Below are 51564 nucleotides of genomic sequence, written 5' to 3' on the forward strand. Positions count from 1 at the left end.
TGCGAGCGCCTCTGGCAGTATCGGTAACGGCCGGGGCACGGCCGAACGGCCAGCCCACCTTCCGCACAAGGAGAACACCGTTCCCCTGGAACGCCACGCAGACCCAGGACGGGTACGGCGGAGGCCGAGCCCAGGCGCCCCCATTGCCAAGGACCACCTTGGCCTCGCAGCGTCTCACGCTGCGGGGTGTTTTGCAGGCCGTGGCTAAGCTCAGGCCCCCTGCTCGTGGCTGCCCCCGGTCCCCCGGCGCCGGTCGGGCCCCAGCCCCCAGCGCGGTGCGGCGCAGGGCAGCGGCCCAGCAGGGCGGCCCCACGGGCCCCAGCCCGCACCCCCCCCCCGTGCCTGCGGGCAGGGCCCCGCGGCCGCCGGCCCCTTCCTCCTCTGCTCGCTCCCGTCGCGGACGGCTCGGTACGTGTCACGAGCGGCAGCCCCGTTCAGCCGCTCCCGGAGGGCGCGCGGCTCTGCCCGGCCGTGACCGGGGCCCGCAGGGGTCTCTCGCTCGCCCGCTCGCCCCGAAAGGAGCCGGCCCCGAGCCGGCGCGTCCCGCCCCGCCCGGCCCTCGGCGCCCTCGCGAGCTGAGCGCGGCCCGGCCAGCAGGGGGCGCTGGCGCTCACCGGCTGGGCGCGGGGGCGGTCCGGCGCGGGGGCGGGGCCGGTGGGGGCCGGTCCTTCCGGCCGCCCTCTAAGGGCCGCCCCGCGGGGCCCGGGCTTCCGGTGGCGCGTGCGCGGCGGAGCGGAGGTGGGAGAGGTGCGTGGGGCGGCCGGGTCGCGAGGGGTCTCTTTGCGGTGCCGGGGCCCCTCTGCGGCCCGGCGTGGGAAGCCCGTGGCCGGCGGAGACTGCTCGGAGCTGGGCGGGGAGCGCCGCGGCAGTCCGGCCGCAGGCAGCCATCCCCTGCGGTGGCCGGCATCCCCTCGGGACTCCTGGAGGCCTGGCGGCTCCCGATCCTCGTCTGCGGCAGCCGCCTGAGAGAGCAGCGCGGCCGTAGCCGGGGGCCGGAGAGCGCTGGTGGGTGAGTTCGGGCAGCGGTGGGGGCTCCGTGTGGGCCGGGGGTGGGGGGGGCTCCGTGCGGGCCCGACCCTGGGCCGGGCGGGGGGGGCTCCGTCGCGCCGGGCCTGGGCCGGGCTCGGTGCCGGGCGGGAGGAGCTCCGTCGCGCCGGGCCCGGGGCCGGGCGGGTGAGGGGGGGGCTGGCTCCTCCGTGCCGGGCCCGGGGCCGGGCGGGTGAGGGGGGGGCTGGCTCCTCCGTGCCGGGCCCGGGGCCGGACGGGGGAGGCGGGGGCTGGCTCCTCCGTGCCGGGCCCGGGGCCGGGCGGGGGAGGGGGGGGCTGGCTCCTCCGTGCCGGGCCCGGGGCCGGGCGGGGGAGGGGGGGGCTGGCTCCTCCGTGCCGGCCCCGGGGCCGGGCGGGGGAGGGGGGGGCTGGCTCCTCCGTGCCGGGCCCGGGGCCGGGCGGGGGAGGGGGGGGCTGGCTCCTCCGTGCCGGCCCCGGGGCCGGGCGGGGGAGGGGGGGGCTGGCTCCTCCGTGCCGGGCCCGGGGCCGGGCGGGGGAGGGGGGGGCTGGCTCCTCCGTGCCGGGCCCGGGGCCGGGCGGGGGAGGGGGGGGCTGGCTCCTCCGTGCCGGGCCCGGGGCCGGGCGGGGGAGGGGGGGGCTGGCTCCTCCGTGCCGGGCCCGGGGCCGGGCGGGGGAGGGGGGGGCTGGCTCCTCCGTGCCGGCCCCGGGGCCGGGCGGGGGAGGGGGGGGCTGGCTCCTCCGTGCCGGGCCCGGGGCCGGGCGGGGGAGGGGGGGGCTGGCTCCTCCGTGCCGGGCCCGGGGCCGGGCGGGGGAGGGGGGGGCTGGCTCCTCCGTGCCGGCCCCGGGGCCGGGCGGGGGAGGGGGGGGCTGGCTCCTCCGTGCCGGGCCCGGGGCCGGGCGGGGGGGGGCTACGTGACCGGCCCGGGCCCGTGCTCGTGCCGGGGGGGGGCTCCGTGCCGAGCCCGGGCCCCGCAGAGAAGCCCTGGTCGGGCATCGTTCGCTTTTGCACAATGTAGGGCTTTCCCCGTTTATTTTCTGTGTACTGTGTTTTGGGCCACCTGAAACCCTTTGGCCGGGGAGGTTTGGTGCGGGGAGATGGCAGGTCTGGAGCCTGAAAGATCTCGGGTGGGGGGCGGGGGAGGTATTTTTGCCTTAAAACTCTGGGCCCACCTCGTGTGTCATGTCGTGAGTCTCGTGACTGTGGCAAATGGCTCAGTCGGGCGTTTTCTGAAAATGTATTCATCCCATGCAGATGTCATCGGGATACAGATCATCTGCATCTTCATGCTCTGACAAGACAAGATGCTGAGACAGGGATGAGCTCCAGAAGGACTGCTGAAAAGAAGAAAAAACCGCACTCCACAAAGTCATGGGGTTTATTTTTGCGTTTGGGGGGGCGGGGTGGCTTTAACAAAAGAGTGCAGTGTTGGCTGGCAGCAGCCTGCAGGGCATTTTTGCTGCCTGATCTCTCCTTTTCTTCTCTTCCACTCCTCTTTCAGGGCTGTAATTGTCATTTGGATAGTTTTAGAAGAGCAGTTAAGTTCCTCGCCTGTGTCAATGTGCTGATAATACCAGGAAGGTGAACGCTTGAACCGGTCGGGCGGGTGGGAATAACTTGGCTGCAGGTAGAACTTCTGAGGGAAGACCAGCAAAACCAGGAAGCAAATAGCAAGTTCCCCAAAAATGTGCGGGTGTCAAACACGTAAGCGTTTCATTGCCGAATGTTTTTGGGAATATGTTCCAAATGGCTATTTTTGGTAAACATAAATTTTCAGGAGATTCAGGGTTGTGTGTGGCAAAACATGTCCCTCTGTTTTTGTGTCCTGCCGCACAAACGGCGGGCGGCAGGGCTCTTGTTCCCCGCTCTCGATATTGCCCCAGCAGGGCTGCGATATTTAGACCTAAGTGGGGATGGGTTTAGGAGTGGAAGGAGAGAGAACGCCTGTGTTCTGTAAGGGCTGTGAATGCTGACCCTTTGTCTCCGTCTGCTGCTTTTCCTGTGCGGGTGATGAAGCTGTTTTACTTTTCTCTGTTGTTCCTGGTCTAAATAGCTGCAAGGCTGTCGCCGCTGTGGGTGTGCAATTTGTGTTGCTGTGTTTCTGTGGAGTCCTAGCCACGGCTCGCTTCTAGTGTGGCCAAGGGTCAAGGTAGGGCTTTCAGCTTAAAGCTTCAGAAGCGCTGCGCGCTGAGATGGGTGTAGGTGAAACTGCTGTTGCGCCTGCAGCTGTGCTCGCAGGGATGCTGGGCGGCTCCGCATCAAACCGGCGAGGTGCCCGTGGACCTCCGTCGGGCTGCGCCCTGGGTGCGCGAGCGTGCCGTGTGTTTGCTGTTCCGGCTTGTACGTGCGAGGGCTTAACGTTTGATTTAACGCATTTCCTTTAACGGCAGGCTGTAGTTGGGCTCTAGATGGTATTCCTACGGGGGCGCAAGAGCTGTGGAATGGTTAAGCTGTTGCTGTGCCTCCAGGTGACTTGTTCAGTAACACTGTTTTTCCAGGTGCAGATGGATGAGTCGTGCAGGGCAACGGAGGAGAGCCCAGGGGAGCGCTGTAAGAAGGTGAGTCTGTGTGTAGTACTGGAGGGAAGATGTGACTGATGGCTATAGGGCTCCATTATGGGTTTTACTCTTTTTTTTTTTTTTTTGTGATCTGAGGGCACTAAGTGATGAGCCGAGCGTGATCTGGGCCCTGGAGGTGAGTCAGGCAAGGTGACGGGTGCTTGGTGGGCTGGAGTAGGTGTTCTTTTTCAGGTTATTCAGGATTTTTTTTTCCCTTGTCTTCACTTTCCCATCCCAATTTGGGGCCGATTCCCTCAAACGGGGACTTCCCCCTGTGGGGCTGCTTATGCAGCCTGGGAGCTGCTGCCTGGGCACAAAAATACCTCAAACCCCCTGACTCTGGGTCTGCAATGGGGGGTGAAAATACAGGAAGAATTCTGGTGGAAAGAAAACAACTTGGGGCTTCTGGGAAAGCCAACTCAGCTGGATTTGTGCAGCTGGAAAGGAAAAAAAGGGTGGTGGTGGGGAAGGAACAACCACCTAAAAGCACCCACCAACCATTCTCATGCACAAAACCGAAAGTGAAAATGACCATTTTTTGTAGGGTAAAAGCACAAAAAGTCCCCACAGAACTCAGTAGTTTGGAAAAGCAACCCCAATTATTACATTATGTAAAGAAGGCAGGGGAAAAAAAAGAAAACCAAAACAAAACCCTATCACAACCCTGATGCCACATGCCTACAAGCAGTTCCTGGGGCTTATTCTGCGGGGGTGGGGGACCCAACCTTGTTCCCCAGGTTTGCTGTGCTGCTTCTCCTCCCTCGGGCATGGGGGGGGCGGGCAGTGGCATGGACAGTAGCAAGCACCAGATTTTTTTAAGCAGTCGAGAGGAAAGGACTGAAATGCTCGAGACGCTTTGCTGTTTGGTGCAGAGGCAATGAACGGTGCTGCCGGGGCTGCGAGGGGGAAAGGTGTAGAGGAATAGAAGCTCTGTGGATGCAGCCAAGTTACGGTTTCTGGATGGTATTAATCGAGAAGAGTAATTCAGATAATGCTGCTGCCCAGCGACCAGAGTTGGGTACTGAGCCCGGGAGCCGCGCACGCGCGGTGGCGTCCCTGTGATCCCCATTGCTCTCTCCGCAGGTGACAGCCCTGCGATGCTGCGGTGCCTGCGAGGTGATGCTGCCGTGCTCGTTGCTGCTTCCTGGTAAGGAAAGGCCTCCTCCGCTCCTGCTGCAGCGTGGTGGTGTGTCGGACACGATTCCCTGTGTCGGGTGAGGCCTAGGGCTGCCGGTGAGGTGAGCGAGCCCCTTTGGTGGGTGCAGGGGTGTCTCCTTGTGTGCCTGCACTACTGGGGCTGGTGGGATGGGAAGCTTCAAACGACCTGCCGAGGCAGGCTTCTGGTATGCTAAAGGCGAGCGGGTGAGGGCAGCCCCAGGAGTTACCCGGGAGCTGATAGAAGGGAAGAGGGAAAGGAGGAGGAGGATGATGACATTTTCCCCCTGCCCAGGGTGCAGAAGATAGCCGACTCCCCAGCTCACCAGAGCTCCCCCTCAGCCTCCCCTGGCCCCACTTGCCCCGTGCTCCTGCCCCCAGCTCCGGCACGAGCGAGCTAGGCTACGTGCCTAGGAAGCCTCATCTCGTAAGAGCTGTGAGACACCCTTGTATTCTCTTCAGGTGGAGGATGGCCTAGAGTCTGGAGCTGCAGAAGAGGCAGGGCGGAGAGGAGGGGAAAGAAGCATCTGAACGGCTAAATTGTGCCAGCAGCGCTGAGAGCGAGAGTCGCGGTGAGTCCTGGGCCACTGGGGCCCCGTTGCCTCTCTTGTGCATCCTGGGCCCTCCCTGTCTCTCCCCTGGCCCCCTCTCTTTCCTTACCTGCTGCAAAATTTTTTTTAGTTTTTTTTTTTTGCACCCCCCCCCCGCCCCTTCTTTCTCCATCTCGCTCTGAGTGGCTCCCTGCCTCCCCGTCTTTTCAGGCCTCCCTCTCTCTGTCCTGTAGCCTGTGGCTACTTGTTCTTTCTCCGCCTCTCTCTGCCTGGCTCTGGCTCCGTTTTTATTTTTTCATTCCTCCTGCTCTGTCCTGTAGCCTGTCGGTATTGTGTCTTTCTCTGGCTCTCTTGGTCTGACTCCCTGTGTTACCGAAAAACGCGGTAAAATCGGAAATATCTATTCAACACCAATCTAGTATTAAAGAGCAGGCGTTCTTTATTCACGGCGCCAGATGCACGGGGGATTGCTCCTCCTGGCGTGCGTACCTCACACACCTTTCCCGTAGAATTTGTAGATCAAAATTTTACATACTCATATATAGTCGTTATTGTCCTGTCTACTGATTGGTACAAACTTGCTCGTTCCGTATGTAAATCGCTGCGCAGGCTCGGTGGTGGTCCGTGAGTCGGTGGTCGCAATCTCCCCCTGCCAGAATTGCCTTTTACCTTCTTGGCTCTTAATCTTGGCAGTCTTGGCTAGTTTTCTCAGTCCGCTACACGAAACCGCGTTTTGTCATCCGTTTCTGACAGAAGCACGTTGTCTGTTGTTCTGCTGACATTAATGATCGCCTAGGGACTAAAATGCAGATCGACAGATGCGCTGATTCGTACGCTCCGTGTTCCCGTAATGGAACACCGTCTCTGGTTGGTTGATTTCATCGCTTTGGTTACATTTCCCCCCTTTGGAAGTTTTGAAATAATCATTTTCTCAATACTTCCATCTTAGATCAATAATATTCCACTATGTCAGTTCAGTGTTTGGTTCATCTTCTCAAAATTTTCACTTGATTGTGGTCTCTAGGGCATATGCAGGTTCCATTTTATACCCAAAATTTTATTAATTTGTTGAACTACCTCTGCAAAAAAATGTGGTCCTCTCTCAGAGGACATTCCTGTTGGCACTCTAAATCTTGGTATTATTTCTTTCAGCAACATCTTAACTACTACTCTAGCTTTGTTGGTGCAGCACGAGAAAGCTTCTGGCCAACTAGAAAACTTGTCCATCAGCACTAACAACTACTGCTATATCTATTTTGTCTGGGTAACTCAGAAAACTTAATTTGCTAATAATTTCCGGGAGAATTTTTTGTTTTGTTACTCCTAAAGGTGGTTTCCTTTGGTTCAGGGGATTATTTCTAGGACAGATTGGACACTTAGCTACCATGGGTTTAACTGTTCTTGTCATGCCTACACACGCTACAGATGCTTTTAAACTCAAAACCGTAGCATCTACACCCTAATGTGTTTGCTCATGCTTTTCTTTTGCAAGTTCTGTCATAACTTGTGGGGTTGTTATTATTATTACTTGTTTTTCTGGTGTTACCTACCATCTCTGTGTTTTGTGATGCTTCCAATTGTTCTGCTAATTGCTCATCCAATTTATTATAATAATCTCGGTTTCAACTTTGGAATTCCGATCTGTTTTACTGGTACTAGTGCAAGGATACCTTGCTCTGCAGTCCTCTTTGCAGCTTTATCTGTCAATCGTTTGCTTATGTTTACAGCCGTCTGGCCGAATCGATGAGCTTTGCAACGCTTTACCGCCACTTCTTTTGGTTTCTGCACGTCTTCCGGAAGTTGGAGAATGTCTTCTTTATGCTGTATCAATGATTCTTGGGCTGATGGCAGTCCTTTTTCCTTCCCAGTAGCTCCATGATCGTGGATCACACCAAATGCATGTTTGGAATCAGTCTAGATATTTATCCTTCGTCCTTCTGCCATTCGCAGAGCTCGCTTCAACGCTACCAATACTGCTTTCTGTGCTGAGGTGTTCGCAGGCAGCGCCCCTGACTCCATTCCCTCGGCGGTGATAACGACAGCATATCCGGCCATTCTCTTCTCGCCCAGAGCTGCTTCCATCTGTAAACAACTCCAGATCAGGATTTTCCCAGAGGTTTGTGTCTCAGGCCTGGTCTGCTGGAATAGACTTGTTCAATAGTTAGCAAGCGATCGTGTTCGAAATTGTCCGTAAGGTTTTCTGTTGTTAAAAACATAGCAGGATTCAGTATAGCAGTAGCCTTCGATTCCACATGGTCTTGTTCTAACAGAACAACTTGATATTTCAACATTCTGCTAAGGGATAGCCAACGACCCCCCTTTTGTTCTAAAACAGTCACCGCTATGTGCGGGACACATACTGTCATCTTTTGTCCCATTGTTAACTTTGGGGCTTCCTGGATCGGCAGCGCTGCTGTTGCCACTGCCCGTAAACATCCAGGCCATCTTTTACTCACGTGGTCGAGTTGTTTGGAGAAGTAGCCCACGGGTCTCTTCCAGGTTCCCAGTCGCTGTGTCAGCACTCCAAGGGCTAAATGTTGTCTTTCGTGGACAAACAGCTCAAAAGGTTTAGCGAAATCGGGTAGGCCTAATGCAGGGGCCATCACTGAGGCTCTTTTCAGTTCTTTGAATGCCGTTTGGCATCCGGGCGTCCAGGTTAAATATTTATCCTTTGATTCTTTCAGTGCCTCGTATAATGGTTTTACATACAGTCTGTAGTTCAGAATCCAGAGCTGACGCTATTTCACTATTTTCAGAAAAGCTCTCAGTTCCTTCGGGCCGCAAGGTTCGGGAATTTGACAAATAGTTTCTTTCTTTTCACTTTCTAATTGTCTTTGTCTTTGAGATATTTCGAATCCTAAATAAATGGCTGTTGCTTCTCCTATTTGGGTTTTGTTTCTGGAAACTCCGCATCTTCCTTGGCCCAGAAAATTTAAAAATTTCAAAACATTATTCTTTACTTTCTGCCACTATCAGAATGTCGTCTGCATTCTGTAACAGTATGCCTCTCCCTGGGTTCTGTTTTTTCTAGACATTTCTATATTTCTAATTTTTTTTCTTGCCAGCTGAGTCCCAAATATCGTAGGACTAATTTTAAATCCTTGTGGAAGTACGGTCCATGTTAGCTGTGTCTTTCATTCTGTGGTGGGGCTTTCCCATTCCAAAGCAAATAGGCTTTGACTTTTTATGCCTGGAGGTATGCAAAAGAAGGCATCCTTCAAATCTAGTACAGTAAACCATTTATGCTCCTCCTTTAAAAGAGGTCAGTAAAGTGTATGGATTAGCTACTACCGGATGTAGATCTTGGACCACCTGAGATATAGCCCTTAAATCGTGAACCAGCTAATACTCTTTGCCTCTAGATTTCTTTACTGGCGGCACAGGAGTACTATATTCTGATTCACATTCTATTAAGAGCTCATATTCTGAAAAAAATTTATAATTAACTTCTCTAATCCTTTTCGAGCCTCTCGCTTAATACGGTATTGTTTTTGCCTTACCGGCTTGGCTCCAGGCTTTAAGGTTACTTTTACCGGCTCTGCCCGCTTAGGTCGCTCCGGAGCTCCGCTCGCTCAAACCAAAGGAATTACTACGTTTTCCACTTCTTCGGGAACCTGTTCCTCCCTGGAGGAATCCTGTAACATAAACGCTCTCGCCTCTGTGGCTTTTGATTCTGTTCTGGTATTAGTAATTTAATCTCTCCATCTTTAAAAGTTACTTGAGCATCTAATTTACTTAATAGATCTCATCATAACAGAGGCAGTGGACATTCAGGCATATACAGAAACTGGTGAGTTGCCCATTGCTTCTCCAATTTAAACTTTAATGGCTCTAAGAAAGGCTAATTTTTCTTTGCCCTGTCGCACTAACAACACCTACTGGTTTATGATCAACTTTCTCTTTACGTGTATTCAATACCAAAGAAGTGGCTCCCGTATCTACCAAAAATTCTATTTCTTCATTCCCTAGCTTCAGTGTAACCAGGTGTTCAGCTAGGGTTGATTCCTCTGGTCTCCTTCATGCCAAGCTACTTCAAGCATTTTACCCAGATCTCTGGATTCAGGTTCTTCTAGTTTCTGAAGGTTTTTTTACTCCCCCCCCCCCACCCCCCCCAATCTGGGGCTGATTGTCTTATGAATATAGAGACCAACTGAATTGCTTTTTCTGTTTTTTTCTGGGTTCAAATGAGTATATTTTCTGGTGGTCACCTTCAGCCTTTCCATAAAGGCTGAAGGGGGGGACTCCTTTAATTCTTGTCTCACTTAATAAATGGGTCAAAATTTATGGCTTTTGGCATTGCATGTCTTACTCCAAATAAAATCTGTCTCTGACATCTAGTCAACATTCCCCTGGGTCCTGGCTGATTAGGGTCCCACTCGGGATTTGTAGATGGAAAATTCTTATTCGTTGTTCTCTGTAAATTCCTGTTAGCATGTGCTCCCTGCACCTGCCTTCTGGCTGTATTCAATACTATTTTCTTGTCAGTTCCATCAAGTGAAGTATCCAGTATCACAAGTAGAGCAACACTTCAAGTTCTCACCACATTTTCCTCTTTTCAGAAACATTGCCGTAGAATCCTGTGGACATATCTCACGCTGTTTCTGCCACTCTGGATGATTCCACAGTGTAAAGAACAAATCAACATATGCCACTTCTTCCCATTTGCCTTCCCTTTTTACAAAACAACATTAATTGCAAGATGGTATGATATTGCAATGTCTCCTGTTCTGGCCATTCGTGCCCACCTTCCAATTGATACGTTGGGCACCAATGATTGCAATATTCAATTAATGGTTTCCGAGTTAGTGGGTCATCACCCCCGATGTCTTTCCAGTGCTTCAAAGTACATCCCAAAGGTGTTCTCTGTGGGATAGGTTTCTTACTCAGAAATGCTCCCATCTCCCAGTCGACTAGCAGTTGTGATAGTGCACTATCACAAATAGTAGTCAGAGGGACTCCAACCCCCGTTAGAGGTCTCACTGGGATCTGTAGCCCCCTGCTAGATATCCCTGGAGACTTCAACCCCCTGTTGAAGACCCCCCTACCCTCGGGTCCCGCTCCACAGGCTTTCGCCTAGCAGAGACTTACCAACCGAGGTACCTCTTGGCCCCAACCCTGCGTGGCTTTCGCCGCGCCTTACGGGCAGGCCTGTGGGACTCAAACCCACTATCCTATCCTATGTGGGAAGCTAACGCCACATATTATTCTACCTAAGTTTCTTCTTAAACGAATGCCTTGTTTACTTCAGTCCAGGGGATCTTTCTCAGAATTCTCTGGCCTGGGGATCGGAAGCTCTCCCCAAGAATTCCTTGGGGCTGGCTGCAGGTCCCACGGTCCTGCGGATCCGTCGAGATTCAAAAGCAGGTTCCCATCTGGGGTGCCAAAACTGTTACCAAAAAACACGGTAAAATCGGAAATATCTATTCAACACCAATCTAGTATTAAAGAGCAGGCGTTCTTTATTCACGGCGCCAGATGCACGGGGGATCGCTCCTCCTGGCGTGCGTACCTCACACACCTTTCCCGTAGAATTTGTAGATCAAAATTTTACGTATTCATACATATTCATTATCGTCCTGTCTACTGATCGGTACAAACTTGCTCGTTCCGTATGTAAATCGCTGCGCAGGCTCGGTGGTGGTCCGTGAGTCGGTGGTCGCAATCTCCCCCTGCCAGAATTGCCTTTTACCTTCTTGGCTCTTAATCTTGGCAGTCTTGGCTAGTTTTCTCAGTCCGCTACACGAAACCGCGTTTTGTCATCCTTTTCTGACAGAAGCACGTTGTCTGTTGTTCTGCTGACATTAACGATCGCCTAGGGACTAAAATGCAGATCGACAGATGCGCTGATTCGTACGCTCCGTGTTCCCGTAATGGAACACCGTCTCTGGTTGGTTGATTTCATCGCTTTGGTTACACCTGTTCCTGTTGTTCAGTTTCTTCTTTTTTGGCTTTGTGTGATTCTCTCTGTGATTCTGTTTTTCTCTGCCTCGCTTTTCCCAGCTCCCCGTCCCTCACTTTGAATACCCGTTATCCTTCACCAGCTCACTCTCCCTTGGTTGCCATCCCCGTTTCTGAGTTCCTCCTGCTTTGCCACGTAGCCCGTGACTTTTTTCTTAATCTCTCTCTGTCTGCCTCAACGCTCCCGCCGCGCTTTTTAGTTCGTCTGCTCTGCTCTGTACCCTGCTACTGTTCTTGCCTTTCTGAGTTCTTCTCTGTCCAGCTCCCTTTTCCTATTCATGAATTCCTGTTCTTCCTGCACCCGCCGCTGTTCCCTGTGATCTCCGTCTCTCTCTGTCCAGCTCCCTGTCCCTAGGTTTTAATTCCTGCCTCTGCCCGCCGTAGCCCGTCTAGATTTTCTCTCGGCCCCTCTCTGTCCAGCTCCCCCTCTCTGTGTTCTAATTCCACGTTCTCTGTCACGTAGACCCGTGCTGTTTGTTTGTCCTCATCTCTCTCTGTCCAGCTCCTTGCTGCTATGTTTTATTTCTCCCCTTTAACGAGGGGCGACTGAATGTTGGGGTGGGGGCGGTTTTTTCCCACCAGTATTTTGAGGGAGCGCTCTTAAGTATTTTATTTCAGTCTCGCTTTCGATGCGCGTTTCCCTGGCAGTTCAGCAGCATCTCTTGGGCGGGGCAGCTGGGCGGACGTCCCTCCCGACTCCATAACACGCCAAAACCCCCCAGTCACGTTGCTGCTGTGTATTTTGGAGATAGATAATCTTATGGCGGGTGTGAACGGCTGTGTGAGTTAAATGAACGCAGAAGGAAAATGGAAAGCTTTCAGAGCCTAGACGCTCATATTGGATGTGCGTAAACACGCGCCCGCCTTCTCAGCACAAAGTGCATTACTGAGATTTATTCTTAATTTTTTACGTTACTCTTTCAAGTTTGACGCTTCGCTTCAGGCTTCATGGAGCCAGGCAGCAAGACGTGCGGCGGCAGGGCGAGGGCTGTAGCTGCTGCGGCGGATCTGTAAGCGGAGGTTCCGGTTCCGGTACAACTTTGCCCCGCAGCCTCACGGGGTTATCTCCCCGCAGCGGTGCCGTAAGGAAGGGATGAGACGTTTTCCAGCACCAGCCAGAGCGTTCAGTGTTACGCGAAGAATCTGTTCAAAATGGTATCGGTTAGTCTTAATACCGTTTTCAAGTGTTCCAGTCCCTCTAGCTTTTAAAGGAGGTGTTGTGTTTTGACGTGACCCGTTTGCCCAGAATCTTGCTGCGGCTCAATTTCCTTCCTATCCCTTGTGCTGACTGAGTTCCTCCATTTTCTTCTGTGCTATTTTATTCACGTGCTGAAATATAGTTTGGGATTTCTGTTTTTCAGATGTCTTCTCAGTGTCTCGTGATGCTCAAGAGATGCCCCCCGGCCCGGGTTTGCCTGCCGGTCGTTAAGCGTGGTGAAGGTAAGGGGCCGTCCCTCTGCCTGGGGGCTCCCGGCTCTGTCTCCAGCGGGTGCCCCGCAGGTGCGGCCGCGAGGGCTGCCTGGTGGGGAGAGTCGGGGCCCCCAGGGGCCGGGGCTGTTTGTCGCCCCGGGGAGCCCGTCCCAGCGCGGGAGCGTGGCCGAGCAGAGCCCGAGAGAGACGTGACACTGTCCTCTGGCACGCTCCCGCTCCGCCGTGGGGCGGCCGCTAGCCTGTGGACAGGGGCTGGGGGGGCTGCAGCTGTTTGGGGGGCTGCCCCACCTTTTAGATTTTAGCAGAGCTCCCCCTTTTCTGGGGGGTGTGGGGGTGTGTGTGTGTGTACCTTTGTAAATGGCACTATTAAAGTAATGAGCTGCAGGTTGGAGTAGATTCCCTTGTTTAGTGCCCTTCTTGGGGGTGAATAAAATTGGGGGGGGGGGGGGGGTGGTGGTGGTGTGATGATGTCATGCGGGGCGCCCCGGTGTCACTGGGGGAGCTGATAATGCGTCAGAGGAACAGGTGAGTGGGGGCGTCATGTAGGGGTTCCCCCCCAAAAAGGGGGGTTGCAGCCCCCAAATGCCTGAAAATTCAGGGGGGCTATTACAAAACCCTCTTATTTTAAAATCCCTTTATACATCTATCAATTAATATTACATGTCAATATATATAAAATAAGAACTTCTCTCTCCTATATTATATAACGTATTTCAGGATACAGAAATTCTACATCGAGATACAGGGTTTTAAAACACAAAAGTAACTCGACTGTCTAAATATCTAAATTAAACAATAAAGGAGTTTAAAATGAAGAAAAAGGACAGATGAAGGAATTCAAAGCAGAAGAAAGTCTGGCTAGAGCGAGCATCTACGCTTAGTGTGTGTTACATAGTCTAAGCAGATGTGTAATCTAAATAGAGGTTATATAGAGTGAAATAAGCCTAGGTATAACTGTAAGTAGATGTCTAAATAGAGAAGTCGAAAAAGATTGAAGTGTCAAAGGGTAAGTAAGCAGATAGCTAGCCTAAATAGGTGGTTTATATACGTGTTAATATGGAAGTCTGAACAGGTATGTGTAAATAGATATTCTGTGTAAGTGTAAATAGCCTAAGTAGGTGTAAGTGTAAATTTAATAGCTAAGTCTAAACAGGTGTTGTATGTAAATGTAAAATAGATAGTATATATAAACTATAGATGTACTCTGTAAGGATGTGTAAGCAGACACACAAGTGCAAATGTCTATGCTATATAAGGTTTTAAAATGCAAAGAAACCATGTTGATAGAGATGTTTATAGAGAGGATTTAAAAATTGGACACACACCCCACCCCCACCCCCCAATCAACTGAAGACACAAAAGCGCTTTCAAATGCTGCCCCTTTCCCGTTCTCCTTCTCCCATCCCGATTTGGGGCCGATTCCCCCAGATGGGGACTTCCCCCTCTGGGGCTGCGCAGGCCGCCTGGGAGCTGCTGCCAGGGCAGACAAACACCCCAAAGCCCTCGAGTCTGGGTCTGCAGTGGGGGGTGAAAAACCCCAAACAGGCAAAACACCCAAACAGGTTTGGGGGAAAGAAAACAATTGGGGGCTCCTGGGAAAGCCCACTCCTGCTGGGTTTGTGCAGCTGGAAAGGGGGGGGGGGGGGGGGGTGTGGAACCCCACTAACCATTCTCATGCACAAAACCAGGAGCAAAAATCACCGATTTCTTTGTTGTGGAAAGGGCCAAAGAGACCCAGAAGTGAACCGTTTGGAAAAGCAATCCCAACTTTGTTCCTTTGGCTTTTTTTGCTTTTCCATAAGGTAAAACCCCCAAAAACCCCAACAACAAAAAAAGCCAAGCCATCCAAACAGAAATCAGCACCACCAAACGACCGCCCCAAAAACCCCAAATTGGGGAAAATTTGGGGTGAAACAGCAGCAGTTTGAGGGGCATTGCTGGGGCTTATCCGGAATGGATTCTCCGGAGTGGGTCGGTTATCTGGAGCGGATCATCTGCTGCAGGTGAGCCCAGGTGAGTTGCCCGTTGTGGATTATCCTGGGGGGACCCCCCTGGTGTCAGTCATCCCCATGCATGTTCCCCATGGCGTGTCTGCCCAGACATGCCCCTGTCCGGCAGTGTCCGCCTCCTCCCCCGCCCTCCCTCTGCGTGTGTCTGTGACCTCCCAGACGCTGTCCCCTGAGATGGCCCCCCTGCATGACTTTTTTTCCCCGGTGACATTCCTCCCCCCCGCTTCCCCTGGCCTCCTGTTCTGTGCTCGCTGAAGCCTCGTGCTTACGCAGGATGAGCAGTGGCGAGGCGAGGCGCTGCCAAGCCAACGAAGCCCAAGGCTCAGCAGCGCACAACTCCTTTGCAGGGCAGCCGCTGGCATCTGGTCTGCCTGGCTGCCCTGTGCCCCGACGCACAGCTGCCCCCCTCACCCCGGGCAGCCTGCCTTCAGAGGGGCAGCTGTGTTCCCCTGATGGATTTTCTTCTTTAACCCTCCAGGACGTGTTGACTTGCTGCTCTCCCTGTCCCAGCCCTGATGCCGCAGGCCTACAGCAACTGATGGGGCTTACTCCGGGCGGGTGTGGGGGTGGGAAAGGGGACCTTTTTCCCCAGGTGGTTTGTGCTGCTTCTCCTCCCTCGGGCGTGGGGTGGGGGCGAGTGGGGCAGGCGGGAGGACAGTGCGCATGCGCAGTGGCGCCTTTGCTGCTCTCTGCCGCCACCGTGCGACCAAGGCGCGGTACTGCAGGCGGGCAGCCGCGCATGCGCACTGGCCACCTGTTTTCTGCTCGCTGCTTTCACCGAGCGACCGAGCCCCGGGACTGCAGGCGGGAGGTGCGCTACCCTGGTAGAGATTTCCACCCGCCCCTTATCCGTTCGCGGCAGTCACCGGTCGATCAAAACCGGGTACGGCAGACGGGAAGCCGCCCGTTCCCGAGGGTGAAGTTTTCCTCTGGCCGCTGCTGTTGCCGTGCAAGCAGATGCTGGTACTGCAGGCGGGCGGCCGCGCATGCGCAGTGGCGCCTTTTTCTGCTCTCTGCCGCCACCGTGCGGCCAAGCCGCGGTACTGCAGGCGGGCGGCCGCGCATGCGCAGTGGCGCCATTTTAGCTCTCTATCGCCACCGTGCGACCAAACCGCGGTACTGCAGGCGGGCAGCCGCGCATGCGCAGTGGCGCCATTTTAGCGCTCTGCCGCCACCGTGCGGCCAAACCTCGGTACTGCAGGCGGGCAGCCGCGCATGCGCAGTGGCGCCACTTTAGCTCTCTGCCGCCACCGTGCGGCCAAACCTCGGTACTGCAGGCGGGCAGCGGCGCATGCGCAGTGGCGCCCTTTCCTGCTCTCTGCCGCCACCGTGCGACCAAACCGCGGTACTGCAGGCGGGCAGCCGCGCATGCGCAGTGGCGCCCTTTCCTGCTCTCTGCCGCCACCGTGCGGCCAAACCGCGGTACTGCAGGCGGGCAGCCGCGCATGCGCAGTGGCGCCCTTTTCTGCTCTCTGCCGCCACCGTGCGACCAACCCGCGGTACTGCAGGCGGGCAGCCGCGCATGCGCAGTGGCGCCCTTTTCTGCTCTCTGCCGCCACCGTGCGACCAACCCGCGGTACTGCAGGCGGGCAGCCGCGCATGCGCAGTGACGCCCTTTTCTGCTCTCTACCGCCACCATGCGACCAAACAGCGGTACTGCAGGCGGGCAGCCGCGCATGCGCAGTGGCGCCCTTTTCTGCTCTCTGCCGCCACCGTGCGACCAGGGCGCGGTACTGCAGGCGGGCAGCCGCGCATGCGCAGTGGCGCCATTTTAGCTCTCTACCGCCACCGTGCGACCAAGGCGCGGTACTGCTGGCGGGGAGCCGCGCATGCGCAGTGGCGCCATTTTAGCTCTCTACCGCCACCGTGCGACCAAGGCACGGTACTGCAGGCGGGCAGCCGCGCATGCGCAGTGGCGCCCTTTTCTGCTCTCTGCCGCCACCGTGCGACCAAACCGCGGTACTGCAGCCAGCAGCCGTGCACGGGCTGTAGCGACACTTCGCCGCGCTCACTTCTCCACGCCACTTAGTGACACCCCCCCCCCCGCTACCTGGTGACGGCACCGTGGGGGCTGGAGCCGTGTACCACAGCCCTTAGCGACAGGTGTTGACCCCTTGCGATAGCCCGGTGAGGGTGGTGCTGATACTCCTCGCCACGCTCTTAGCAACGGGCCCCGCCCCCGGCGATGGGCGGGCAGGCGGTCTGATGGCTGACCCACCTGGCCCCACCCACCTTTGCGACAGGCCCCCTGGCAAGGGCCTGGTGGGGCGGGGCCGTGCTCCTGTGCTCCCCAGCACCCCCAGGTAGCAACAGGCCCCACCCCCTGGTGACAGCCTGGGGGTGTTGCTGGTGCTGCCTGGCCCCACCCTCCATAGCAAGAGGCCCTGCCCGTGGTGATGGTTCCAGGGGCATTGCCAGCGTCCCTTTGGACACACCCCCTTAGCGACAGGCCCAGCCCCCTGGCAACGGCCCGGGGGGCGGTGCCGGCTCTCTCCCCTTAGCGACAGGCCCAGCCCCATAGCAACGGCCCGAGGGGCGGTGCCGGCTCTCTCCCCTTAGCGACAGGCCCCGCCCCCTGGCAACGGCCCGGGGGGCGGTGCCGGCTCTCTCCCCTTAGCGACAGGCCCCGCCCCCTGGCAACGGCCCGGGGGGTGGTGCCGGCTCTCTCCCCTTAGCGACAGGCCCCGCCCCCTGGCAACGGCCCAGGGGGCGGTGCCGGCTCTCTCCCCTTAGCGACAGGCCCCGCCCCCTGGCAACGGCCCGGGGGGCGGTGCCGGCTCTCTCCCCTTAGCGACAGGCCCCACCCCCTGGCAACGGCCCGGGGGGCGGTGCCAGCTCTCTCCCTTAGCGACAGGCCCAGCCCCCTAGCAACGGCCCGGGGGGCGGTGCCGGCTCTCTCCCCTTAGCGACAGGCCCCACCCCCTGGCAACGGCCCGGGGGGCGGTGCCGGCTCTCTCCCCTTAGCGACAGGCCCAGCCCCCTAGCAACGGCCCGGGGGGCGGTGCCGGCTCTATCCCCTTAGCGACAGGCCCAGCCCCCTGGCAACGGCCTGGGGGGCGGTGCCGGCTCTCTCCCCTTAGCGACAGGCCCCACCCCCTGGCAACGGCCCGGGGGGCGGTGCCGGCTCTCTCCCCTTAGCGACAGGCCCCGCCCCCTGGCAACGGCCCGGGGGCGGTGCCGGCTCTCTCCCCTTAGCGACAGGCCCAGCCCCCTGGCAACGGCCCGGGGGGCGGTGCCGGCTCTCTCCCCTTAGCGACAGGCCCCACCCCCTGGCAACGGCCCGGGGGGCGGTGCCGGCTCTCTCCCCTTAGCGACAGGCCCCGCCCCCCGGCAACGGCCCGAGCCTGTGTTTGCTCCGCTCGGGGGGGGGCTCGGTTTGGGTGTTTTCTCTCCCCCCCCCCTCCCGCGCCGGGAGCTCCAGGCGGCTCCCGTACGGCTCCCGGGGCCTTCCCCCCTCGGGGGGCTCGGCCCGCCCCTTTCGCGGGGCGCTGTGGGAAGGGCGGGGGCGGGGCCCGGGGGTCGAAGAGCCCCAGCCGGGGCTCGGGCAGCTCTCGCTGCCCCCGGGCTCCTCTGGCGCCGGGGCTCCCGTGTTCCCTCGGGCGGTCGCAGCTCTGGGGCTGTCTCAGCCCCCCGGGCAGGCGTGCTCTGGCGTTTAGAGAAGCGGAGGCGTTGCCTGAGGTAAGGCTTCCAGAGCTTGGCGCTCTTTGGCAGCAGCTGTACTAGAAAGGTCCCTTGTGGCCTGCTTTGCTTTTTTTCTCCCGGGATGCTGTTTTGGGCGCTGAGGGGGCGGTGAGGCGGTTTAGTGGTATGGTGTTCTGTTTGGGGTTTGGTTTTTGCTTTGCTGGTTTTCTTCCCCCTTGTGAGATCATTTTATTCGTTTATCATTTCACATTATCATTTACCCCGCGCCGTTTCCGTCCCCTCTGGGCAGCAGCGGATCCGCCGCTCGAGGGCGAGGAGCTGGGCCGACAACGGGCCGCTGCAGACTCTGGTCAGGGTACGAGGCTGCTCCCTGGGGAGCCGGCGCAGGGGGCGCGGAGGTACGCGCGGGCACTTGTCGGTGCCCCTGACCGGTGAAGGGGAGGTTAAATTGTTAGAGTGCAAATAAACACATATTATTTAGGGAGGAGTCGTGACTCAATTTAATCGCAGCTATTACTGAACAAACCAGGCAGTCATTATTCCTAATCTGTAATTAAAAAAAATAAAGGCAGTCCTTTTTTATGCCATAAATAGAGTTGCGAGTCATTAATAGCTCAATCTAAATGCAGCCGTTATTAAATCAACTGCAGGCATTAATGACTCCTGATCAGAAACAAAATAAGGAAATTTTAGAATCTAGAATGAAAATCGACCCGGAAAGCTAAATTGGGAGCGGGTAGTACTGAAATTGTAACAGGGCTGTTAGAAAGTTCGGAGGCAGCGACAGCTCCTGCTTCCAGCCCAAGCAGTAAACGAAGCTTTGGGTTCTTAAATGAAGAGAAATAAAGGTGAGCTGTTAAACAGTGGCTGGGGTCAAGCGTAGCTATTAAGAAAATTTGCAGGTACGGGTGATTCCTGACCAGAACTAACAATTCCAGAAGATTTAGATTTAAAAATTACAAAGCTAATGGAGTGCCACAACCGCCCGGATGTAACCGCAGCCGCTTTGGGGGAATGCCCCAGCCCCCCCAGCCACCGCTATTAATTACTGCCAAGGAGAGCGAGAGTGAAAGTAGAAGCGGTGCATGTGAAACGCGAGCAGTACGCTTTTCCTAAGTCATCCCTTCGTGTCAGGAGAGGAAAGCAAATGGAAAGAAGATGTTTGCAGGGGGTCTGTGCTGGGTTACCTGCGCGTCTCTTCCGTGCATCCTTGAGGAGACATTTAGCTCCTGTTGGGCGCTCGCAGGTGGGGACAGGGCGAGCTGGAGGCAGGATCGGTGCCGGCACTGGTAAAGGGACGGGCGACGAGCTGAGAGAAGAGGGGGCAAGGGCTGAAAAAGGGTCTCCAGTTCTGCAGGGAAGGCAGCGGGATGTGACTCGGCAACCGCTCTGACGAGTGCAGGGTCATTCGCTGCGATGAAGTCGGGGTCTGTGGCTGGCCCGGAGAGGCAGCAGAAATCCCAAACTCTTTGCGGGGGTACCGGCCAGATTAGGGCAACACCTGAACAGTAAAACCATTTAGGGGAAGCAGAGCTGGGCTGCACCGCGTGGCCAACCTCCCTCTTCTCCGTGAGTCCCAAAGGGGCAGCTCCAAGAATGTGCTGAGAATTAATGTCTTGCGCTAAAAATGAGACGCAAGTAGCACCCACCCGTGAATTTTATTTTCTCTCTCGCTCTGCGGCTCCTGCCTGCTTGTCTCTCCTCAGTGTGCACCTGCACCTGTGCTCGGATGGGGCAGCTGAGGGAAGGTGCTGCCATCTCCCCAGCCCCGGCGGACCGCCCCTCAGCTGTGTCCTCTGTCAGGGAGCGTCGTCATCTCTCCTGCCCCCCAGAGCGGGTCCTGTAGTGGCAGACGCGCGGGCTTTTCCCTGCACGCGCATACGGGAAGGGAAGGGAAGGGAAGCACAGTGAGAGCTGGGCTTGTCAAAGCGTAATGGGGGTGGTGGGAAGCGTAGCTAGAACCGGAGAGCTACAGCGCAAAAGCGAAGCGGACGGGACACAAAAGTAAAATGGTGCACAGGAATGCTGAGGAGAGAACTCCCGCAGCACACAGGAAATCAGTGTCAGAATCTATTTTCTTCTGACTGCCAAATTAAAAATAATGGCACGCTTTGCAACGCCAAGCTCGCTCTAATCGTCTGAACTTTCTTTCCAACCCCCCACTGCCCCCAGCACACCGTTCAGCCTCCTCAGCCTGAAATGCCTTGTTTTTCTTCTTTTTTTTTTTTTTAATGACAGGGCAACTTCTGTTCCCGAGGTGGTGCCTACAGTACAGCTATCTCTTCGAAGGCAGTTTGGTTTAGGTCAGAGAATGTTTAGCCTGGACTGAATCAGCCTCTGTTTCTATTTCTGGAAATCGTCGGTCCTGTGCATCAAGCCCGGAAAAAAGGAAATATGAACCAAAGGACCTGGGGCCTGCAGGGCTAGGAAAATATTTGAGAAGAGGTTCAGCGGGGAAATGACTGTTTGTCTGTGGGGCGTCCAGGCAAGCAACCCAGCTGCTAGAAAGCGGCGCTGTCCCCAGGGTGGCCTCGGCGGTCCCGTCGGAGTCGGGGGAACAAGGACAAGGCAGGGGGAAGCATCTGGCCTGCCGTGTGGACCGTGACTGTACAAAGCACGTGTGATGCACTGCAAGTTTACCTGTTTAAACTGTGAGTTAAAGAAGGTGTGCAGTTGCTTTGTAAACAGCCGACGCTCTAAAGCTACACCCATCTAATTGCTAGCTGTATTAAATCTATCGTATTGCTGTTTCTGCATTAAAAAAGAAAAAACCAACACACCTATGTAAGCACGTCTAAGTACAATGGAAAACCACTGTTTAACGCGTGGCATGTGCGGGTGGTTTTTTTGGGGCGGGGGGGTGGGGTGTATGACAAAAACCTGCAAGAGACACACGCACACACGCACATGTCATGTTTAGCGCTCACCTAAACCCAAAAAAGAAAATCCACTATTTAGCAGCATTAGCATTAGCTTCCAGCGCACAGCCTGAGCGCGCACCTCTGCTCTCACCGTCTGCTCCCTCTTCAACCGTGCGTGGCTGTCATCAGCTTGCACAGGCTTTGCTCGTGCAAGTTTCCGCGACGGCTTACGAGAAGGCAGGCAAACAGACCCAGCAAGACGCGTAGTGCCTTCCTCTATGGGCTCCGTCCAGCCTTTGTTAAAATGAGCAGAAAAGACATCTGCTGCGGCCTTTGTCCTGACTGACTCTTACAGAGAGCATCTGACTTGACCCGCAGCAAAGCCATGCCCCAGGCAGCAGCACGTATTGGCGCGGACCGCGGTTTCACCCACCTGCTTTACTGCGCCGGTCCTTTCCCACGGCCGATGCCGCAGATGTGGCGCGGCCCACCCCCAGACCTCTTTACGAGGGTTCCCTGGGCTCTGCAAGTCGCCTGCTGGACGTGTTGCTGATTCAGGCACGGGCAAAGTCAGCTTCTTCGCTGGCCTCGGGCCAGGGCAGCCCCGTACCTGAGGGAAACTGAGAATATCTCCAGCGAGATCTCACCGGGAGGCTGGGACCTCGTCAGTAGGGGAGAAGGCCAAGCGACTGACACTGAAAGGGAGCTCTTTGCTAGGCTGTAGATCGTAAAGTTAAAAAAGAAAACAAACCTGCCTTTTTTAAAATGCCCCCCTTTGAGTCTGCCACGTTTGATACAGATTTTTTAAATTGCAGGGTCTATCTCCTACAGGCCTCATGCAAAGGGAAGCGAGTACCTCTGGCTCTCAGGACAAGGGGGTCCCTCAGGAGCCCAGGTGCTCACGCCAGCCGGCATCTGGCACAGCACAGGGCAGGAGCTTTGGCAGTAGTACGTGAGCTGAGAATGAGAGTCCGGCAGCGCCGCACGCTTCTCCTGTGAGCTGCCGAGGCTCGCGCGCTGTGCCTTCCGCAAATAAAAGGCCAGAAGAGTCAGCATTTCTGCTAGTTCCAGCCTCATCCGCACCCTCGTCGGTGTAGCTGTAAGCAAGCGTCCCGTAGCGACTGGGAGCGTGGCAGCTGGGCTTCCTGCGCTGCCTTAGGTTGTGCCCTTGGAGAGACCCTTCTCCGAGCCCCGTGAGCCCCGGGGTGGGTGGGCTGCGGTGCCGTTCAACGCTGAATAGGCAAGAAGGCCTGTAAACAAAATGTATTTATATCGCACCCGTACCCGGCAGCCAACCGCCGCTTTATTTACGTATTCTGCACCTCCTGCCGACGCTTTTAAACTTAGCCGATATTGCCGCAGTTTTCACTGACGGGGCAGGGGACTGCCACGCTGCAGGGGCAGTGTCTGGGTGTCTGCCACGGACACAGACGTCCTCAGCTGGGTAGGGACAGGGTGAGAGCTGGAACAACTCTGCTGACATGTACGGGCCGTCCCAGGGCAAGGCTCCTGGGTCTGGGGGCTGAAAGGCGAGCCGCGCTGGGTGGTTGGTGTGGGAGTTGTGGAGCAAGTAGGGGGGAAAAAAAGCAACAGGAAAAAAACATCCAAATGTTTCACAGCAGGTAGAAAGCTTGGCAGAAAGCAAACTGAATGCTGTAAAGACAAAAGCCGAAAGCCGGCTATGGACTGGACGAAAAGAGTCAGTGCCACGGAAGGAGGTTATTTCTTCCACTGACCGTAGGAGGCTTTTCTGTGAGAAAACACAACACCTCTTCTTTCGGCTACGGCGCGGTACCGCAGCAGTAACGGGCCAGAGCGTGCGAGCGCCTCTGGCAGTATCGGTAACGGCCGGGGCACGGCCGAACGGCCAGCCCACCTTCCGCACGAGGAGAACACCGTTCCCCTGGAACGCCACGCAGACCCAGGACGGGTACGGCGGAGGCCGAGCCCAGGCGCCCCCATTGCCAAGGACCACCTTGGCCTCGCAGCGTCTCACGCTGCGGGGTGTTTTGCAGGCCGTGGCTAAGCTCAGGCCCCCTGCTCGTGGCTGCCCCCGGTCCCCCGGCGCCGGTCGGGCCCCAGCCCCCAGCGCGGTGCGGCGCAGGGCAGCGGCCCAGCAGGGCGGCCCCACGGGCCCCAGCCCGCACCCCCCCCCCGTGCCTGCGGGCAGGGCCCCGCGGCCGCCGGCCCCTTCCTCCTCTGCTCGCTCCCGTCGCGGACGGCTCGGTACGTGTCACGAGCGGCAGCCCCGTTCAGCCGCTCCCGGAGGGCGCGCGGCTCTGCCCGGCCGTGACCGGGGCCCGCAGGGGTCTCTCGCTCGCCCGCTCGCCCCGAAAGGAGCCGGCCCCGAGCCGGCGCGTCCCGCCCCGCCCGGCCCTCGGCGCCCTCGCGAGCTGAGCGCGGCCCGGCCAGCAGGGGGCGCTGGCGCTCACCGGCTGGGCGCGGGGGCGGTCCGGCGCGGGGGCGGGGCCGGTGGGGGCCGGTCCTTCCGGCCGCCCTCTAAGGGCCGCCCCGCGGGGCCCGGGCTTCCGGTGGCGCGTGCGCGGCGGAGCGGAGGTGGGAGAGGTGCGTGGGGCGGCCGGGTCGCGAGGGGTCTCTTTGCGGTGCCGGGGCCCCTCTGCGGCCCGGCGTGGGAAGCCCGTGGCCGGCGGAGACTGCTCGGAGCTGGGCGGGGAGCGCCGCGGCAGTCCGGCCGCAGGCAGCCATCCCCTGCGGTGGCCGGCATCCCCTCGGGACTCCTGGAGGCCTGGCGGCTCCCGATCCTCGTCTGCGGCAGCCGCCTGAGAGAGCAGCGCGGCCGTAGCCGGGGGCCGGAGAGCGCTGGTGGGTGAGTTCGGGCAGCGGTGGGGGCTCCTTGTGGGCCGGGGGTGGGGGGGGCTCCGTGCGGGCCCGACCCTGGGCCGGGCGGGAGCAGCTCCGTCGCGCCGGGCCCGGGGCCGGGCGGGGCGGGGGACGCCTCCGTCGCGCCGGGCCCGGGGCCGGGCGGGTGAGGGGGGGGCTGGCTCCTCCGTGCCGGGCCCGGGGCCGGGCGGGTGAGGCGGGGGCTGGCTCCTCCGTGCCGGGCCCGGGGCCGGGCGGGGGAGGGGGGGGCTGGCTCCTCCGTGCCGGGCCCGGGGCCGGGCGGGGGAGGGGGGGGCTGGCTCCTCCGTGCCGGCCCCGGGGCCGGGCGGGTGAGGGGGGGGCTGGCACCTCCGTGCCGGGCCCGGGGCCGGGCGGGGGAGGGGGGGGCTGGCTCCTCCGTGCCGGGCCCGGGGCCGGGCGGGGGAGGGGGGGGCTGGCTCCTCCGTGCCGGGCCCGGGGCCGGGCGGGGGAGGGGGGGGCTGGCTCCTCCGTGCCGGGCCCGGGGCCGGGCGGGGGAGGGGGGGGCTGGCTCCTCCGTGCCGGGCCCGGGGCCGGGCGGGGGAGGGGGGGGCTGGCTCCTCCGTGCCGGGCCCGGGGCCGGGCGGGGGAGGGGGGGGCTGGCTCCTCCGTGCCGGGCCCGGGGCCGGGCGGGGGAGGGGGGGGCTGGCTCCTCCGTGCCGGGCCCGGGGCCGGGCGGGGGAGGGGGGGGCTGGCTCCTCCGTGCCGGGCCCGGGGCCGGGCGGGGGAGGGGGGGGCTGGCTCCTCCGTGCCGGGCCCGGGGCCGGGCGGGGGAGGGGGGGGCTGGCTCCTCCGTGCCGGGCCCGGGGCCGGGCGGGGGAGGGGGGGGCTGGCTCCTCCGTGCCGGGCCCGGGGCCGGGCGGGGGAGGGGGGGGCTGGCTCCTCCGTGCCGGGCCCGGGGCCGGGCGGGGGAGGGGGGGGCTGGCTCCTCCGTGCCGGGCCCGGGGCCGGGCGGGGGAGGGGGGGGCTGGCTCCTCCGTGCCGGGCCCGGGGCCGGGCGGGGGAGGGGGGGGCTGGCTCCTCCGTGCCGGGCCCGGGGCCGGGCGGGGGAGGGGGGGGCTGGCTCCTCCGTGCCGGGCCCGGGGCCGGGCGGGGGAGGGGGGGGCTGGCTCCTCCGTGCCGGGCCCGGGGCCGGGCGGGGGGGGGCTCCGTGACCGGCCCGGGCCCGTGCTCGTGCCGGGGGGGGGCTCCGTGCCGAGCCCGGGCCCCGCAGAGAAGCCCTGGTCGGGCATCGTTCGCTTTTGCACAATGTAGGGCTTTCCCCGTTTATTTTCTGTGTACTGTGTTTTGGGCCACCTGAAACCCTTTGGCCGGGGAGGTTTGGTGCGGGGAGATGGCAGGTCTGGAGCCTGAAAGATCTCGGGTGGGGGGCGGGGGAGGTATTTTTGCCTTAAAACTCTGGGCCCACCTCGTGTGTCATGTCGTGAGTCTCGTGACTGTGGCAAATGGCTCAGTCGGGCGTTTTCTGAAAATGTATTCATCCCATGCAGATGTCATCGGGATACAGATCATCTGCATCTTCATGCTCTGACAAGACAAGATGCTGAGACAGGGATGAGCTCCAGAAGGACTGCTGAAAAGAAGAAAAAACCGCACTCCACAAAGTCATGGGGTTTATTTTTGCGTTTGGGGGGGCGGGGTGGCTTTAACAAAAGAGTGCAGTGTTGGCTGGCAGCAGCCTGCAGGGCATTTTTGCTGCCTGATCTCTCCTTTTCTTCTCTTCCACTCCTCTTTCAGGGCTGTAATTGTCATTTGGATAGTTTTAGAAGAGCAGTTAAGTTCCTCGCCTGTGTCAATGTGCTGATAATACCAGGAAGGTGAACGCTTGAACCGGTCGGGCGGGTGGGAATAACTTGGCTGCAGGTAGAACTTCTGAGGGAAGACCAGCAAAACCAGGAAGCAAATAGCAAGTTCCCCAAAAATGTGCGGGTGTCAAACACGTAAGCGTTTCATTGCCGAATGTTTTTGGGAATATGTTCCAAATGGCTATTTTTGGTAAACATAAATTTTCAGGAGATTCAGGGTTGTGTGTGGCAAAACATGTCCCTCTGTTTTTGTGTCCTGCCGCACAAACGGCGGGCGGCAGGGCTCTTGTTCCCCGCTCTCGATATTGCCCCAGCAGGGCTGCGATATTTAGACCTAAGTGGGGATGGGTTTAGGAGTGGAAGGAGAGAGAACGCCTGTGTTCTGTAAGGGCTGTGAATGCTGACCCTTTGTCTCCGTCTGCCGCTTTTCCTGTGCGGGTGATGAAGCTGTTTTACTTTTCTCTGTTGTTCCTGGTCTAAATAGCTGCAAGGCTGTCGCCGCTGTGGGTGTGCAATTTGTGTTGCTGTGTTTCTGTGGAGTCCTAGCCACGGCTCGCTTCTAGTGTGGCCAAGGGTCAAGGTAGGGCTTTCAGCTTAAAGCTTCAGAAGCGCTGCGCGCTGAGATGGGTGTAGGTGAAACTGCTGTTGCGCCTGCAGCTGTGCTCTCAGGGATGCTGGGCGGCTCCGCATCAGACCGGCGAGGTGCGCGTGGACCTCCGTCGGGCTGCGCCCTGGGTGCGCGAGCGTGCCGTGGGTTTGCTGTTCCGGCTTGTACGTGCGAGGGCTTAACGTTTGATTTAACGCATTTCCTTTAACGGCAGGCTGTAGTTGGGCTCTAGATGGTATTCCTACGGGGGCGCAAGAGCTGTGGAATGGTTAAGCTGTTGCTGTGCCTCCAGGTGACTTGTTCAGTAACACTGTTTTTCCCGGTGCAGGTGGATGAGTCGTGCAGGGCAACGGAGGAGAGCCCAGGGGAGCGCTGGAAGAAGGTGAGTCTGTGTAGTACTGGAGGGAAGATGTGACTGGTGGCTATAGGGCTCCATTATGGGTTTTACTCTTTTTTTGTGTGTGATCTGAGGGTGCTAAGCGATGAGCCGAGCGTGATCTGGGCCCTGGAGGTGAGTCAGGCAAGGTGACCGGTGCTTGGTGGGCTGGAGTAGGTGTTCTTTTTCAGGTTATTCAGGTTTTTTTTTCCCTTGTCTTCACTTTCCCATCCCAATTTGGGGCCGATTCCCTCAAACGGGGACTTCCCCCTGTGGGGCTGCTTATGCAGCCTGGGAGCTGCTGCCTGGGCACAAAAATACCTCAAACCCCCTGACTCTGGGTCTGCAATGGGGGGTGAAAATACAGGAAGAATTCTGGTGGAAAGAAAACAACTTGGGGCTTCTGGGAAAGCCAACTCAGCTGGATTTGTGCAGCTGGAAAGGAAAAAAAGGGTGGTGGTGGGGAAGGAACAACCACCTAAAAGCACCCACCAACCATTCTCATGCACAAAACCGAAAGTGAAAATGACCATTTTTTGTAGGGTAAAAGCACAAAAAGTCCCCACAGAACTCAGTAGTTTGGAAAAGCAACCCCAATTATTACATTATGTAAAGAAGGCAGGGGAAAAAAAAGAAAACCAAAACAAAACCCTATCACAACCCTGATGCCACATGCCTACAAGCAGTTCCTGGGGCTTATTCTGCGGGGGTGGGGGACCCAACCTTGTTCCCCAGGTTTGCTGTGCTGCTTCTCCTCCCTCGGGCATGGGGGGGGCGGGCAGTGGCATGGACAGTAGCAAGCACCAGATTTTTTTAAGCAGTCGAGAGGAAAGGACTGAAATGCTCGAGACGCTTTGCTGTTTGGTGCAGAGGCAATGAACGGTGCTGCCGGGGCTGCGAGGGGGAAAGGTGTAGAGGAATAGAAGCTCTGTGGATGCAGCCAAGTTACGGTTTCTGGATGGTATTAATCGAGAAGAGTAATTCAGATAATGCTGCTGCCCAGCGACCAGAGTTGGGTACTGAGCCCGGGAGCCGCGCACGCGCGGTGGCGTCCCTGTGATCCCCATTGCTCTCTCCGCAGGTGACAGCCCTGCGATGCTGCGGTGCCTGCGAGGTGATGCTGCCGTGCTCGTTGCTGCTTCCTGGTAAGGAAAGGCCTCCTCCGCTCCTGCTGCAGCGTGGTGGTGTGTCGGACACGATTCCCTGTGTCGGGTGAGGCCTAGGGCTGCCGGTGAGGTGAGCGAGCCCCTTTGGTGGGTGCAGGGGTGTCTCCTTGTGTGCCTGCACTACTGGGGCTGGTGGGATGGGAAGCTTCAAACGACCTGCCGAGGCAGGCTTCTGGTATGCTAAAGGCGAGCGGGTGAGGGCAGCCCCAGGAGTTACCCGGGAGCTGATAGAAGGGAAGAGGGAAAGGAGGAGGAGGATGATGACATTTTCCCCCTGCCCAGGGTGCAGAAGATAGCCGACTCCCCAGCTCACCAGAGCTCCCCCTCAGCCTCCCCTGGCCCCACTTGCCCCGTGCTCCTGCCCCCAGCTCCGGCACGAGCGAGCTAGGCTACGTGCCTAGGAAGCCTCATCTCGTAAGAGCTGTGAGACACCCTTGTATTCTCTTCAGGTGGAGGATGGCCTAGAGTCTGGAGCTGCAGAAGAGGCAGGGCGGAGAGGAGGGGAAAGAAGCATCTGAACGGCTAAATTGTGCCAGCAGCGCTGAGAGCGAGAGTCGCGGTGAGTCCTGGGCCACTGGGGCCCCGTTGCCTCTCTTGTGCATCCTGGGCCCTCCCTGTCTCTCCCCTGGCCCCCTCTCTTTCCTTACCTGCTGCAAAATTTTTTTTAGTTTTTTTTTTTTGCACCCCCCCCCCGCCCCTTCTTTCTCCATCTCGCTCTGAGTGGCTCCCTGCCTCCCCGTCTTTTCAGGCCTCCCTCTCTCTGTCCTGTAGCCTGTGGCTACTTGTTCTTTCTCCGCCTCTCTCTGCCTGGCTCTGGCTCCGTTTTTATTTTTTCATTCCTCCTGCTCTGTCCTGTAGCCTGTCGGTATTGTGTCTTTCTCTGGCTCTCTTGGTCTGACTCCCTGTGTTACCGAAAAACGCGGTAAAATCGGAAATATCTATTCAACACCAATCTAGTATTAAAGAGCAGGCGTTCTTTATTCACGGCGCCAGATGCACGGGGGATTGCTCCTCCTGGCGTGCGTACCTCACACACCTTTCCCGTAGAATTTGTAGATCAAAATTTTACATACTCATATATAGTCGTTATTGTCCTGTCTACTGATTGGTACAAACTTGCTCGTTCCGTATGTAAATCGCTGCGCAGGCTCGGTGGTGGTCCGTGAGTCGGTGGTCGCAATCTCCCCCTGCCAGAATTGCCTTTTACCTTCTTGGCTCTTAATCTTGGCAGTCTTGGCTAGTTTTCTCAGTCCGCTACACGAAACCGCGTTTTGTCATCCGTTTCTGACAGAAGCACGTTGTCTGTTGTTCTGCTGACATTAATGATCGCCTAGGGACTAAAATGCAGATCGACAGATGCGCTGATTCGTACGCTCCGTGTTCCCGTAATGGAACACCGTCTCTGGTTGGTTGATTTCATCGCTTTGGTTACATTTCCCCCCTTTGGAAGTTTTGAAATAATCATTTTCTCAATACTTCCATCTTAGATCAATAATATTCCACTATGTCAGTTCAGTGTTTGGTTCATCTTCTCAAAATTTTCACTTGATTGTGGTCTCTAGGGCATATGCAGGTTCCATTTTATACCCAAAATTTTATTAATTTGTTGAACTACCTCTGCAAAAAAATGTGGTCCTCTCTCAGAGGACATTCCTGTTGGCACTCTAAATCTTGGTATTATTTCTTTCAGCAACATCTTAACTACTACTCTAGCTTTGTTGGTGCAGCACGAGAAAGCTTCTGGCCAACTAGAAAACTTGTCCATCAGCACTAACAAATACTGCTATATCTATTTTGTCTGGGTAACTCAGAAAACTTAATTTGCTAATAATTTCCGGGAGAATTTTTTGTTTTGTTACTCCTAAAGGTCGTTTCCTTTGGTTCAGGGGATTATTTCTAGGACAGATTGGACACTTAGCTACCATGGGTTTAACTGTTCTTGTCATGCCTACACACGCTACAGATGCTTTTAAACTCAAAACCGTAGCATCTACACCCTAATGTGTTTGCTCATGCTTTTCTTTTGCAAGTTCTGTCATAACTTGTGGGGTTGTTATTATTATTACTTGTTTTTCTGGTGTTACCTACCATCTCTGTGTTTTGTGATGCTTCCAATTGTTCTGCTAATTGCTCATCCAATTTATTATAATAATCTCGGTTTCAACTTTGGAATTCCGATCTGTTTTACTGGTACTAGTGCAAGGATACCTTGCTCTGCAGTCCTCTTTGCAGCTTTATCTGTCAATCGTTTGCTTATGTTTACAGCCGTCTGGCCGAATTGATGAGCTTTGCAACGCTTTACCGCCACTTCTTTTGGTTTCTGCACGTCTTCCGGAAGTTGGAGAATGTCTTCTTTATGCTGTATCAATGATTCTTGGGCTGATGGCAGTCCTTTTTCCTTCCCAGTAGCTCCATGATCGTGGATCACACCAAATGCATGTTTGGAATCAGTCTAGATATTTATCCTTCGTCCTTCTGCCATTCGCAGAGCTCGCTTCAACGCTACCAATACTGCTTTCTGTGCTGAGGTGTTCGCAGGCAGCGCCCCTGACTCCATTCCCTCGGCGGTGATAACGACAGCATATCCGGCCATTCTCTTCTCGCCCAGAGCTGCTTCCATCTGTAAACAACTCCAGATCAGGATTTTCCCAGAGGTTTGTGTCTCAGGCCTGGTCTGCTGGAATAGACTTGTTCAATAGTTAGCAAGCGATCGTGTTCGAAATTGTCCGTAAGGTTTTCTGTTGTTAAAAACATAGCAGGATTCAGTATAGCAGTAGTCTTCGATTCCACATGGTCTTGTTCTAACAGAACAACTTGATATTTCAACATTCTGCTAAGGGATAGCCAACGACCCCCCTTTTGTTCTAAAACAGTCACCGCTATGTGCGGGACACATACTGTCATCTTTTGTCCCATTGTTAACTTTGGGGCTTCCTGGATCGGCAGCGCTGCTGTTGCCACTGCCCGTAAACATCCAGGCCATCTTTTACTCACGTGGTCGAGTTGTTTGGAGAAGTAGCCCACGGGTCTCTTCCAGGTTCCCAGTCGCTGTGTCAGCACTCCAAGGGCTAAATGTTGTCTTTCGTGGACAAACAGCTCAAAAGGTTTAGCGAAATCGGGTAGGCCTAATGCAGGGGCCATCACTGAGGCTCTTTTCAGTTCTTTGAATGCCGTTTGGCATCCGGGCATCCAGGTTAAATATTTATCCTTTGATTCTTTCAGTGCCTCATATAATGGTTTTACATACAGTCTGTAGTTCAGAATCCAGAGCTGACGCTATTTCACTATTTTCAGAAAAGCTCTCAGTTCCTTCGGGCCGCAAGGTTCGGGAATTTGACAAATAGTTTCTTTCTTTTCACTTTCTAATTGTCTTTGTCTTTGAGATATTTCGAATCCTAAATAAATGGCTGTTGCTTCTCCTATTTGGGTTTTGTTTCTGGAAACTCCGCATCTTCCTTGGCCCAGAAAATTTAAAAATTTCAAAACATTATTCTTTACTTTCTGCCACTATCAGAATGTCGTCTGCATTCTGTAACAATATGCCTCTCCCTGGGTTCTGTTTTTTCTAGACATTTCTATATTTCTAATTTTTTTTCTTGCCAGCTGAGTCCCAAATATCGTAGGACTAATTTTAAATCCTTGTGGAAGTACGGTCCATGTTAGCTGTGTCTTTCATTCTGTGGTGGGGCTTTCCCATTCCAAAGCAAATAGGCTTTGACTTTTTATGCCTGGAGGTATGCAAAAGAAGGCATCCTTCAAATCTAGTACAGTAAACCATTTATGCTCCTCCTTTAAAAGAGGTCAGTAAAGTGTATGGATTAGCTACTACCGGATGTAGATCTTGGACCACCTGAGATATAGCCCTTAAATCGTGAACCAGCTAATACTCTTTGCCTCTAGATTTCTTTACTGGCGGCACAGGAGTACTATATTCTGATTCACATTCTACTAAGAGCTCATATTCTGAAAAAAATTTATAATTAACTTCTCTAATCCTTTTCGAGCCTCTCGCTTAATACGGTATTGTTTTTGCCTTACCGGCTTGGCTCCAGGCTTTAAGGTTACTTTTACCGGCTCTGCCCGCTTAGGTCGCTCCGGAGCTCCGCTCGCTCAAACCAAAGGAATTACTACGTTTTCCACTTCTTCGGGAACCTGTTCCTCCCTGGAGGAATCCTGTAACATAAACGCTCTCGCCTCTGTGGCTTTTGATTCTGTTCTGGTATTAGTAATTTAATCTCTCCATCTTTAAAAGTTACTTGAGCATCTAATTTACTTAATAGATCTCATCATAACAGAGGCAGTGGACATTCAGGCATATACAGAAACTGGTGAGTTGCCCATTGCTTCTCCAATTTAAACTTTAATGGCTCTAAGAAAGGCTAATTTTTCTTTGCCCTGTCGCACTAACAACACCTACTGGTTTATGATCAACTTTCTCTTTACGTGTATTCAATACCAAAGAAGTGGCTCCCGTATCTACCAAAAATTCTATTTCTTCATTCCCTAGCTTCAGTGTAACCAGGTGTTCAGCTAGGGTTGATTCCTCTGGTCTCCTTCATGCCAAGCTACTTCAAGCATTTTACCCAGATCTCTGGATTCAGGTTCTTCTAGTTTCTGAAGGTTTTTTTACTCCCCCCCCCCACCCCCCCCAATCTGGGGCTGATTGTCTTATGAATATAGAGACCAACTGAATTGCTTTTTCTGTGTTTTTCTGGGTTCAAATGAGTATATTTTCTGGTGGTCACCTTCAGTCTTTCCATAAAGGCTGAAGGGGACTCCTTTAATTCTTGTCTCACTTAATAAATGGGTCAAAATTTATGGCTTTTGGCATTGCATGTCTTACTCCAAATAAAATCTGTCTCTGACATCTAGTCAACATTCCCCTGGGTCCTGGCTGATTAGGGTCCCACTCGGGATTTGTAGATGGAAAATTCTTATTCGTTGTTCTCTGTAAATTCCTGTTAGCATGTGCTCCCTGCACCTGCCTTCTGGCTGTATTCAATACTATTTTCTTGTCAGTTCCATCAAGTGAAGTATCCAGTATCACAAGTAGAGCAACACTTCAAGTTCTCACCACATTTTCCTCTTTTCAGAAACATTGCCGTAGAATCCTGTGGACATATCTCACGCTGTTTCTGCCACTCTGGATGATTCCACAGTGTAAAGAACAAATCAACATATGCCACTTCTTCCCATTTGCCTTCCCTTTTTACAAAACAACATTAATTGCAAGATGGTATGATATTGCAATGTCTCCTGTTCTGGCCATTCGTGCCCACCTTCCAATTGATACGTTGGGCACCAATGATTGCAATATTCAATTAATGGTTTCCGAGTTAGTGGGTCATCACCCCCGATGTCTTTGCAGTGCTTCAAAGTACATCCCAAAGGTGTTCTCTGTGGGATAGGTTTCTTACTCAGAAATGCTCCCATCTCCCAGTCGACTAGCAGTTGTGATAGTGCACTATCACAAATAGTAGTCAGAGGGACTCCAACCCCCGTTAGAGGTCTCACTGGGATCTGTAGCCCCCTGCTAGATATCCCTGGAGACTTCAACCCCCTGTTGAAGACCCCCCTACCCTCGGGTCCCGCTCCACAGGCTTTCGCCTAGCAGAGACTTACCAACCGAGGTACCTCTTGGCCCCAACCCTGCGTGGCTTTTGCCGCGCCTTACGGGCAGGCCTGTGGGACTCAAACCCACTATCCTATCCTATGTGGGAAGCTAACGCCACATATTATTCTACCTAAGTTTCTTTGTAAACGAATGCCTTGTTTACTTCAGTCCAGGGGATCTTTCTCAGAATTCTCTGGCCTGGGGATCGGAAGCTCTCCCCAAGAATTCCTTGGGGCTGGCTGCAGGTCCCACGGTCCTGCGGATCCGTCGAGATTCAAAAGCAGGTTCCCATCTGGGGTGCCAAAACTGTTACCAAAAAACACGGTAAAATCGGAAATATCTATTCAACACCAATCTAGTATTAAAGAGCAGGCGTTCTTTATTCACGGCGCCAGATGCACGGGGGATCGCTCCTCCTGGCGTGCGTACCTCACACACCTTTCCCGTAGAATTTGTAGATCAAAATTTTACGTATTCATACATATTCATTATCGTCCTGTCTACTGATCGGTACAAACTTGCTCGTTCCGTATGTAAATCGCTGCGCAGGCTCGGTGGTGGTCCGTGAGTCGGTGGTCGCAATCTCCCCCTGCCAGAATTGCCTTTTACCTTCTTGGCTCTTAATCTTGGCAGTCTTGGCTAGTTTTCTCAGTGCGCTACACGAAACCGCGTTTTGTCATCCGTTTCTGACAGAAGCACGTTGTCTGTTGTTCTGCTGACATTAACGATCGCCTAGGGACTAAAATGCAGATCGACAGATGCGCTGATTCGTACGCTCCGTGTTCCCGTAATGGAACACCGTCTCTGGTTGGTTGATTTCATCGCTTTGGTTACATTTCCCCCCTTTGGAAGTTTTGAAATAATCATTTTCTCAATACTTCCATCTTAGATCAATAATATTCCACTATGTCAGTTCAGTGTTTGGTTCATCTTCTCAAAATTTTCACTTGATTGTGGTCTCTAGGGCATATGCAGGTTCCATTTTATACCCAAAATTTTATTAATTTGTTGAACTACCTCTGCAAAAAAATGTGGTCCTCTCTCAGAGGACATTCCTGTTGGCACTCTAAATCTTGGTATTATTTCTTTCAGCAACATCTTAACTACTACTCTAGCTTTGTTGGTGCAGCACGAGAAAGCTTCTGGCCAACTAGAAAACTTGTCCATCAGCACTAACAAATACTGCTATATCTATTTTGTCTGGGTAACTCAGAAAACTTAATTTGCTAATAATTTCCGGGAGAATTTTTTGTTTTGTTACTCCTAAAGGTCGTTTCCTTTGGTTCAGGGGATTATTTCTAGGACAGATTGGACACTTAGCTACCATGGGTTTAACTGTTCTTGTCATGCCTACACACGCTACAGATGCTTTTAAACTCAAAACCGTAGCATCTACACCCTAATGTGTTTGCTCATGCTTTTCTTTTGCAAGTTCTGTCATAACTTGTGGGGTTGTTATTATTATTACTTGTTTTTCTGGTGTTACCTACCATCTCTGTGTTTTGTGATGCTTCCAATTGTTCTGCTAATTGCTCATCCAATTTATTATAATAATCTCGGTTTCAACTTTGGAATTCCGATCTGTTTTACTGGTACTAGTGCAAGGATACCTTGCTCTGCAGTCCTCTTTGCAGCTTTATCTGTCAATCGTTTGCTTATGTTTACAGCCGTCTGGCCGAATTGATGAGCTTTGCAACGCTTTACCGCCACTTCTTTTGGTTTCTGCACGTCTTCCGGAAGTTGGAGAATGTCTTCTTTATGCTGTATCAATGATTCTTGGGCTGATGGCAGTCCTTTTTCCTTCCCAGTAGCTCCATGATCGTGGATCACACCAAATGCATGTTTGGAATCAGTCTAGATATTTATCCTTCGTCCTTCTGCCATTCGCAGAGCTCGCTTCAACGCTACCAATACTGCTTTCTGTGCTGAGGTGTTCGCAGGCAGCGCCCCTGACTCCATTCCCTCGGCGGTGATAACGACAGCATATCCGGCCATTCTCTTCTCGCCCAGAGCTGCTTCCATCTGTAAACAACTCCAGATCAGGATTTTCCCAGAGGTTTGTGTCTCAGGCCTGGTCTGCTGGAATAGACTTGTTCAATAGTTAGCAAGCGATCGTGTTCGAAATTGTCCGTAAGGTTTTCTGTTGTTAAAAACATAGCAGGATTCAGTATAGCAGTAGTCTTCGATTCCACATGGTCTTGTTCTAACAGAACAACTTGATATTTCAACATTCTGCTAAGGGATAGCCAACGACCCCCCTTTTGTTCTAAAACAGTCACCGCTATGTGCGGGACACATACTGTCATCTTTTGTCCCATTGTTAACTTTGGGGCTTCCTGGATCGGCAGCGCTGCTGTTGCCACTGCCCGTAAACATCCAGGCCATCTTTTACTCACGTGGTCGAGTTGTTTGGAGAAGTAGCCCACGGGTCTCTTCCAGGTTCCCAGTCGCTGTGTCAGCACTCCAAGGGCTAAATGTTGTCTTTCGTGGACAAACAGCTCAAAAGGTTTAGCGAAATCGGGTAGGCCTAATGCAGGGGCCATCACTGAGGCTCTTTTCAGTTCTTTGAATGCCGTTTGGCATCCGGGCGTCCAGGTTAAATATTTATCCTTTGATTCTTTCAGTGCCTCATATAATGGTTTTACATACAGTCTGTAGTTCAGAATCCAGAGCTGACGCTATTTCACTATTTTCAGAAAAGCTCTCAGTTCCTTCGGGCCGCAAGGTTCGGGAATTTGACAAATAGTTTCTTTCTTTTCACTTTCTAATTGTCTTTGTCTTTGAGATATTTCGAATCCTAAATAAATGGCTGTTGCTTCTCCTATTTGGGTTTTGTTTCTGGAAACTCCGCATCTTCCTTGGCCCAGAAAATTTAAAAATTTCAAAACATTATTCTTTACTTTCTGCCACTATCAGAATGTCGTCTGCATTCTGTAACAATATGCCTCTCCCTGGGTTCTGTTTTTTCTAGACATTTCTATATTTCTAATTTTTTTTCTTGCCAGCTGAGTCCCAAATATCGTAGGACTAATTTTAAATCCTTGTGGAAGTACGGTCCATGTTAGCTGTGTCTTTCATTCTGTGGTGGGGCTTTCCCATTCCAAAGCAAATAGGCTTTGACTTTTTATGCCTGGAGGTATGCAAAAGAAGGCATCCTTCAAATCTAGTACAGTAAACCATTTATGCTCCTCCTTTAAAAGAGGTCAGTAAAGTGTATGGATTAGCTACTACCGGATGTAGATCTTGGACCACCTGAGATATAGCCCTTAAATCGTGAACCAGCTAATACTCTTTGCCTCTAGATTTCTTTACTGGCGGCACAGGAGTACTATATTCTGATTCACATTCTACTAAGAGCTCATATTCTGAAAAAAATTTATAATTAACTTCTCTAATCCTTTTCGAGCCTCTCGCTTAATACGGTATTGTTTTTGCCTTACCGGCTTGGCTCCAGGCTTTAAGGTTACTTTTACCGGCTCTGCCCGCTTAGGTCGCTCCGGAGCTCCGCTCGCTCAAACCAAAGGAATTACTACGTTTTCCACTTCTTCGGGAACCTGTTCCTCCCTGGAGGAATCCTGTAACATAAACGCTCTCGCCTCTGTGGCTTTTGATTCTGTTCTGGTATTAGTAATTTAATCTCTCCATCTTTAAAAGTTACTTGAGCATCTAATTTACTTAATAGATCTCATCATAACAGAGGCAGTGGACATTCAGGCATATACAGAAACTGGTGAGTTGCCCATTGCTTCTCCAATTTAAACTTTAATGGCTCTAAGAAAGGCTAATTTTTCTTTGCCCTGTCGCACTAACAACACCTACTGGTTTATGATCAACTTTCTCTTTACGTGTATTCAATACCAAAGAAGTGGCTCCCGTATCTACCAAAAATTCTATTTCTTCATTCCCTAGCTTCAGTGTAACCAGGTGTTCAGCTAGGGTTGATTCCTCTGGTCTCCTTCATGCCAAGCTACTTCAAGCATTTTACCCAGATCTCTGGATTCAGGTTCTTCTAGTTTCTGAAGGTTTTTTTACTCCCCCCCCCCACCCCCCCCCAATCTGGGGCTGATTGTCTTATGAATATAGAGACCAACTGAATTGCTTTTTCTGTGTTTTTCTGGGTTCAAATGAGTATATTTTCTGGTGGTCACCTTCAGTCTTTCCATAAAGGCTGAAGGGGACTCCTTTAATTCTTGTCTCACTTAATAAATGGGTCAAAATTTATGGCTTTTGGCATTGCATGTCTTACTCCAAATAAAATCTGTCTCTGACATCTAGTCAACATTCCCCTGGGTCCTGGCTGATTAGGGTCCCACTCGGGATTTGTAGATGGAAAATTCTTATTCGTTGTTCTCTGTAAATTCCTGTTAGCATGTGCTCCCTGCACCTGCCTTCTGGCTGTATTCAATACTATTTTCTTGTCAGTTCCATCAAGTGAAGTATCCAGTATCACAAGTAGAGCAACACTTCAAGTTCTCACCACATTTTCCTCTTTTCAGAAACATTGCCGTAGAATCCTGTGGACATATCTCACGCTGTTTCTGCCACGCTGGATGATTCCACAGTGTAAAGAACAAATCAACATATGCCACTTCTTCCCATTTGCCTTCCCTTTTTACAAAACAACATTAATTGCAAGATGGTATGATATTGCAATGTCTCCTGTTCTGGCCATTCGTGCCCACCTTCCAATTGATACGTTGGGCACCAATGATTGCAATATTCAATTAATGGTTTCCGAGTTAGTGGGTCATCACCCCCGATGTCTTTGCAGTGCTTCAAAGTACATCCCAAAGGTGTTCTCTGTGGGATAGGTTTCTTACTCAGAAATGCTCCCATCTCCCAGTCGACTAGCAGTTGTGATAGTGCACTATCACAAATAGTAGTCAGAGGGACTCCAACCCCCGTTAGAGGTCTCACTGGGATCTGTAGCCCCCTGCTAGATATCCCTGGAGACTTCAACCCCCTGTTGAAGACCCCCCTACCCTCGGGTCCCGCTCCACAGGCTTTCGCCTAGCAGAGACTTACCAACCGAGGTACCTCTTGGCCCCAACCCTGCGTGGCTTTCGCCGCGCCTTACGGGCAGGCCTGTGGGACTCAAACCCACTATCCTATCCTATGTGGGAAGCTAACGCCACATATTATTCTACCTAAGTTTCTTCGTAAACGAATGCCTTGTTTACTTCAGTCCAGGGGATCTTTCTCAGAATTCTCTGGCCTGGGGATCGGAAGCTCTCCCCAAGAATTCCTTGGGGCTGGCTGCAGGTCCCACGGTCCTGCGGATCCGTCGAGATTCAAAAGCAGGTTCCCATCTGGGGTGCCAAAACTGTTACCAAAAAACACGGTAAAATCGGAAATATCTATTCAACACCAATCTAGTATTAAAGAGCAGGCGTTCTTTATTCACGGCGCCAGATGCACGGGGGATCGCTCCTCCTGGCGTGCGTACCTCACACACCTTTCCCGTAGAATTTGTAGATCAAAATTTTACGTATTCATACATATTCATTATCGTCCTGTCTACTGATCGGTACAAACTTGCTCGTTCCGTATGTAAATCGCTGCGCAGGCTCGGTGGTGGTCCGTGAGTCGGTGGTCGCAATCTCCCCCTGCCAGAATTGCCTTTTACCTTCTTGGCTCTTAATCTTGGCAGTCTTGGCTAGTTTTCTCAGTGCGCTACACGAAACCGCGTTTTGTCATCCGTTTCTGACAGAAGCACGTTGTCTGTTGTTCTGCTGACATTAACGATCGCCTAGGGACTAAAATGCAGATCGACAGATGCGCTGATTCGTACGCTCCGTGTTCCCGTAATGGAACACCGTCTCTGGTTGGTTGATTTCATCGCTTTGGTTACATTTCCCCCCTTTGGAAGTTTTGAAATAATCATTTTCTCAATACTTCCATCTTAGATCAATAATATTCCACTATGTCAGTTCAGTGTTTGGTTCATCTTCTCAAAATTTTCACTTGATTGTGGTCTCTAGGGCATATGCAGGTTCCATTTTATACCCAAAATTTTATTAATTTGTTGAACTACCTCTGCAAAAAAATGTGGTCCTCTCTCAGAGGACATTCCTGTTGGCACTCTAAATCTTGGTATTATTTCTTTCAGCAACATCTTAACTACTACTCTAGCTTTGTTGGTGCAGCACGAGAAAGCTTCTGGCCAACTAGAAAACTTGTCCATCAGCACTAACAAATACTGCTATATCTATTTTGTCTGGGTAACTCAGAAAACTTAATTTGCTAATAATTTCCGGGAGAATTTTTTGTTTTGTTACTCCTAAAGGTCGTTTCCTTTGGTTCAGGGGATTATTTCTAGGACAGATTGGACACTTAGCTACCATGGGTTTAACTGTTCTTGTCATGCCTACACACGCTACAGATGCTTTTAAACTCAAAACCGTAGCATCTACACCCTAATGTGTTTGCTCATGCTTTTCTTTTGCAAGTTCTGTCATAACTTGTGGGGTTGTTATTATTATTACTTGTTTTTCTGGTGTTACCTACCATCTCTGTGTTTTGTGATGCTTCCAATTGTTCTGCTAATTGCTCATCCAATTTATTATAATAATCTCGGTTTCAACTTTGGAATTCCGATCTGTTTTACTGGTACTAGTGCAAGGATACCTTGCTCTGCAGTCCTCTTTGCAGCTTTATCTGTCAATCGTTTGCTTATGTTTACAGCCGTCTGGCCGAATTGATGAGCTTTGCAACGCTTTACCGCCACTTCTTTTGGTTTCTGCACGTCTTCCGGAAGTTGGAGAATGTCTTCTTTATGCTGTATCAATGATTCTTGGGCTGATGGCAGTCCTTTTTCCTTCCCAGTAGCTCCATGATCGTGGATCACACCAAATGCATGTTTGGAATCAGTCTAGATATTTATCCTTCGTCCTTCTGCCATTCGCAGAGCTCGCTTCAACGCTACCAATACTGCTTTCTGTGCTGAGGTGTTCGCAGGCAGCGCCCCTGACTCCATTCCCTCGGCGGTGATAACGACAGCATATCCGGCCATTCTCTTCTCGCCCAGAGCTGCTTCCATCTGTAAACAACTCCAGATCAGGATTTTCCCAGAGGTTTGTGTCTCAGGCCTGGTCTGCTGGAATAGACTTGTTCAATAGTTAGCAAGCGATCGTGTTCGAAATTGTCCGTAAGGTTTTCTGTTGTTAAAAACATAGCAGGATTCAGTATAGCAGTAGTCTTCGATTCCACATGGTCTTGTTCTAACAGAACAACTTGATATTTCAACATTCTGCTAAGGGATAGCCAACGACCCCCCTTTTGTTCTAAAACAGTCACCGCTATGTGCGGGACACATACTGTCATCTTTTGTCCCATTGTTAACTTTGGGGCTTCCTGGATCGGCAGCGCTGCTGTTGCCACTGCCCGTAAACATCCAGGCCATCTTTTACTCACGTGGTCGAGTTGTTTGGAGAAGTAGCCCACGGGTCTCTTCCAGGTTCCCAGTCGCTGTGTCAGCACTCCAAGGGCTAAATGTTGTCTTTCGTGGACAAACAACTCAAAAGGTTTAGCGAAATCGGGTAGGCCTAATGCAGGGGCCATCACTGAGGCTCTTTTCAGTTCTTTGAATGCCGTTTGGCATCCGGGCGTCCAGGTTAAATATTTATCCTTTGATTCTTTCAGTGCCTCATATAATGGTTTTACATACAGTCTGTAGTTCAGAATCCAGAGCTGACGCTATTTCACTATTTTCAGAAAAGCTCTCAGTTCCTTCGGGCCGCAAGGTTCGGGAATTTGACAAATAGTTTCTTTCTTTTCACTTTCTAATTGTCTTTGTCTTTGAGATATTTCGAATCCTAAATAAATGGCTGTTGCTTCTCCTATTTGGGTTTTGTTTCTGGAAACTCCGCATCTTCCTTGGCCCAGAAAATTTAAAAATTTCAAAACATTATTCTTTACTTTCTGCCACTATCAGAATGTCGTCTGCATTCTGTAACAATATGCCTCTCCCTGGGTTCTGTTTTTTCTAGACATTTCTATATTTCTAATTTTTTTTCTTGCCAGCTGAGTCCCAAATATCGTAGGACTAATTTTAAATCCTTGTGGAAGTACGGTCCATGTTAGCTGTGTCTTTCATTCTGTGGTGGGGCTTTCCCATTCCAAAGCAAATAGGCTTTGACTTTTTATGCCTGGAGGTATGCAAAAGAAGGCATCCTTCAAATCTAGTACAGTAAACCATTTATGCTCCTCCTTTAAAAGAGGTCAGTAAAGTGTATGGATTAGCTACTACCGGATGTAGATCTTGGACCACCTGAGATATAGCCCTTAAATCGTGAACCAGCTAATACTCTTTGCCTCTAGATTTCTTTACTGGCGGCACAGGAGTACTATATTCTGATTCACATTCTACTAAGAGCTCATATTCTGAAAAAAATTTATAATTAACTTCTCTAATCCTTTTCGAGCCTCTCGCTTAATACGGTATTGTTTTTGCCTTACCGGCTTGGCTCCAGGCTTTAAGGTTACTTTTACCGGCTCTGCCCGCTTAGGTCGCTCCGGAGCTCCGCTCGCTCAAACCAAAGGAATTACTACGTTTTCCACTTCTTCGGGAACCTGTTCCTCCCTGGAGGAATCCTGTAACATAAACGCTCTCGCCTCTGTGGCTTTTGATTCTGTTCTGGTATTAGTAATTTAATCTCTCCATCTTTAAAAGTTACTTGAGCATCTAATTTACTTAATAGATCTCATCATAACAGAGGCAGTGGACATTCAGGCATATACAGAAACTGGTGAGTTGCCCATTGCTTCTCCAATTTAAACTTTAATGGCTCTAAGAAAGGCTAATTTTTCTTTGCCCTGTCGCACTAACAACACCTACTGGTTTATGATCAACTTTCTCTTTACGTGTATTCAATACCAAAGAAGTGGCTCCCGTATCTACCAAAAATTCTATTTCTTCATTCCCTAGCTTCAGTGTAACCAGGTGTTCAGCTAGGGTTGATTCCTCTGGTCTCCTTCATGCCAAGCTACTTCAAGCATTTTACCCAGATCTCTGGATTCAGGTTCTTCTAGTTTCTGAAGGTTTTTTTACTCCCCCCCCCCACCCCCCCCCAATCTGGGGCTGATTGTCTTATGAATATAGAGACCAACTGAATTGCTTTTTCTGTGTTTTTCTGGGTTCAAATGAGTATATTTTCTGGTGGTCACCTTCAGTCTTTCCATAAAGGCTGAAGGGGACTCCTTTAATTCTTGTCTCACTTAATAAATGGGTCAAAATTTATGGCTTTTGGCATTGCATGTCTTACTCCAAATAAAATCTGTCTCTGACATCTAGTCAACATTCCCCTGGGTCCTGGCTGATTAGGGTCCCACTCGGGATTTGTAGATGGAAAATTCTTATTCGTTGTTCTCTGTAAATTCCTGTTAGCATGTGCTCCCTGCACCTGCCTTCTGGCTGTATTCAATACTATTTTCTTGTCAGTTCCATCAAGTGAAGTATCCAGTATCACAAGTAGAGCAACACTTCAAGTTCTCACCACATTTTCCTCTTTTCAGAAACATTGCCGTAGAATCCTGTGGACATATCTCACGCTGTTTCTGCCACTCTGGATGATTCCACAGTGTAAAGAACAAATCAACATATGCCACTTCTTCCCATTTGCCTTCCCTTTTTACAAAACAACATTAATTGCAAGATGGTATGATATTGCAATGTCTCCTGTTCTGGCCATTCGTGCCCACCTTCCAATTGATACGTTGGGCACCAATGATTGCAATATTCAATTAATGGTTTCCGAGTTAGTGGGTCATCACCCCCGATGTCTTTGCAGTGCTTCAAAGTACATCCCAAAGGTGTTCTCTGTGGGATAGGTTTCTTACTCAGAAATGCTCCCATCTCCCAGTCGACTAGCAGTTGTGATAGTGCACTATCACAAATAGTAGTCAGAGGGACTCCAACCCCCGTTAGAGGTCTCACTGGGATCTGTAGCCCCCTGCTAGATATCCCTGGAGACTTCAACCCCCTGTTGAAGACCCCCCTACCCTCGGGTCCCGCTCCACAGGCTTTCGCCTAGCAGAGACTTACCAACCGAGGTACCTCTTGGCCCCAACCCTGCGTGGCTTTTGCCGCGCCTTACGGGCAGGCCTGTGGGACTCAAACCCACTATCCTATCCTATGTGGGAAGCTAACGCCACATATTATTCTACCTAAGTTTCTTCGTAAACGAATGCCTTGTTTACTTCAGTCCAGGGGATCTTTCTCAGAATTCTCTGGCCTGGGGATCGGAAGCTCTCCCCAAGAATTCCTTGGGGCTGGCTGCAGGTCCCACGGTCCTGCGGATCCGTCGAGATTCAAAAGCAGGTTCCCATCTGGGGTGCCAAAACTGTTACCAAAAAACACGGTAAAATCGGAAATATCTATTCAACACCAATCTAGTATTAAAGAGCAGGCGTTCTTTATTCACGGCGCCAGATGCACGGGGGATCGCTCCTCCTGGCGTGCGTACCTCACACACCTTTCCCGTAGAATTTGTAGATCAAAATTTTACGTATTCATACATATTCATTATCGTCCTGTCTACTGATCGGTACAAACTTGCTCGTTCCGTATGTAAATCGCTGCGCAGGCTCGGTGGTGGTCCGTGAGTCGGTGGTCGCAATCTCCCCCTGCCAGAATTGCCTTTTACCTTCTTGGCTCTTAATCTTGGCAGTCTTGGCTAGTTTTCTCAGTGCGCTACACGAAACCGCGTTTTGTCATCCGTTTCTGACAGAAGCACGTTGTCTGTTGTTCTGCTGACATTAACGATCGCCTAGGGACTAAAATGCAGATCGACAGATGCGCTGATTCGTACGCTCCGTGTTCCCGTAATGGAACACCGTCTCTGGTTGGTTGATTTCATCGCTTTGGTTACATTTCCCCCCTTTGGAAGTTTTGAAATAATCATTTTCTCAATACTTCCATCTTAGATCAATAATATTCCACTATGTCAGTTCAGTGTTTGGTTCATCTTCTCAAAATTTTCACTTGATTGTGGTCTCTAGGGCATATGCAGGTTCCATTTTATACCCAAAATTTTATTAATTTGTTGAACTACCTCTGCAAAAAAATGTGGTCCTCTCTCAGAGGACATTCCTGTTGGCACTCTAAATCTTGGTATTATTTCTTTCAGCAACATCTTAACTACTACTCTAGCTTTGTTGGTGCAGCACGAGAAAGCTTCTGGCCAACTAGAAAACTTGTCCATCAGCACTAACAAATACTGCTATATCTATTTTGTCTGGGTAACTCAGAAAACTTAATTTGCTAATAATTTCCGGGAGAATTTTTTGTTTTGTTACTCCTAAAGGTCGTTTCCTTTGGTTCAGGGGATTATTTCTAGGACAGATTGGACACTTAGCTACCATGGGTTTAACTGTTCTTGTCATGCCTACACACGCTACAGATGCTTTTAAACTCAAAACCGTAGCATCTACACCCTAATGTGTTTGCTCATGCTTTTCTTTTGCAAGTTCTGTCATAACTTGTGGGGTTGTTATTATTATTACTTGTTTTTCTGGTGTTACCTACCATCTCTGTGTTTTGTGATGCTTCCAATTGTTCTGCTAATTGCTCATCCAATTTATTATAATAATCTCGGTTTCAACTTTGGAATTCCGATCTGTTTTACTGGTACTAGTGCAAGGATACCTTGCTCTGCAGTCCTCTTTGCAGCTTTATCTGTCAATCGTTTGCTTATGTTTACAGCCGTCTGGCCGAATTGATGAGCTTTGCAACGCTTTACCGCCACTTCTTTTGGTTTCTGCACGTCTTCCGGAAGTTGGAGAATGTCTTCTTTATGCTGTATCAATGATTCTTGGGCTGATGGCAGTCCTTTTTCCTTCCCAGTAGCTCCATGATCGTGGATCACACCAAATGCATGTTTGGAATCAGTCTAGATATTTATCCTTCGTCCTTCTGCCATTCGCAGAGCTCGCTTCAACGCTACCAATACTGCTTTCTGTGCTGAGGTGTTCGCAGGCAGCGCCCCTGACTCCATTCCCTCGGCGGTGATAACGACAGCATATCCGGCCATTCTCTTCTCGCCCAGAGCTGCTTCCATCTGTAAACAACTCCAGATCAGGATTTTCCCAGAGGTTTGTGTCTCAGGCCTGGTCTGCTGGAATAGACTTGTTCAATAGTTAGCAAGCGATCGTGTTCGAAATTGTCCGTAAGGTTTTCTGTTGTTAAAAACATAGCAGGATTCAGTATAGCAGTAGTCTTCGATTCCACATGGTCTTGTTCTAACAGAACAACTTGATATTTCAACATTCTGCTAAGGGATAGCCAACGACCCCCCTTTTGTTCTAAAACAGTCACCGCTATGTGCGGGACACATACTGTCATCTTTTGTCCCATTGTTAACTTTGGGGCTTCCTGGATCGGCAGCGCTGCTGTTGCCACTGCCCGTAAACATCCAGGCCATCTTTTACTCACGTGGTCGAGTTGTTTGGAGAAGTAGCCCACGGGTCTCTTCCAGGTTCCCAGTCGCTGTGTCAGCACTCCAAGGGCTAAATGTTGTCTTTCGTGGACAAACAACTCAAAAGGTTTAGCGAAATCGGGTAGGCCTAATGCAGGGGCCATCACTGAGGCTCTTTTCAGTTCTTTGAATGCCGTTTGGCATCCGGGCGTCCAGGTTAAATATTTATCCTTTGATTCTTTCAGTGCCTCATATAATGGTTTTACATACAGTCTGTAGTTCAGAATCCAGAGCTGACGCTATTTCACTATTTTCAGAAAAGCTCTCAGTTCCTTCGGGCCGCAAGGTTCGGGAATTTGACAAATAGTTTCTTTCTTTTCACTTTCTAATTGTCTTTGTCTTTGAGATATTTCGAATCCTAAATAAATGGCTGTTGCTTCTCCTATTTGGGTTTTGTTTCTGGAAACTCCGCATCTTCCTTGGCCCAGAAAATTTAAAAATTTCAAAACATTATTCTTTACTTTCTGCCACTATCAGAATGTCGTCTGCATTCTGTAACAATATGCCTCTCCCTGGGTTCTGTTTTTTCTAGACATTTCTATATTTCTAATTTTTTTTCTTGCCAGCTGAGTCCCAAATATCGTAGGACTAATTTTAAATCCTTGTGGAAGTACGGTCCATGTTAGCTGTGTCTTTCATTCTGTGGTGGGGCTTTCCCATTCCAAAGCAAATAGGCTTTGACTTTTTATGCCTGGAGGTATGCAAAAGAAGGCATCCTTCAAATCTAGTACAGTAAACCATTTATGCTCCTCCTTTAAAAGAGGTCAGTAAAGTGTATGGATTAGCTACTACCGGATGTAGATCTTGGACCACCTGAGATATAGCCCTTAAATCGTGAACCAGCTAATACTCTTTGCCTCTAGATTTCTTTACTGGCGGCACAGGAGTACTATATTCTGATTCACATTCTATTAAGAGCTCATATTCTGAAAAAAATTTATAATTAACTTCTCTAATCCTTTTCGAGCCTCTCGCTTAATACGGTATTGTTTTTGTCTTACCGGCTTGGCTCCAGGCTTTAAGGTTACTTTTACCGGCTCTGCCCGCTTAGGTCGCTCCGGAGCTCCGCTCGCTCAAACCAAAGGAATTACTACGTTTTCCACTTCTTCGGGAACCTGTTCCTCCCTGGAGGAATCCTGTAACATAAACGCTCTCGCCTCTGTGGCTTTTGATTCTGTTCTGGTATTAGTAATTTAATCTCTCCATCTTTAAAAGTTACTTGAGCATCTAATTTACTTAATAGATCTCATCATAACAGAGGCAGTGGACATTCAGGCATATACAGAAACTGGTGAGTTGCCCATTGCTTCTCCAATTTAAACTTTAATGGCTCTAAGAAAGGCTAATTTTTCTTTGCCCTGTCGCATTAACAACACCTACTGGTTTATGATCAACTTTCTCTTTACGTGTATTCAATACCAAAGAAGTGGCTCCCGTATCTACCAAAAATTCTATTTCTTCATTCCCTAGCTTCAGTGTAACCAGGTGTTCAGCTAGGGTTGATTCCTCTGGTCTCCTTCATGCCAAGCTACTTCAAGCATTTTACCCAGATCTCTGGATTCAGGTTCTTCTAGTTTCTGAAGGTTTTTTTACTCCCCCCCCCCACCCCCCCCCAATCTGGGGCTGATTGTCTTATGAATATAGAGACCAACTGAATTGCTTTTTCTGTTTTTTTCTGGGTTCAAATGAGTATATTTTCTGGTGGTCACCTTCAGCCTTTCCATAAAGGCTGAAGGGGGGGACTCCTTTAATTCTTGTCTCACTTAATAAATGGGTCAAAATTTATGGCTTTTGGCATTGCATGTCTTACTCCAAATAAAATCTGTCTCTGACATCTAGTCAACATTCCCCTGGGTCCTGGCTGATTAGGGTCCCACTCGGGATTTGTAGATGGAAAATTCTTATTCGTTGTTCTCTGTAAATTCCTGTTAGCATGTGCTCCCTGCACCTGCCTTCTGGCTGTATTCAATACTATTTTCTTGTCAGTTCCATCAAGTGAAGTATCCAGTATCACAAGTAGAGCAACACTTCAAGTTCTCACCACATTTTCCTCTTTTCAGAAACATTGCCGTAGAATCCTGTGGACATATCTCACGCTGTTTCTGCCACTCTGGATGATTCCACAGTGTAAAGAACAAATCAACATATGCCACTTCTTCCCATTTGCCTTCCCTTTTTACAAAACAACATTAATTGCAAGATGGTATGATATTGCAATGTCTCCTGTTCTGGCCATTCGTGCCCACCTTCCAATTGATACGTTGGGCACCAATGATTGCAATATTCAATTAATGGTTTCCGAGTTAGTGGGTCATCACCCCCGATGTCTTTGCAGTGCTTCAAAGTACATCCCAAAGGTGTTCTCTGTGGGATAGGTTTCTTACTCAGAAATGCTCCCATCTCCCAGTCGACTAGCAGTTGTGATAGTGCACTATCACAAATAGTAGTCAGAGGGACTCCAACCCCCGTTAGAGGTCTCACTGGGATCTGTAGCCCCCTGCTAGATATCCCTGGAGACTTCAACCCCCTGTTGAAGACCCCCCTACCCTCGGGTCCCGCTCCACAGGCTTTCGCCTAGCAGAGACTTACCAACCGAGGTACCTCTTGGCCCCAACCCTGCGTGGCTTTTGCCGCGCCTTACGGGCAGGCCTGTGGGACTCAAACCCACTATCCTATCCTATGTGGGAAGCTAACGCCACATATTATTCTACCTAAGTTTCTTCGTAAACGAATGCCTTGTTTACTTCAGTCCAGGGGATCTTTCTCAGAATTCTCTGGCCTGGGGATCGGAAGCTCTCCCCAAGAATTCCTTGGGGCTGGCTGCAGGTCCCACGGTCCTGCGGATCCGTCGAGATTCAAAAGCAGGTTCCCATCTGGGGTGCCAAAACTGTTACCAAAAAACACGGTAAAATCGGAAATATCTATTCAACACCAATCTAGTATTAAAGAGCAGGCGTTCTTTATTCACGGCGCCAGATGCACGGGGGATCGCTCCTCCTGGCGTGCGTACCTCACACACCTTTCCCGTAGAATTTGTAGATCAAAATTTTACGTATTCATACATATTCATTATCGTCCTGTCTACTGATCGGTACAAACTTGCTCGTTCCGTATGTAAATCGCTGCGCAGGCTCGGTGGTGGTCCGTGAGTCGGTGGTCGCGATCTCCCCCTGCCAGAATTGCCTTTTACCTTCTTGGCTCTTAATCTTGGCAGTCTTGGCTAGTTTTCTCAGTGCGCTACACGAAACCGCGTTTTGTCATCCTTTTCTGACAGAAGCACGTTGTCTGTTGTTCTGCTGACATTAACGATCGCCTAGGGACTAAAATGCAGATCGACAGATGCGCTGATTCGTACGCTCCGTGTTCCCGTAATGGAACACCGTCTCTGGTTGGTTGATTTCATCGCTTTGGTTACACCTGTTCCTGTTGTTCAGTTTCTTCTTTTTTGGCTTTGTGTGATTCTCTCTGTGATTCTGTTTTTCTCTGCCTCGCTTTTCCCAGCTCCCCGTCCCTCACTTTGAATACCCGTTATCCTTCACCAGCTCACTCTCCCTTGGTTGCCATCCCCGTTTCTGAGTTCCTCCTGCTTTGCCACGTAGCCCGTGACTTTTTTCTTAATCTCTCTCTGTCTGCCTCAACGCTCCCGCCGCGCTTTTTAGTTCGTCTGCTCTGCTCTGTACCCTGCTACTGTTACTTGCCTGCCTGAGTTCTTCTCTGTCCAGCTCCCTTTCCCTATTCTTGAATTCCTGTTCTTCCTGCACCCGCCGCTGTTCCCTGTGATCTCCGTCTCCCTCTGTCCAGCTCCCTGTCCCTAGGTTTTAATTCCTGCCTCTGCCCGCCGTAGCCCGTCTAGATTTTTCTCTCGGCCTCTCTCTCTGTCCAGCTCCCCCTCTCTGTGTTCTAATTCCACGTTCTCTGTCACGTAGACCGTGCTGTTTGTTTGTCCTCATCTCTCTCTGTCCAGCTCCTTGCTGCTATGTTTTATTTCTTCCCTCTCTGTCTGTCTTTGTAGCCCATTGCCGTTGTGTGTTTTTTTTTTTTTTTTTCCTACTTGTTTCTTCATGTGTCTCTGTCTGCCTCCCAGTGCCTGATCTTTAATTCCTCCTTCCCTGTAGGCCGCTGTTCCTTTTTTCCATTCTACATTGTGTTCTCTTTGGTCTCCTGTTCTTATTCATCGATTCCCTCCTCGCCGCCCTGTGGCCTGTCCCCATTTTATTGTTGCGCCTCTCTCCCTCTCTCTGGCTTCTTGCCCCTGTTTTGAAAATTCCTCCCTCTCTTCTCTCTTCCCTGTTGGCCGTGTGATCTTCAGCCTTTCTCCATCTCTTTCTGCCCAGCTCTCTGTGTCTATTCATTAATTCTTCCCTCTCTGCCCTGTAGCCTGTAGCTTTTGTCCTTTCTCCATCTTGCTGTCTCTGGCTTCCCCATGACCCTGTTTTAGAATTGTTTCTCTCTCCTTTCTGTACGCATTGCGATTCCTTTTGCTCCCCATCTCCCTTTGTTTTGGGTGTTTTTTTTTGTTGTTGTTTCTCTGGCTCCCTGTCCCTAATTCTTAATTCTCTGCCTTCTCATGCGCTGTACCACGTAGCCCCATGGTTTGTTTTGTGGTGTTCCCTCCCCGGCCCCTTCCCTCCGTTGTTGGCTGTCTCGGCTCTCTGTCCCCGTGGCTTCATTCTTCCCTTTCTGCCCTGTTCTTGTCGCTTGTCTTGTCTGTCTCCATCGCGCTCGGTCCAGCTTCCTGCCCCTATTCTTCTTTCCTCCCTCGCTGTCGTGCTGCCTGCCCCAGGTTCTTTGTGCGTCTCCAGCCTGCTCCTCTTCCTTCTTTGTTGGTCTGTGTCCTGCTCTTCCCCCCTCTTTCTGCTGCCTCTCTTCCCCTCTCTCTGCTGCTTGTATCTCCACCTCCGTCAGGCTCCCTGTCCTTCTCTGGCCGTCCTGTTCCCTGCCTCGTGCCTTCTCACTACACGCACACACGCCCCCCCGCCCCCGTCCAGCTGGCTGCTGCTCTTCTCTTCTCTTCTCTCTTCCTACTGTCCTGTGCCCTGCTCCTCACCTTTGGTGGCCTCCCCCTCTGCCCAGCAGCCTGTCGCTCCAGGAGCCGGGCGACGGACGGTCCCTTCCCTGCCAAACGCGGACAAGTGCGTGCCGTGGTTTAGCCCCAGCTGGCAACTCTGCACCAGGGAGCTGCTTGCTCGCTCCACCCTCAGTGGGCTGGGGGAGAGAGCTGGAAGGGTAAAAGTGAGAAAAATCATGGGCTGAGATCAAGACTGTTTAATAGGTAAAGCAAAAGCTGTGCGTGGAAGCAAAGCAAGGAATTAATTCACTCCTCCTTTTCGGCGGGCAGGTGTTGAGCCACCTCTGGGAAAGCAGGGCTCTGTCATGTGTCATGGTTACTTAGGGAGAGAAATGCCGTACCCCCCCCCCCCCCCCCCCCCAGGACTCCCCCTTCTTCCCCCAGCTGCGTGTGCTGAGCATGATGTCAAATGGTATGGAATATCC

At 52.1% G+C, this 51564-nt stretch overlaps 2 long non-coding RNA genes across 2 annotated transcripts; both read left to right on the plus strand.

Moving 5' to 3' along the window:
- Window positions 1-5186: 5186 nt before the first annotated feature.
- On the plus strand, window positions 5187-14430 carry LOC135310205 (uncharacterized). Its single transcript, XR_010370389.1, has 4 exons — window positions 5187-5291; window positions 12304-12389; window positions 12590-12668; window positions 14382-14430. It is a non-coding gene; the product is annotated as an uncharacterized LOC135310205 (long non-coding RNA).
- A 3504-nt stretch (window positions 14431-17934) lies between these two features.
- Window positions 17935-21132, plus strand: LOC135310206 (uncharacterized). The gene is made up of 2 exons (XR_010370390.1): window positions 17935-18346; window positions 20549-21132. It is a non-coding gene; the product is annotated as an uncharacterized LOC135310206 (long non-coding RNA).
- The last annotated feature ends 30432 nt before the right edge of the window (window positions 21133-51564 follow it).

This window comes from Phalacrocorax carbo, chromosome 31, assembly GCF_963921805.1.
Source record: "Phalacrocorax carbo chromosome 31, bPhaCar2.1, whole genome shotgun sequence".
In the NCBI taxonomy this organism is placed as follows: domain Eukaryota; kingdom Metazoa; phylum Chordata; class Aves; order Suliformes; family Phalacrocoracidae; genus Phalacrocorax; species Phalacrocorax carbo.